The sequence below is a fragment of the Adiantum capillus-veneris genome, chromosome 11 (genome assembly GCF_014529385.1).
Source record: "Adiantum capillus-veneris isolate H3 chromosome 11, ASM1452938v2, whole genome shotgun sequence".
NCBI classification, from domain to species: Eukaryota; Viridiplantae; Streptophyta; class Polypodiopsida; order Polypodiales; family Pteridaceae; genus Adiantum; species Adiantum capillus-veneris.
In genome coordinates this window covers 77,782,191-77,854,279 of record NC_140941.1, presented here as the reverse complement: position 1 = coordinate 77,854,279, position 72,089 = coordinate 77,782,191, and the positions used below count along the sequence as shown (strand labels likewise).

Here is a 72,089-nt window from a genome sequence, read left to right as displayed (position 1 = left end):
AACTTTTTTAACAGGCCTTTAATTCTGAAGCACATTTCCTTCAATGAGGTGTTCTTGCTCTTCCACACACCCAGCACTTGCTTCACCACTAACAAGGCATCACCTTTTATGCTCAACCTTCGAACCCCATGCTTCAAACAAATGTGTAATTCGGCTTCCAATGTAGCATATTCAGCCTCATTGTTACTATGCGCATCCAATTTGAACCCTCTCTTGCATACTAGCTTCCCCTCTGGATCATAAAGTGCTATACCCCCTGAAGCTGCATCGTGGCTCTTTCTGTATGAACCATCAAAGAACAACACATGTGCATTGCTGATCTGTGGCACTTCTTCAACTACCTTTCTCACCACCTCTACCTTAACAATAAGGGGATTCTCCTTATAGGTCAACAAATCAGCTAGGGTAGCCCTTGTACTATCTTCCACTAGAAAAGAGAACTCAAACTCTTGCAGCTCAATTACCCATTTCTTCACCACATTTGACATGTTAGTACCATTAATTAGCTGTGGCAAAAAGGCATAACTCGTCAAGAAAACAAAAGGCCGTGGTAGCAAGTAATGACGAAATCGTCGACAAGCAAATATTACACTGGCCATCACTAGCTCTACTTCCGAGAACTTTCTCTCCGCTACCAACTTCACTCAGCTTGCACAATACACTGGCCTCATATAATGGCTGCCCTTCCCCTTTTGCAATAGCATGGCTCCAATGGCATCATCCCCTACTGATGGATTTACATAAAAAACTTTCTCCCAATCAGGAGCCTGCATGGCTGACAACCCCCCTAACACCTCTTTCACCTCTTGAAACACTTCTTCGCACTTGTCATCCCATTGCAATGGATCATGCTTTGCCACTTGCTGTAATGGATAAAGAAGCTGCGAAGACAATGGAATAAACCATGCCATGTACTTCACTTTGTGTATAAAGGTTGCCAATTGCTTTGTACTCATAGGTGATGGAAGAAGAATAATAGACTTCACCTTATCTGGATCAGCCTCAATGCCATTTTCTGACACCATATGGCCCAATAACTTCACCCTTGGCTGTGCTAGATGACATTTCTTTGGATTTAGTTGTCCTCTACATTCATCATATCGAGCCAATACCATCTGCAGCTTTTCATGGTGATCAGCTCTACTGCTATAGACACAGAAGTCATCCATAAAAGCTTTAACACAACTACCAATGAATGGTTCCAACACCCAATTTGCTCTCTCTTGATAGAAGGAAGGTCCATTTGACAACCCAAATGGCAATACTGTGTAGCAATAGCAGCCCCATGGCGTAATAAAAGTTGTCTTTGTGCGGTCTTTAAGAGCAATCTTCAATTGAAAATAGCCTGAAAAACCATCACACACACTGTACCTCTCATAACCTGCCACTGAATCCAAGATCTGATCGATGAATGGAAGAGGATATGGGTTCTTCTTAGTGGCTGCGTTTAAGGGTTTAAAATCCACACAAATTCTCCACTTCCCATCCTTCTTTGGACTGACTACAACTGGACTCACCCATTCTGTGGTCTCCACAGGGACTATGAACCCTGCCTTCAATAACTTGTCCACCTCTTCCCGCAAGGCTTCCATTTGCTCTTGACCCATCCTTCTTAGCCTTTGCCGCACTGGCTTAGCACCTTCTTTCAGCTCTATATGCATCTCTTCGCCCTTGAACCCTCTGATCTCTTCATATGAAGTAATGAACAAATCAGGAAAACTAGCCAGCATATGCAAAAATATATCCTTTTCCATAGCTGAGAGGTCTCCACTAATCATTTGCATCATTAATTCCTGCTTCTTTGACAACTCAACCTTGGTTTGCATCAGCCCTTCACTCACTTCATAAGGCCCTTCACTTTCATCTTCAACCTCATTCGCAAATGCAACTAAACCAATCTCCTGGATTTCTTTGTCCATCAAAAGAAATGCAACATCAGCATCCTCATCACTGCTGGTAGTGCTATCACTGTCCTCATCCGTCACCGTGGAAGAGTCTTCATCACTAGAATCATCCTCATCTTCATAAAGCTCCTCTAATCGTTTCCTTGTGTCCATATTATAAAGCTTCTTGGTACCTGTCTTTCCATAGAGGCTAATTGTACCATGTCGCCAATCTTGAACAGCTCCCACTGCACGTAACCATGGTATGCCCAATATAATAGGATATGCTCCCAACCCTGCTGGCATCACATGAAAATCAACCACTGCCTTTGCATCATATGCCTCCACTTATAAGCTCTTTACAACACCCAAGCATTTTACTTTTTGATGGTTTGCCAATCTGATCCGAAAACCTGACACCCCAGCCACTGTGAGACCCATCTTCTCAACGCATGGTGTGTTATGACGCATATTTGGGCTCCGCCATCCACATAACCTTGTCCCAAATTTTTCATTTTATGCCACACATCTACTATTGGACAAATGTCTGGTAGCTCGTCCATTGCCAACACCTTCACTGAACCTCTCTCTGGCTCTTTCTCCATTGGGTTAACCATCCTCTTCCACTGTCGCTTTAGTTTAGGAACCATTTCTATGAGCTGCCCAAAAGTAACATCTGCCTTCCTGCTCATCAGATCCTCCTTCAAGTCATAGCTTAATTGCCCATCCCCTAGTGGAAAATCTGAAACATGAAACTTTCGACGAGCTCTCATTTTCCTCTTGGCCTTGACATCCTCGCCTTCATGGCTCTTTCCTTTCTTCTTACTAGGACCTGAGGCACTTCTTCCTTCCTTATCCTCTGTGGTCCTCTTCCCAATAGGCATCACTAATGTATCCTCTAGCTTTGATGCCTTCTCCAAGGTGACTACACTTAGCACTTTTGTCTTTCCTTTTTCCTCCTGGGTCAGACCACTGGTTCCTTCGTCTCCCTTAATTTCCATGCCATAATCATTTGATCTAGTTAGCACCTGTCTTGGCAATGGATACATGTCTCCCCCCATCCTTGGTGGCTTATCACATTGCGAGCTGATGTGACCCAACTCTCCACAATTATAACATGTGGGCGTCTGCCTCCAAAACCTACTATTACTTTGTCCAGCACCATTCCTAGGTCTTTCTTCACCTCCTGGCTGATTTGCAAACCGCCCTCGACCTCGATTATTTCCCACTTGACCTAGCATGTTTAGGCTGAGATTCTTCATCAGATCAACCACTTGCCTCATGTCTTGCCTTAGGCCATCATCTTGCACTGCTGTAGTGACCACTGCCGGCATAACCTGAGTGGTAACAGGAACCACTGGTTCATGATGAACCCCTGACATGCGCCCTTGTAAAGACTCTATAGGCTGAAATTCAGACCTCATTGGCAAAGACTCCACCCCTAACTGGCTCATTTTCCTCAGCCTCCACTCTTTGTTCCTTGCTACCTCTAGTGCATCTTCATATGTCCTAGGCTTCTTTAGCTCCACTCTCCAACGTATATTCTCCCAAAGACCATCCAAGAACCTGTCCTTCTTCATCATGTCAGGCGGGGGTACCTGTGGTGCTAAAGCCTTGCACATTCGCTCCCATGCCAATGAAAACTTACGTATGTACGCATCTACTGGCTCACCTTCCTTTTGCACCAAAGCCTGTACTTCTTGCCACACTTTGTCAGGGTCTTCTATCTTCACAAACTCCACTTCCAATCCATGCCTTAGATTGTCCCAACTCAATCTTATAGGTGGATCAGCCATACGCAACTCCTCTTCAAATGCTTTGGACCAAGCTCGTGCATCACTCTTCAAACAAATTTGGAGAAGGCGTAACATTTGCGTAGGGTCATGAATCTGGTTGCTAATGCAGGCAACCTCCATCTTTTCCAAAAATTCTTCCACATCTTCATCACTTCTTCCATGAAACTCAGGATAAGAGAAAGCCATGGCTACCCAAATTATGATGCTTTGAGAACCCCTTCGAACACACGTGCAAGAACCCAAAACTTTTTACTACCCAATCCCCAGAAACCTCAATGGATCTCAGCTTTAGATGAGAACAAACACATGCACATCAAATGAGTTTTCATAGTTGATCATCGAAATTACAACAGGCAAAGGACATTCCAGGATCTCTCTCAATCTTCTTGGCCCAAACATAAAGACTATGCGCTGCTGGAAAAAGATCTTCCTGGACACATGAACATTAATCTGAATTCTTTGAGTTAAATGAAAAGGAGTGAACTGAGGGCCATTTTGATCATCCATTAAAGCCAACCATGAAGCTCCCAAGAAGGCACACCTGACTTATCCTCTGATTTTGCCAAAATTTCAGCAGCATAACAGCATAAATGGCTCAAAATACAAAAAAACCAGCCATCATAACTTGGGAAAATTTTGACAGAGTTTCCCCAGAAGTAGAGCAGTAGGAACCCAAAATATAGACTGTCTATGTATGCATAAACTGTCAACAATAGAACCCGAGCATCAAGTAGGACTCACTAGTACATAGCCTATGGCGAGGTCACAAAAAGGGTGCTCCAGCTACCTGTATCACCGAAAGGATCTCCACATTTGAGAATCCCCCAGCTCAATAAAAACCTCACGCTATCGACCCTCACACGAAGGCTAATGCAAATCGCGTATAGTCAAGTCTCAGAAATGACTATCTTCCAGACCAAGTCTCAGAAATGGTTGGGACTGCCAAATACAACCATATATGGCTCCACAAAGGCGTACAATGGCAGTTTCCACAAGTAACGTACAATCCAGTAGACAATGCGCTCAAATAGGCGCCAAGTGATGCATTCCCACAACAACTGCAAGTGACATCACTGCTAGTATATCACTGTACTCCAGCTACCTGTACCTGTGTGAATCACCTGTACCTGTACCTGTCCCTGTAACCTGTAACCTGTAATCTTCAACCTGTAATCTGCAATCCCGAAGCTCGAAGCTCGAAGCTCGAAGCAGAAGGTACTCGAAGAAGATCCTCCGTGGGGGCGCCAAAAGAATGTGAGCGGGATGAAAACACACAAAGCGCCTCTATAACGACCCGACACACACTCTTGGGAAGATACACACACACACTATGGGGCACCACTCGGCTTACACAACACACCTGGCCGAGACAGGGAACACACCTCTGGAGTGAGAGGAGAGAGACTATCCACTTGTCCACTCCACACAGACACACACACACACACACACACCCAAAAAAACTCAGCTCAAAAGAGGAGAATTTCTTATGTTTAGATACAAATGAGCTTGGGCCAACACCAATGGGGCAAACAACTCACACAATATGGGTAAAAGATACCAGATACAATCACAAACTAGAGAAGAAACTTCGCTCATAGGAGGAACTTACACAGAAAAATAGCAGGAAAAGAGTGAGGAATTTGGCAAAATGGACAGCGCCATCGCGTCCGGAACGGCCGAAAAACCCCAGTCTACAATGTCAAAGTGCTCAAATCCGACCTCGGATGAGCAGTTTACGGCCAAAACAGGCTCCAAAAACCCAAAAGACACACCTATGGCTGTTCCTCCTCTCTTCTCCACGTTTTTCCTGGTCTTTTCTCTCTTTTTTCAGTTCCCACACTTATCTTTATTACTTGGGCACCCTTGGCCTTTTAGATGACCTCAAACGGACCCCGAACAGGCCAAAAACTGACCTCGCAGTGCATAGTTGTCACCTTTTTGCAGCATTCGCACACCTGGCACTCAGCTTTCTTCCAATAATGCATCTCGCCACCACGTGAAGTGGCCCCAAAAAGTGGTCGTAATGATGACCTTTCTGCATAACTCTCACAAGAAAACACCCACGTTGGGTCCGTCCTCATCCGCGTGCAAATATTGACCTCGTTCGTCCTCCTGACGCCACTAGATGCCATCTGACGCACCTGCTGACCTCACGTCGTCGGCCCGCGGATAGCTTCCTCGAGAAGTTTTACGCGCTACCAACTCCTCCTTATTGTAGAAAAACACAATGGTACTAGTAACGATGAAAATCGATGCACTATGTACATGGTGTCCTACCTGTACACATGTGGGCCCCACATAACCACCTGGCTCTGGAAAATGGCCAATCCTTTATTCCATGCACCATGCATGTGTATGTACATATGCGCAATTCCTTGCTCCAAAAAACTCCTGACAACGTATAATGTCTAAAAGCCTTGAATTGATAGGATGTAGTGGTTTTGGACCTTTTAACTCTATGTACACACGATCATGGGCTCCCCAACACACTTTAATCACAAATGGAGGTGTTTTGACCTTCAATCACTCAAAAGAGCGGAATCCTGTGTAATGAAACCTCTTGAACTCCTCGACACAATTCCCAAGTTCAAATTCATATCAGAGATCATGGGCACCTTGCACAAGCGATACACAACCTACCTATGAAATATCAAGCTGTTTTGCATCAATTCAATTTATACGCATATAATGTCTAAACTTTTGTACAGAGGCCAAACCCCACAATTTTTAGCACAAGCTTGTTCAGCATGTTGTATATAAAGCATGCCTTCAATTTGGACATGTTTGGGCTAGGTGATGACCACTTGGAGCACAAAATCAATAAAATCCCGGCAAAGGAAGCATTCTTGGTCCCCAAACACATGCCTCATCTCCAAATCACAATCAGAGATGACCAATGGAATCCCAGTCACCAAAGGAAGCTACAGAGGAAATCTAAGCCAAAAATCTCAATGAAGACATTATACGCATGTAATGTCTCCCTATAGCCAAATTATAATTTAGGGCAGAATTTACATTTCCAATGTCTTTACCCCATTAATATTAGCCCAAAGCTCAAGTCCCATCAAGTTTTGTGGCTCTATACTCATCTTAACCCCAATATCGGAATCCAAGGTTCTATGACTGATTTTTGGCTACAAGCACAGGAGGAGAAACCCAGATCAAAATCTAATGTCACAGGCGGGTATACCATACAAATACCCACTTATACTTCAGGTCTGAATCATTTTTGACAAAGTAGACATAATTCACATATGATGTCTCACTAGCTGGAAAATGAACCTAAAGACTATCTTGAACCCCTCTAAGCCTTCACAACATGATTATGAGAGAATCTACCTGATTTCATTCCATTTGAGCCTCATATACTCAAAACTAAGGCAGAATCCAGCTTCAAAGCCTATAGGGAGTTCTAGTGCTCATAGCTTATCCAAATAACATATAAATTGAAATCTAGGCATATACTCATGAAGTACATGATAAGAGTTGTGCACATGTAGATTCACTATGTATTGAGCACTTAGACATTATACGCGTTGATGGAGCAAAAGATGTCGTGCGCACACTCACACACCCAGACAACTCAGCACAACACAATGAATTTACTTAAATTCCTCACCTCACTCACTACCACTCAAAAGTTCCTTGAAAACTCTACCCACAAGCTCAATTCAAACTCCAAACGCCTCGACCTACAAGCCGTTGCCTGCCCGCATACACTACAAGGTGAGTCCAGGTGATCAACACTTGAAATCAAGCTTGATGGTGACCAAAATATACAAGAAAAACCATCAAAAACCAAAAACTCCAGCTACAAAAGTCCACTCTCAAACCATTGCAAAAGCTTCACCAAACTCCACTCTGTTGGACTCTTTGGAGTAGCGCCAACCCTAATGGCACCGATACAGGGTCACATAGTCTTGAAGAAAGACACACCTTCTTCCCTCAATTCCTTGCACACACACAGCCATGGAACCCTCAGAACTTCCATAGACTCTCCCAAGTGCAAAATTGAAGAGAGAAAGCTCTCATTCACTCCTCTACACACTCGAAAACAGGACGCGAACGCAACGGGACTGCACCAGACCACCTGTAGGAACCCTTCTTCCTCCCACGCACAGAGGGGTGAAAGTGTTGATATTGCTCTTCAAACGTCCTCCCTCATCTGGAACACTCACGCAACTGTAAGTGATGTGGCAATTTGAAGCCATTTCACACCTTTTTTGACCATTTTTTGACCTTTTTTGGCCTAGTTTTGGCTAGTTTTGACCCCTGACGGCCATTTTTTGCAAGAAAAACCCCAAACGGATTCCAAAATTTACCAAATTTCTCATGCTTGATCCTCAATACCCAAAGCACATTTCCAAATCTCCACATTTCATTTTTGACCACTTCTAGGGTGATACATGTATCACCGCAGATCAGGCACCGCAAATAGACAGTTACTGCATGTGTCAAACTTCTCGAGCGGGATGAGAGTACCCACACTTGTCACTTGCATTATTTACATTCTACAAAGCTCAAAAACTTTATCTAGAGCCAAAATAAGCCACCTAGAACCATATCAAAGGCCCCGATACCCTATCCAGGCATGTACGTATGCTCGACTGCCGACATGCAACCACGCATATTTACAATGTGCACACGTTGCACCTTTTTTCGAACTTGAAACCACTTTGCAAAGCTCCCAAATGCATGTATGTACATCTTTTTGTACATATGACCATGCATATAAACGCTACTTTGTACATGCCAAAAGCATTCTATCATCATTGCCCACCCTCTAGGTAGAGCATTTATGCTCAACCAAGAGACTAGTTGCATCTGGAACCACATCCCTCGCAAAATATTTCTTGAGTCTATAACCATTTATTATGTACCGCAAACGTTCACCAGACAAATTTTTCAACTCATAGGTCCCATTAGAAAATACATGCTTCACTCTATATGGACCCAACCATTTGTCCCTCAATTTCTTATGAAAAGTAAAATCCAAGCCAGAATCATACTTCATCACCAAATCTCCTTCTTTGATCTCTTTCTCTGGCAACCTCTTATTAATTTTCTCGTTCCTTGTCTCTACTTGTTGAAGATAATAATCACTGGCTTTCTCTCTATTCATTCGCAGCAACTCTAGAGAAAGAATTTTTTCTTGTATCTTGTCATTATGCTCACCTTGCATTCTTCACAACAACTTCAAGGGATCCAACTGCACTTGTATGGGCATAAGAGCTTCCTTTCCATAAAGAAGTTCATATGGTGTAAACTCTGTTGACACTCTATACGTAGTTCTATAAGCCCACAAACACTTGTCCAAGTCCAAGTCCCACTCTTTAGGATGCTCTCTAGCATACTTTGATAGCATCTTCACAATTTGACCATTGCAGTTCTCAACCAACCCATTTCATTATGGGTAGTAAGGAGAAGAATGCCTATGCTTAATTTTCAATTTCTCCATGAGAGCAGCAACAAGTTTTCTCCTAAACCCTGGTCCACGATCAGAAATGATAACCATAGAAGCTCCAAACCTACAACACACTTGTTCATATAAAAAAGAGGCCACTCTTCCTGCTGTTACATCTTTTGCTGCTCTTGCCTCCACCCAATTTGTCAAATATTCCACAACCACAAGGATATACCTTTTACCATTGTTGGTCCCTGGCATTGGACTTACAGCATCCACTCCCCATTTTGCAAATGCATCAAAAGACATTATAGCTTTCTAAGGCTCAGCCAAAAGCTTCCGATTTGCAAACACTTCGCATTCATGGCATGACTTGCACCAAAAATAAGCATCTCTCATCATAGAGGGCCAGCAGTAACCTGCTCTCAAAACACGAAAGACAACCAGCAGTAATGCTCCAAAATCAAGCCTATCTCTTCTTTGTACGGCAGGTTTCTCAAAATGCTATCCTTGCCATAAGGCATGAGATCCTCACCTACCAATGTGTAGTTTCTTGCTTTTGCAACTATTCTCTTACGCCGAACCTTTGACATGACCTTTGGACATTGCCCTTTACCAAGAAATACTTCTACATCTTGCAATGATTCCCTTCCTGCATATAAGGCTTCCTTGACCTTTAAAAGAGCTACCAAGGCATCCAACTTGTCCCTAGCCAACTCATCAGCTTCTTTATTCTGATCAAGAGGAACATGCTTAAATTGTATCTTCTCAAACTCATGCAAAAGCTTCTTGATGCCATAGAACCACTTCTTCAAATTTTCTTTCTTAACATTCCACAAACCAAGCAACTGATTCATGACTAGCAATCCATCCCCTTCTCAAATGACCCTCTTCAGTCCAAACTCAGCACATTGCTTCAACTCAAGGAAAAGCGTGAGATACTCAGCCTCATTGTTACTTTCACCTTCATCAAGATCGTAATCTCTAGAAAATATTACATCGCCTTTTGGGTTCTTAATGACTACCCCACCACTTGCCTTTTGAAGAACTTTCTTGTATGCACCATCGAACATCATTGTATACGCATCTGTAATATCTACTTCCTCTTCATGATCACCCTTGTCAACCCTTGGGTAAGATGGAAGCTCGCCCCCTCTTATGTACCACTATGTCTGCCAAGTGAGCTTTAACAGAATGATCCACTTTAAACTCAAACTCATACTCTTGAATCTCCAAAGTCCACTTTAAGATGCGCTTGCTAGGCTTCAAATGTTGTAGCTCAATTCAAACAGAGGGCAAGGCAGTGATTATGGCCTTAGATGGACAGACGACAAAAACTTTGATCACCCCTCAAACCATAGCAGATGCATTGGGGCTCCACAATAAGGGAAGCTTAGTTTGGGAAAGGAGAGATGAAGTGAATGTCTACGCCCAAAAGAAGCCTAATAAGACGTTTGAAGACCTAGTGGACCCGAGAGCTGCAAAGATCTACAAGCTCTACAACCAATAGTTCCATGTTGTAGCAAGAGGACCCAAAAATACACAACTCCTCCCCATGCAGTGGCAACAACCATAACATGGGCTTTGAAAATCATTATGCCCAAAGAAGTGAACTACGCCCAATACCTGCATGAGCAAGTGGTCGCCATGGGCATGGAGAAGCCAAAGTACATTGGGGGGGGAGAAACACTGACGAAGATTTCATATGAAGAATCGATGCTAGAGGACAAGAGCCAAAGCCACCAACACAGAATGAGTGGTTTAAGTTAAATCCATATATTAAACATGAGCCAGTAAGTACAGTGGCTCCACCAGTTCACCACAAGACGATGAAGAAGGTTAAAGACAGTGCCAGAAGAAGAGCCTGTGGAACCACCGAAGAAGAAAGGAAAAATAGCAATGACCAAAGAAACAAAGAAACACACAGTCAAAAAGCAGCTCAAATAGAGAGGCTGATTGAGCAATTCAAGGTAGAAAGAGCACTCAAGGGGGACTGGGTGCCAGACCCGACAAAAGTTGGAGGAAGCTCCTCTAGACCTCTAGAGGACTAGTTTGATCACTAGATTCGAGCATATGAGGAGACAGAACGGGTGCTCGAACAATAGAACTTAGAGTCCTTGATGATGGAGGAGGTTCAAGACATCAAGAAGAAGCTAAAAGAAACGCCGAAACCTCCAGTTCAGTAGGATCAAGAAGGTGATCGGGAAAAAGTTGAAACACCACCACCTTCACCACCAGGCTCTTACACCCTTCCTCCAAGTCCAAAACCCTCTACACCCAAACCACGATCCTCACCATAAGGAACACAAGAAACATCACCTGCACCTAGGGACAAGGAGAAAGAAGAAAGAGATACCTATGAAGACCTCATTCAAGCCGGGTACACAATGGTAGAGGTTGCAACATTAGTTTACAAAACTTTGATTCCACCATGGGCTACAAAAGAAGAACAAGTGAGACAAGACAACCCTACTGATCAGAAAAGGACTGATAGGTATCAAGGACCAAAGATAGATCAAGAATCACAAAGAAGAACTCAAGAAAGGTATTCCCCACAATCTGGAGTGCCAGGGTTGGTTCACATCTCTCAAGAGCCTCAATGGAGACCATTGGCCAGCCCGTGGAGAGCACCACCAGCAGGAGTCATGATAAGTATGGGAAATCAGGTTCCATTAGCTGGCCCTATCAATCGGCCATCAGCCAAAAACTTGGTAGCAGCAAATGAAGATGACATAAGTGAGCCACATATCATCAGATACCTAACAAAGTCAGAACGTGGGATGTAACCATTGCTGAAGAAAACAATATGCTACGTCCCGGAGAGGATAATATGCAATGGAACATGATAACCTTTCGATGAGGGTACAAGTTACCCACCTGAAAGCTGATGAAGTCAAAAAGGAGCTTGCAGCTCTCAGCACAGTACTAAGAGAGGCTGAGAGCGAATGTGATACTCTTAACACTAGAATGGCAAAGGTCTTGAGAGAAGTCAAGACTCTCCAAGAAGAAAAAGAAAGGGTAGAAGACGAGCTAGAGGCAACAAAAGATGAAGTGCTGGAGCTAAAGGAAAAATTAGAGCTTCATGACTTTACCATCAAAAGATTAAGGGCAACACCAAGGGTTGTGCGGCCAAGTGCAAGAGAAGATAGTCAAGTTAATTATGCAAGCCTTGGAAGCTCAAATCACCGCCCTCCAAGAGCAATTACGGCTGGAGCAAAGACAGCGAAGGCATATGGCTGAAGGATCTCTAGCCGCGAAGGAAAGACTGAAAGCTGAGCACAAAGAGCTTCAACAAGAACAAGAAGATCTCCAACAACAATTGGCTACACTACAAGAAGTGTTGGTTGACCAAGCACAAGAAGCTACTAAAAGAGAGACGCTGGCTCAACAACAGATAATAGAATTACAAAGAGAGATAGCCAAAAGAAGGACACAAGAAACGGAACGAGGGCCCAGTGAAATAGGGACAAATGCCAAAGATGAGCCAATGGAAGAAAGACAATCATTGACTGTAGAGGAGGAGACACGCCTCGAGATTTTGATAGAAAAGTCCACAGTAGAGGACCACAAGAAAGCCTTGGAATGGGAGACAACAATGTTACATTAGGCAGGTCAAGGGCTGGCCATAAATATACTTAGGGAGGAATGGATGCAACCTTTGCTCCCATATCCTCTCCTAAAGTATGAAGTGATGGTGATCGGGAAGAGGGTCAAAGCAGAAGCTACAGAGCCTGTATATAATGGAGATATCAAGAATACAGAGTCTGCAAAGAAATTAGTGGACTCCAAACCAAGATGGAGAAAAGCTTGGCTCCTAAAGTACCCAGGATTTCTAAATTACTTGGTAGAAGTCCCAAAGATCATCACGGATGACCCCCTATTCTACCCGATCCCTCGAGTATGCACATGGGAAAACCATTTCAGAATACTAAAGAGACATCCCAACTGACTTAATTACCCCTCTGTGCCACCACCCAAGGAAGGACACAAAATAAGTGTCTCTTATACGGTGAAAACCCTGAAGGGCACCATTAAGACTTTCCATGGCTCTCTTGACTTCACGTTGGTGCAGCCAAAGTTGGTCCGTGCTATAAAGTGTGCTATATAGTGCAAAGGGTTCTAGCATGCACATGGCAAAGGGCTAAAGCATGTATGAAGACCCTGTGCAGGGGAGTGGCAGCAAAAATATATGCTTAAAGTGGTTTTTTAGGCCAGGGGAGCCTCCAAATTAGGATAATTGAGATGGCAGGTCAAGGTGTTCAAAGTGTGGGGATAGGCCCTAGAATAAAGTGCTCAAGATTCTCTAGGAGCCCGTCCAGACGGCTCATCAAACGGGGCCACGGTGTTAAAGATATGACAGTCGGAAGTTAGAAGGCTTTGCAGATCTCGACGATCAGGGCAGATACGGACAGGCAACCAGAACTGGGATCATTGGATACGCGTGTAAAGCTCAAGTTGTGGAGCATGCCGGTCTTTTCGGTTTGCCATTCGGAGCTCAGACGGACAAGTTATGGCCTGTGCAATATTTGTAGGGGGTCGGATACGTGCTCACTGGGCCACGTTGGTAGGTTCGTCGAGGAGCATGCTTTTAGGCCTTGCTAAGATTTTGGAAAATTGCATGCGCCCTGGGGATTCAGCCAAAATTTTCATCTCATAGATCGGAGTCGTAGGCATCGAGATGGGCCCAGTACAAATAGACAAATAATCATGGCGTAAGGGGTCGGATGGTTTTCCCCGTTTTGGGATGTGGTATCCGAGGCCACGGCGCGTGTTTTGGGGGGAGGGGACACACATCCAAGAGTTCAAGCTCTCTTTAAATCAAAGTATATCACTAAAGAATTTTTACTTTTAATTAGAATGTGTATGCAAACTATTTCCTTTCACATAATAAATCTTGCTTTCTATCTGACAGTGAGAGTTCAAGTCACTAACCAAAACACATTTGCAAGCCGTTGTCTCCAATCCAAACCTTCTTGATGAAAATGGGGATTTTTGTGTTCCAAAACAAAAATAACAAGTGCAGTGGATAGAAATAGCACGAGTATACTACTCCATAGCTCTTTAGAGAAAGGTTTCATGAAGCTCCATAGTTTCTTAGATGTGGGAGTGTCACGATAGGGCACCATCATCACTAAGGTGGATTGGACGTATGGATGAGTGAAATCCACTTCCTCCATCCTTCCGGCTGTAATAGTTAAGTCAGCGATAATCCCGTGGATAATCTGCAAGATAAGTGGTGACGCTCATTTTCAGCAGACTTGTCAACAATACATGAAGAATCTAGTCACCTATCTATCAAAACAAACAAATAAACACACAAACACATCTTAATGAAAATTTGGAAAAAAATTATAAATGACAAGAAATAGAACACATGCTCATTGTTGAAAGATGCTAAATATTCAAGCAAAACAAACACTCGTATTGCCCACCTAACCTTGCTATGAAAAGAAATCGCATAACTATGGACATGATTTTTTTTCAAACCATTAGGTCTCCCCCATCTTAGAAAAATAAAATTATTTCAAAACATATTAAGTGCATAAGTGAAGTGTGAGTTTAAGAAATGAAAAGACAAATGAAAGTGAAAAGTCAAAAGACAAATGAAAATGGAAAGTCAAAAGACCTTTAGTGTCAATATAATAGGTGTTTCTTTGCTCTTTCATTTTTTCTTTAACGTTTTCTTTTAAGTTCTCTTTAGTGTTTCCCTCTCTCTCTCTCTCTCTCTCTCTCTCTCTCTCTCTCTCTCTCTCTCTCTCTCTCAAAATCAATGTTGTATTCATCTTTCTTAGGTAATATTGTTGCAAATCTATGTACTTTGTCATTGCTTGTCGTTCCGTGCTATAGATTAACACATCATTTTTCTTGTTTTGGAGTGGAATCTTTGAACTAGGAACACCTTTTAAATTTTTTGAAGCCATTAGGAATACCATTTCATCTATTAAAACATGAAAAGTTTTCTCTCGACATTCAATTTAAGATATAATACAAAGAAAATATTTATGATGTCAATTTCTTGTGTTTAGATAGCAATTTTGTTTATGTCACGACTCAAAAGCACATGAAGGGACATGGGCCAAAATCACCATTGTACAATTCCTTCTTAAAAGCTATCTTGCTTTGATACGAATTGCACAAGTGATATCTAAAAGATACACCAAGCATCAAAGTCTTAACATAGAGAGGGATTACTTGTATGTTAAAGAGTGAGTGTGTGAATGTTCCCTTTGGAAAGAGATAAGGTTGCAATGAGGTGGGGAGGTGGAAATATTTGGTTATATAAATAGGCCTACGTACGAGGCAAAGATTACTGAAAATTGTGTATAGGTTTGTTGAGTCGTTTGCAAGAGCGCTCATGCAAAAAGGTGGGGAGGTAAAGAGATTCGGTTATACTACGGACAAGCCTAATTAAGAGGCCAAGGTTAATAGAAATTGTTGTCGGAAGAAGAGTGCTTGTAGCGCATGTTGTGAGCACCAGTGGCCAGTTATAGGCGGCGATAAGAGCTGATGGCAACGCCGTTTGATGAGGGAAGTGGCTCTGATAAGACGCCGTTGAGAGGTAGCACTATTGTGAGGTGGATGGCTTCAATAGACACAATTAGCACCCCTGAAGAGTCGCTGAGGTTATAAGCTCTATAATCTTGTGAGCCAGGTGATAAGGTAAACAACACACTGTAGAAAAAGGTATTCCTCAAAATGTTTAAGCTCATGGCTTATAAAAGTCTTCAATTTTGGATATTGAGGTGCCATCATGAGTGAAGTCTACACATAATCCATATACTTGAGTATCCTCCCTAAACGTAGCCTTTGGATAACAAGAAGGATAACTTAAGGATTGATAAAATAAAGCATAATGAAGATTAATTAAATAATATTAAGGGATAAAATGAAGATCGCTAAAAACTGAAAATCTTGCTCTGATATTCTGTTAACAAACACACACACACACACAATTGACACAAGATAATGATATAACTCTAGAACTGGAACTAGAGCTGCAATCCAAGAATGCACAACAGAGGGCTCTATGGTCAAGATGCAATGCACAATGATAACGTAGACTATGTCATAGGACGGTGACCTCATACTATCATAGATTAGATCAAGTTTAGGATGCTAGCATAGGGTAGGTTTCCATATGCCTGACAGCTTGGGATCCTCTTAACAAAGAGTTTGGCACTACTTCTAAGAGATCATAAACTAATTTTATCATGCAATTTACGAGTTGCAAAAAAGAGATGACGAGAAAGTAGTTGCTCACCTTAATAAGTTCCAAGCACTTAAACGCTTACAATTATTTTGCAAAAATATAAATGATGAAGTTATAGTTGCGCTTCTCAACAATTTAAGCAACCATTTGATGTACTAGTGTCCACATTGCAAAATATAGACAACAAATTGAAAGAAGAGGCTACTCTTCTCAAACAAGATTCAAAGCATCGTGTAAAACTACACCCAGGAACCTCAATTGCACCAACTACACACATAGTCTTTTTCAACTGAGGAGGACTTGGAGGAGGTAGAAGCACCACCATTCGAGGAAAACGACATGGTCAATTAGAAGAAAGAAGACCTGTAATTTGCCACAGATGTGAAAGACCAAGACACATTCGTGACTTTTTTTTGAGGAAGAATACAATTTTGTAGAGCAGAAGCATAAAAAGAAGAAGAAAAAGAATCTTTAACTTACAAGAGAAAAACCAACAAGACGACCAACAATTTTTGGTAGAATGTGCTAAGAATCTTTTCCCCATTGTATGTTTTGTGTGTACCATGTCAAAGTTCGGACTAGTATAAAGGAACAAAGGAGGTTCGATCTATTACTATAAGAACTTGAGTAGCCATAGTCCAGCTACACTTAGGAGTAGGTGTATAGGATATGGAGAGTGCAAAGATGCCATCCTTGAAGGGAATATTAAAGAGTCTCAAAGAGTTTAAGAGCGTGGGAATGGTCTCTTGGAAAGAGATTCGGCACCTAACGCTAATGAAAATTGTGTGTAGATTTTTTGAGTCACTTGCAAGAATCCTCTTGTCTTCTCCACTTGTGTCATCATTATCTTTATAACCATGAATACTACTCTCTATCCCCCCATAGCCATTGTGCTAACATTTTAGCAATCCAAATAAAGTAGTAACCTTGCCTTATGCTAGAATAGAGAGGGAAATGTTTTGAATCTATCCATAACTTGCCACCAGCATATATAACATCGTATAGGTAACAAACTTGATTGCTTTAGTCATTTACAAATTCATATAATGGACTGAGTCAAATGGACATGAGGTAGTTTGACAGAAATGTAACCCAAGATTTGTTGATCGGGCTTGTCCTTAAATAGCTTCGTTATTGTTATAGATGATTGGATATGTTCACGTGTCAACCATCTAGCGTGTACAAGAAGAAGAAGAAGAGAAGTTATAATCTTGTACAAAACCCCAAGATACCTAAAATATATATCCAATGAGTCTTGATTTCGAGTATGTGCATGTAGGTGCATGGCAAACATCTTAACAAACTCAACTATGTCGATAGAATTGCTAGGTTCCACGCGAGGAAGTAAGGACTACCATTGTTATGAGCATCTCAAAGAGTTAGAAAACCCATAACTTAACAAAGAACTTCAAATCATTTCCACCGTTGACGACTCTGAGGATGTGGTCACGCATGCATCAGCTATCAATTATCAATAACATGTTCATGCTAAATAACATGTTCATGCTACTGGTGCAACTATGCCAAAAAGACTTGCATAGTTGCATGCAAGACAATTAATCAGTGCAAGTGTGACCATGCAAGAGACAATTCTTGCAAAAATAAATAGCTAATGTGCGTCATGTGGCTACTGCCCCATGACTACAAAATATGCTGCATAATTGTCAAATTCTGCCCGATATGTGAACGGGAATCGAACCCAATCATTGCGAGCCTAGAAAGCTTGAAATAGGTAGTTATCGAGAGAAGAGTGCTGACCTTGTTCTTGAGAGCCTGCACCATCTCAGAGTAATCGGGGTCCAAGATGCCATCTCCAAAGGGGCGGTAGTCAAGGAGAAGTCTGCGCCTGGAGGAGAGGTTCTGGATGCAGGTCTCGAAGACCTCGACGGCAAAGCCGCTGAACTTGCACTCCGTGATCGCATCAGGGCAGCTTACATTCACGAACTGCTTGAAACCCAGCTTGCGGGGCACCCAAATGACCAGCGTTCGATTCTCGCCATATGCATCATCATCCTCAGTCGCCACAACCCCTTCCACCAACACGCACATCACTAATACATAGATCGCCCACATCATCGCTACCTTCTCCATTCTCATCCCTTCCAAGCTCCTCTCCCGAGTCTCCTCTACCCGTTTTAAAGCCCTTATTAGGCTGCTTACATGGAACTGGCTGCGAAAAAAAGGTTGCGGACAAGAAGTTAGGGCTGGTTCACAAAGGGCCGTGGAAGAGGAATCCATATTTTCCTCTTCCGTCCGTTCATGTTCACAATAGGTGGAGTCATATGCAAGAAATGAGCTTTGGGCATGTAATTAGCTCGAAAAGTTCTGCATCTACTCGGATTCAATCCTAGGTGGACGCACAAAATTACCTTTTCTAGACGGAAGCAAATGTCTTCTCGAGGGGGGCACCGGGTTGTCTAAACCCCACGGGCGAGGATTGACAACACAACTGCCAGGTAATGTCAAACCAATAAGCTAAAGACAAAGTATAACGCTACCTATATACTATAAAAGAAGATGTGCTTATTAGTGTGTAACACACGCTCTCCTGTCCCCAAAAATGATAGGTAGACATAGAGGCAATGAGCTATATTATTTGACTTAAGGTTTTTTTGGCCCACATAAGTATTAAGGCCTTAAGATGCCCTCCTCCTCTCCCAACTCCTATTTGACTTTAATAATTTTTTGGCACACACAAGACCTCAGGAGACTCTTCAAAATCCTAGGAAGTGGATCGGATGGAGGACACGTCTACAATCTATTTGTTTTTTAATATTTTTTTAAGATTTTTGTGAAAGGTGTTGATAATTGTGTACCTTTTTCTTTAAAGAGGACCATTGAAATTTGGTCAAACACAATCTTTTTAGTCCTCTTTCACCTTTTTTTTGTTGTTTTAGTTTGTAAAATAGTTCTTTCAGTTAAGAGCATGGGCTCCGTTTTCAATCGATTGAACATTTTATTTATCAGTCAAACCTTATGTTGCACAACTTTTGAGAACTATATCCCTTTACTCTCTCTCACTTTAATGGCTTACATTTCTTTCCTTCAATGTGTGGTTGTGAGGCACAAATGGCTTTGGGGGTCCATTTCTTTCACTCGTGATGGGGGTCATTGAAAACAATGCTCTCGGGTGTGGGGGTCCTCTTTGTGCCTCTCTTCCTCGCCTTCCCCTACTTTCCAAAGCAATGATAATAGCTCTTTGCTCAAACTTCCTCAAGTTTGTAGAGTGGCATAAGCGTTGCCAATTGTGGGATGCGTGCCTTTGCTGACAAGAAAGTGGGAGAGAGAGAGACCTTGAGATTGTGAGAGAGAAAGAGATAAATATCATGAGAGTAGATGCACCATGTTGTCCTCTGCAAAGCTAGCTCACTCTTGTTCTGGGTGCCAAAAATCTACCATAGCCCTAGGTACTACCTTCCACCTATTACCTCACTTATAGACATATATAGAGAGAAGAAGAAGAAGAGGATTTTTAACGTTGTAGGAAACTATCCCAAGAGACCTTAAAGATCTATCCCACAAGGAGACTTCAAGACTTGTTATTCAAGAGGGACATGCATAGGAAGCATAGACCTCAAGAGTTTCACCACATTTTCTCCTACATGGAATCCGCAAAGATTCCACTCAACCAAGCAATTTCAATAAATCGGAACCTCCTCCTACATCAAATTCTTATGGGTGCCACGGGAGGGCGCTTTGAAAAAACATTAAAAATATAATAATATTTTTATATAGAGAGAGAATGAGTTGGGTGGTGGCAGTAGTGGTGGTAGAGGTGATATGGGTCCGCCTGCATAGATTTGGGCAGCGTCATAGCCCCGATCCCAAGACATGGACTCTTGTAGGCACCCAACTGGAAACTTTGCTCAATTTACACCGTCTGCATGACTGGCTCCTCTCCTTCTTCAGCGATCGCCACCGTACCGTCAACCTCTCCCTCATCTCTTCCACAACCTTATTCTTCACTGTGGATCCTCACAATGTGGAGCACATCCTCAAGGGCAACTTCTACAACTATCCCAAGGTACTCCTCTCTCCTTTCTTCTTCCTCTTCCTTTTGCTATGTCTATATTCCCCAACTATCCCAAGGTACTCCTCTCTGCTTTCTTCTTTCTTCTCCTTTTCCCTTGTGCATGCATTTGAGCCTCTTTCTATTGGCATCCTATGTTCGACTCAAATACTACTTCAGATTTTACTCAAAATTTAATCTTTGTTGTTGAAAGCTGGTGATGGCAGGGAGAGAGAGTGTGCCGTGCAATGTATGATTTACTTGGGGATGGCATCCTTAGCTCAAATGGAGAGACATGGAAGAAGCATCGTAAGGTGGCTAGTCTTCAAACAGCAAGGTGCAAGATTTTAGCACAAATGCTCTTAGGGAAGATGCACTCCTTCGCCTTCAGATTCTTGACGCAGTAGCATCCTCATAGAAAGTTGTTAATTTGCAAGTAATGGTCTTGTACCTCGTTCTTTACAGCACAAGCATGCAGATTCACACACACACACACACACACATGCGTGCACACAAATACTTCAGTAGAGGACATTGCCAATGCTTTACAAGTGGTTGCATGCATGCATGCACAATAGCCATGATTAAGTCTCTCAAAAAACCACCAATTGGCATCTACATAACACATGTTGGATTGGTCGTCTAGAGAATGAATCTTGTGCATAGTCTTTGTTATTGACAAGAAGCCTATGTTTTGTGTTGCCATTATTTTCTATCTAAAAACCTTGCAGAGTGGTCAGGATGTAAGGATGCAGAGTTTGAACTACGATTGGACCCTCTTTTGTGCATCCAAAGAGGGGCACATCAAACCAAAAATCTGACTCTCTTTTGTGTATGCGAAGAGGGACGAGGACCCAACAAGTCTCTCAGCACTGATGAAAAAACACACTTCCAAGCTTTGTATGTACCTCAATATCTCTTCCACAAATTCTTTCGGACATCCCATTTTTCGGATGAGGAATCTGAATTCAACCTCAGTTTTCTCAAACTTTCCGCCAGATACCTCCTAATAGCTCTCCTACAATGTTGTTGCAAAACCAAGAAGGATCAAGAATGATAGGTGTCGTGATAGCTCTACAATTTATTTTTCGTGCCACGCATGGATTAATCACACAACTTTGGCAAGCCTCGGGTGTTCTTTAATAACCAAGTTTAAATATATGCTAGAGCCTAGGATTCTATTTCTCATTGTTGCTTTATAAATTATGATGAAGTAACTGCTACTCTAAGTATCACAATGTTGTGCTAGTAAGGTTTTGTTGTTTCAAGCTGCCATGCCTAAACATTAACTTGGTGTCAAAAGTTCAAGCTTTAATAGAGGCTAATGCTCATAAATCTACACTTTTGTGAGAGTTTGTACACTGATGCTTGATTTATGGTTAACCGGATATCTTTATTTATGCTCTGGAATATATTGTAATTTAATTAGCTCATTGTTACACTTCTTTCCAAAGAACATAATATTTTATTGTGATACCACATGTTTTAAAATATTAGTGTCACTTTCTATTTTTCTCTCTCACAAAGAAGCCTCTTATTATGGAATACCCATCAATAGCCTTACTAGACCATAGTTACTTTTCACCTTGTTATTTGTGGGGTGAAGTTTGGAGATGATGGCTTGATGAGCTTGAGCTAAGCTTGAGCCCACCATCTCCATTTGGGAGGTCATTGCTCTACCATCTTGTTACGCATTAGGTATGTCTTTTTCAGAGAGAGTTCACACACAATTTGCACTTAGTCTACAAACGCCACATAGTTGACACATTATGTCTTACAATACACACATGGTTAAGACAATTAAGAAAAAGTGTGTTCACAAATACTTCAACCCACATTCACAAAATCATACACACAACAAAAATCATACACACATCAATTTTTCGAGGAGTAGGGTGCCATCTATAATAGGGTTAGTCTTGTGTGACGTGAGACAAGACCACTACACGGTGGGGACGGCTGCTTGCATATCCGCATATCCCTTGATGTATAATGATCCAAAGAAGAAAACTATGTTTGATGGCAATTGGGTAGGCCCAATTACATACAAATTTTCAAGTCCACTACTTGCAACTCCATAGGATCTTCCACTTCCTGTTGAGTTTCTTTTTGAGATCTTCATGAACACCAGCTCTAGGAGAGAATCTTGAATAAATGTTTGTAGCTAAAGATGCAAGCTTACCTTCAGAGGCATCAGCCCTTGGATGGAGACACAGCCTTCACAATAATTGCTTGAAGTCTGGTTATACACCATGTTGCATCTTGGTGTGAGATGCTAAAGTGGCCCTGTAGAGATTCTGCAAATTTGACCTTGTGTGCCTCTTCATACCAGCCTTAAAACATCTGTGTAATGGAATTGGCCTATTTAACCTCAGAGTAGCGGAAATTAATGAAAGTACCTTTGAGAAATGACTTTGTGAGCATAGCGGGTGAACATAGCTGTAGATAGCAACATAATCATAGCAACTAGTTAACTTGGCATGAACAATACTTTTACAAGAGAGAGAATTTAGAGAACATGACAACAGTTGAGGACCGGATTTATGTGGAGCCGGTCCCCCCTCCAATAGGCATTTGTATTATGATTTCTCCCCATTAATAGAGACTTGTTACAATACAATCTTTGTGTTCCTTGTGACCTAGATGATGCAATGAAGATGGAAAGCTTCATGCTTCACAAACATAACATAACTTGAAGAAAGCTTTAACTATCCCAAGCCTCAGTCCCAAGACCTCAAACACCTTCGAAGATGGAGAGCTAGCAAGGAATGAGGGTAGGGAAGAGGAAGAATAAACATTTCATATGAGAAAGAATTAGTTCCTCACTTATCATAACTCTTGTTGCTAGCATACATAATATCATAGTAATGAAGAAGAAGGAGATGGCAAGCTTAAGCATTGAAGCATGGCTCTTGGTTGGATTTTCACTCCATATCCAAGAGTGTTGGTGTAGGCTCTCAACCTCTACTTGCTTGGAGAAGGAGAGGGAGCTCTTGCACTTTGCATAGCACACAATGAGAGTGTTTGTGAGTGTTTGTGGGTGAGTATACCCCCTAATCAACCCCCTAGCTTGCTTGGGTCGACCCCCCTTGTAGCTCATGCTTGAAGCTCATTGGACCCCTCCAGGCCTAGCCAATCAGAAGCAGGAGGCATTACAAGCAGCAAGGGTAGCCTTGAGACAAGTGTCCCCCTTTCCCCTTTGAGAGAGAAGGCAAGATAAATGCTAAATCAATTAATGCAATCTCCTAAATTATTATTGGTCCCCTTGGGTGGCCAACCAATAGGCTTCAGGAACACCATGAAGGCAACATGAGGAGGAACTTGACAAGTGTCCCTTTTGCTTTCTTGTACCATGCATGCTTTGTGTGAGTGTGTGGGTGTTCTCTCTCATCCCCCCTCATACAGGGCTCGCCCCCTCCTTGTACGGATTGAATCTTTGACTTTTTGACACCTCAAGCCCCGCATGCATAGGCCCAGTTCCCACCAGAAGCTTGGCTCATAAGCACTTTAAGCTTGTTGGGTTGGGTTCTCACCTCAAGTGCAACCCTAGAATCTCAAGCTTGTCAAGCACCTCAAGCATCTCAAGCACCTCAAGCATCTCAAGCACCTCAATCATCAAGCACCTCAAGCACCTTAGTCATCAAGCATGACAAGCAGAACAAGCACCTCGAGCTGGGGCGAGTTCCCACGCCTCAAGCTCAGCCCTAGCTTACATAAGGTCAAAGGCCTTTTACACACATTATTGGAGGTCTTCAATGAAGCTAACCCTAAGGTCTTATGCTCCATTTGTTAGCGTTGCTCTTTGATAGACCATCTCTCATTTGGGCCCCTATAACGTTGGCCCTGTGTTGAGATAGATCTATAAGCACATGTCTATGTCTTAACACTTGTTCCCGTTTATTCTCCCACATTAAGTGATCAATTTAATATGAGAAAATCATTTGGGTTGATTAGATATTAGATATTAGATTTTATGACATTACCTCTGTCTTGAAATCATAATCGTGGAGGAGCATATCATCATCTACTTCCAAGTCTTCGTGGAGCCACATCTTCAGAGGAACTTAAACTTTCATTGATTTCTTGTTCTTTGGATTCCTCCTCTCGAATGGGAGAGAGTCTTCTTCTGGGGATCTCTTCAAGAGGCCTCCTAAGCTCTCTCTCCTCTTGGAGAGGAAGGGAAATTCCATAAGCACTAATTTGTTGAGTAACTTCGGCTTGCAAAGCAGGGTTGCCCATAGCTTGCTGTAACCTAGTGACGAGATAATTCACAAACATGGGAGCATCATCATTAGCACCTTCATGTGCAAAAAGCTGCTCTGCTGGATAAGCACAGAAGAGCCTTAATGTTCAATGAAAATGATTGGGTCTAACTCAAGTTTCCTAAGGCTTGATTAAGGCAAACGACGGGAAAAAATCCTACGGGCCATCAAAAGTATTATGCTAAAGTAGCAAAAAGATACGGCTTTCCAAAAGATACTATGGTCCTTTCCAAAAAGATACTATGGTCCTTTCCAAATCTTGAAGCCCATCAATGAGACGGCTTATCAACTCAAGTTGCCCAACCATTGGCTCATACACAATGCCTTTCATGTAAGCCTACTTAAGCCCTACAAAGGAGAGCCACCGACTGAACCAATTATTGAAGACCCTCCCGAAGTTGAAGACCAAGAAGAGGTGCTACAACCTGAAGCTGTTCTTCATCATGAAGACAAGGTACTACGACATGGTAAGATTATCCGACAGTATCTTATTAAGTTCAAATTATCCTTTCGAAGATGCTAGATGGATGCAAGGAATACAACTTAAGGATAGTATGAACCTTGTCAATGCTTACAATGCTACATTAGAGTAAGAAAATGTACAAATTTCTTTTAAATGACTCATGTCATAGGACGGTGACCTCATACTATCATAGATTAGATCAAGTTTAGGATGCTAGCATAGGGTAGGTTTCCATATGCCTGACAGCTTGGGATCCTCTTAACAAAGAGTTTGGCACTACTTCTAAGAGATCATAAACTAATTTTACCATGCAGTTTACGAGCTGCAAAAAAGAGATGACGAGAAAGTAGTTGTTCACCTTAATAAGTTCCAAGCACTTAAACGCTTACAATTATTTTACAAAAATATAAATGATGAAGTTATAGTTGCGCTTCTCAATAATTTAAGCAACCTTTTGATGTACTAGTGTCCACATTGCAAAATATAGACAACAAATTGAAAGAAGAGGCTACTCTTCTCAAACAAGATTCAAAGCATCGTGTGAAACCACACCCAGGAACCTCGATTGCACCAACTACACACATAGTCTTTTTCAACTGAGGAGGATTTGGAGGAGGTAGAAGCACCACCATTCGAGGAAAACGACGTGGTCAAGTAGAAGAAAGAAGACCTATAATTTGCCACAAATGTGAAAGACCAACACACATTCATGATTTGTTTTTGAGGAAGAATACAATTTTGTAGAGCAGAAACATAAAAAGAAAAGAAAAAGAATCTTCAACTTACAAGAGAAAAACCAACAAGAAGACCAACAATTTTTGGTAGAATGTGTTAAGAACCTTTTCCCCATTGTATGTTTTGTGTGTACCATGTCAAAGTTCGGACTAGTATAAAGGAACAAAGGAGGTTCGATCTATTACTATAAGAACTTGAGTAGCCATAGTCCAGCTACACTTAGGAGTACGTGTATAGGATATGGAGAGTGCAAAGATGCCATCCTTGAAGGGAATATTAAAGAGTCTCAAAGAGTTTAAGAGCGTGGGAATGGTCTCTTGGAAAGAGATTCAGCACCTAGCGCTAATGAAAACTGTGTGTAGATTTTTTTAGTCACTTGCAAGAATCCTCTTGTCTTCTCCACTTGTGTCATCATTATCTTTATAACCATGAATACTACTCTCTATCCCCCCATAGCCATTGTGCTAACATTTCAGCAATCCAAATAAAGTAGTAACCTTGCCTTATGCTAGAATAGAGAGGGAAATGTTTTGAATCTATCCATAACTTGCCACCAGCATATATAACATCGTATAGGTAACAAACTAGATTACTTTAGTCAGTTACAAATTCATATAATGGACTAAGTCAAATGGACATGAGGTAGTTTGACAGAAATGTAACCCAAGATTTGTTGATCGGGCTTGTCCTTAAATAGTTTCGTTATTGTTATATACGATTGGATATGTTCACGTGTCGACCATCTAGCGTGTACAAGAAGTAGAAGAAGAGAAGTTATAATCTTGTACAAAACCCCAAGATACCTAAAATATATATCCGATGAGTCTTGATTTCGAGTACGTGCATGTAGGTGCATGGCAAACATCTTCTAATTGACTAATGACTAAGGCTTTATTTCTTCTACCTCATAGTCGAGGACGATTATGATCTCAAGAGAGAGGTAATTTCATAAAATATAATATCTAATATCTAACCAACCCAAATTATTTTCTCATATTAAATTGATCACTTAATGTGGGAGAATAAACGGGAACAAGTGTTAAGATATAGACATGTGCTTATAGATCTATCTCAACACGGGGCCAATGGTTAAGGGGCCCAAATGAGAGATGGTCTATCAAATAGCAAGGCTAACCAATGGAGCATAAGACCTTAGGGTTAGCTTCATTGAAGACCTCCAATAATGTGTGTAAAAGGACTTTGACCTTAGGTAAGCTAGGGCTGAGCTTGAAGCGCGGGAACGTGACCCAGCTTGAGGTGCTCGTCCTTCTTGTCATGCTTGATGACTAAGGTGCTTGAGGTGCTTGAAATTCTTGAGATGCTAGGGTTCCACTTGAGGTGAGAACCCAGCCCAAGCTTAAAGTGCTTATGAGCCAAGCTTGTAGTGGGAATTGGGCCTATGCATGAGGGGCTTGAGGTGTCAAAAAGTCAAATATTCAATCCCTACAAGGAGGGGGCGAGCCCTACATGAGGGGGGATGAGAGAGAACACCCAAAAACTCACACAAAGCATTCATGGTACAAAGAAAGCAAAAGGGACACTTTCAAGTTCCTCCTCATGTTGCCCTCATGGTGTGCCTGAAGCCTATTGGGGTCCAATAATAATTTAGGAGATTTAATTTAAAAATTTAGCATTTATCTTGCCCTCTCTCTCAAAGGGGAAAGGGGGACACTTGTCTCAAGGCTATTACCCTTGCTGCCTGTAATGCCTCCTGCTTGTGATTGGCTAGGCCTGTAGGGGTCCAATGAGCTTCAAGCATGAGCTACAAGGGGGGGCCGACCCAAGAAAGCTAGGGGGTTTCTTAGGGGGTATACTCACCCACAAACACTCTCATTGTGTGCTATGCAAAGTGCAAGAGCTCCCTCTCCTTCTCCAAGCAAGTAGAGGTTGAGAGCCTACACGAACACTCTTGGATAGGGAGTGCAAATCCAACCCAGAGCCATGCTTCAATGCTTAAGCTTGACATATCCTTCTTCTTTTATGTATTTCTTTTTCTATTATGTATGCTAGCAACAAGAGTTATGATAAGTGAGGAACTAATTCTTTCTCCTACGAAATGTTTCTTCTTCCTCTTCCCTACCCTCATTCCCTGCTAGCTCTCTCCACCTTCGAAGGTGTTTGAGGTCTTGGGACTGAGGCTTGGGATAGTTAAAGCTTTCTTTAAGTTATGTTATGTTTGTGAAGCATGAAGCTTTCCATCTTCATTGCATCACCTAGGTCACAAGGAACACAAAGATTGTATTGTAACAAGTCTCTCTTAATAGGAGAAATCATAATACAAATGCCTATTGGAGGGGGGACCGGCTCCACATAAATCCGGTCCTCAATTGTTGTCATGTTCTCTAAATTCTCTCTCTTGCAAAAGTATTGTTCATGCCAAGTTAACTAATTGCTATGATTATGTTGCTATCTTCAACTATGTTCACCCGCTATGCTCACAAAGTCATTTCTCAAAAGTACTTTCATTAATTTCCGCTACTCTGAGGTTAAATAGGCCAATTCCATTACATTGGTATCAGAGCATTTGGTTTCTCTTTTCTTGCTTAAGAAGAGAGGTCATTAAGTAGCCTATAAATGGTTGATGTTGTTAATTATATTAGGGTAAGTGGAACTGGGATCTATTATCGGTTTTGTTGAGCCCACTATGTGGGGGATGGTGCACACCTCGGGAGCTTTGGACTTAATAATGGAGTCTTTTTAGACTTGCGTACGGATTCACCATTATTGAGCCATAAGAATTCCGAAAGGAGCTAGCCCTTGGCAACTCTACTCTGTTAGACCTACTCCTCTACTCTCTATAATTAACCACTTTGAGCCGTGGGTGTAGATACTGAAGAGACGATTTTCAAAGGCTAAGAGGAGTGGCAACTAAGGTTTTGAATTGCCAAAGCATACACTAAGTACATACATAAATTTTGTTAACATGACTGACAATAATCAAGAGAGTAGAATGAACATTCATAGCTTTGATTTTGCACATGAAGGTGCTAATGATGCTGCTCCCATGTTTGCGAATTATCTCGTCACTAGGTTACAGCAATCTATAGGCAACCCTGCTTTGCAAGCCGAAGTTACTCAACAACTTCGTGCTTATGAAATTTCCCTTCCTCTCCAAGAGGAGAGAGAGCTTAGGAGGCCTCTTGAAGAGACCCCCAAAAGAAGACTCTCTCCCATTCGAGAGGAGGAATCCAAAGAGCAAGAAAGCAATGAAAGTTTAAGTTCCTCTGAAGATGTGGCTCCGAAGACGGAGGTCTAGACGATCGCCCACTCCTCCCAAGAGAAAAAGATCAACATATAGTCCTTCTCCTCATCACTCTGAAAGGCAAGAGAGGAAACAAAGGAAGAAAAGGGCTAGGAAGAGGTCACCCTCTTCTCCTTCTTCTTCACCTTCCTGCTCTTCTGACGAAAGGCATGGTTATTCTCCTAGAGAATACAAGAGGGGAGGACATCGCAAATCATTTACTGCATGGGGAAGGCCACAAAAGCTAAAGAAGTTCAAGGAGGGAGGAAAGAGTATCTCTTTTATCACCTATGATGGCACCTTCGGTGCTACCGACAAAGTGTTGGCCTTCATCCAGCAATTTGATGCGGCCTTTGGAGATGAGGGTTCACAGAGTCCTCTAAGCTACGCCATGTAGCTATGCACTTCCAAAAATCAGCTCATCAATGCTGGGCTAGCCTTCGTGGAAATGGTGAAGCCCCAAAGACATGGAAAACTCTACAAGTTTCCATCATGAAGCAATTTCTTACAAGTGATGCAAAGTACAAAGTGCTTACTGAATGGCGCCGCTTGAAGCTCCTCTCCCATGAGTCTATCCACAAATATGTAGACAAGTTTTGGGATTTACATCTCAAGGCTACTGTCTTTCAAAAGATAGATTTTGCCGAGCAAAGGCAGCAATTCTGTGCGGGATTACCTGAAGAGATGGCCGAATACATCAGCTCTCAACGGCCTAGTACTATTAGCGAAGTAATCCATCACACCATGGTTGCTTCACGCATCAATTTCCATCAAGGGGCTAGACGTAATGTCAAGCCCATGGAAAACAAAGACAAAAATGATGGAAAGGGGAAAACCAATGTTCAAAATACTTCCCAAGTCAATTCCAACAACAACAACAATCGTTCCAAGGAGAAGGGAGTTTATAAAGGTAAAAACAAACTCTCTCCTGAAGACCTTGAAGCTTTTCGCAAGTAACATAAGTGTTTCAAGTGTGGGGAGCGAGGACATGGCTATCGTTCTTGCCCCAAGAAGAATACTCGCAATGAGACTCCTAGGGCTTCCACCATCGAAGCTCTGAAAGAGGATGCTCATTGCAAAGGATCATCACTTTCCTATGCTTGGGGAAAGGTAAGAGAGCATGATGCCTTCATCTTGTTTGACCTTGGCTCTTTTCTTAACTTCATATAATGGAGTTGGCCACCAAGTTGGGCATTCAAGATTTTGAGATGGGAGATATAGTAGTGGCTGATGCAGCTTTCAAGGGACAACAAGCCTCCGTTACTCCCTTGATTGGGAAGTTGAGGCTTCATGTCCAAAGCTATGTTGACAAGGAAGACTTCTTCATCTCTCCTCTCCAACATGAGGATGTTATCGTAGGGGAACCATGGTTTGATCGCATGGCTGCCAACATGAAGTTCCCTTAAAGGAGAATCTATTTCACCTATAGGGGAAAGAACATGTATATAGATGCTAGTGAGCATGGTCGCACTATTCCACTTGTAAATCCTCTTGCTTTTGATAAGTCAATGAGGAGCTCAGTTTCTGCGTACATGATTTTTTTCAAAGAGTCTCTAAAAGATACTAATGTTTCATCAAATGTAAATGGTAGGAATCAAGAAGAGTTAGACTTGTCTAATTTTCTAAACGGATTTCAAGATGTGTTCATTGGTGATATCCCTATGGACTTACCTCCAAAACGAGGGGATGATGACCATCGTATTGAGCTCCTTCCTGGAACCTCACCACCTAACAAGCCTCCTTATCGAGTCTCACAAGCTCAACAAGAGGAGATCATGAGGCAAGTACAAGAGTTGGTACACAAAGGGATGGTGAGGCCTAGTTCCTCTCCCTTTTGTTCTCCAGTCCTTTTAGTGAAAAAGAAAGATGGTACATACCGTATGTGTGTGGACTATCGAGCACTAAACCATATCACTATCAAAAACAGATTTCCCGTACCTCGGGTAGAAGATCTGTTTGATAAGCTACAAGGCTCGACCTACTTCAGTAGGATTGACCTTAAGAGTGGCTATCATCAAATAAGGATAGTGGATGAAGATATCTTAAAGACCGTGTTTCGCACAACGTTTGGTCTTTATAAATATCGATTCATGCCTTTTGGCTTAACTAATGCACCAGCTACGTTCAATCGTTTGATGGAGAAAATTTTTAGACCATACCGCAAATTCACTGGATTGTTCTTTGATGATATCATCATCTACTCCAAGTCTTTGGAGGAACATAAGCAACATCTCCAAGTGATTTTTCAAACATTGAGGGAGAACAAGCTTTTTCTCAACCAAAAGAAAAGCGAATTCTTCCTTCAAGAGATTCAATACCTAGGTCATATTATCTCTAAAGATGGTATCCAAATGGATCCATCAAAGTTAGTGGTAATAAAAGCATGGCCTAACCCAAGAAATCTACATGAGCTAAGAAGCTTTGTTGGTATGTGCGCATACTATAGACTCTTCATAGCAAAATTCTCTCAAGTAGCAGGACCACTACACGACTTAACTAAGAAGAATGTTAAGTTTGTGTGGACTGCTAAGGAGAAAAATGCTTTTGAAAAGCTCAAAGAGAAGCTTACTTCCCAACCAGTCCTCGTGCTTTCGGATCTCTCAAAGACATTTGAGGTCCAATGTGATGCTTGTGGTGATTGCCTTGGAGCAGTTTTGCTTCAAGAAGGGCATGCCATAGCATATGAGAGCCGAAGGCTCAATACTGATGAACGAGTCTCGGGCATTTATGAGAAAGAGCTTTTAGCAGTTCTACATGCCCTAGACACATGGAAGCACTATCTAGAGGAAAGCAACCTGGATTACTCCAGCCATTGCCTATTCCAAATTCACCATGGGAGAGTATATCCATGGATTTCATCTTTGGATTACCCAAGTCTATCCATGGGAATACAGGAATATGAACAATAGTCGACAGGTTAAGCAAGCAAGCACATTTTATTCCTGTCAAAAAGACTATTAAGGCACATCAAATGGCAACTCTCTTCATATCTCAGATTTTCAAGCACCATGGATTACCCACATCCATCGTATCAAATAGAGATCCTAGAATGACCAGTAATTTCTCGAAGGGTCTCTTTGAAAATCTAGGAACAAGATTGAATTTCTCTTCGGCCTATCACCCACAAACGGATGGCCAAAGTGAGATAGCCAATCTTACGATACTCAATCTACTCAAGACTTATGTTACCGAAGTAGATCAACGCTCACAATGGGAAAAGTACTTACCTCTTGTAGAGTATGCCTACACTAATACTGTACATACTTCTACGGGAAAAGCACCTTTTGAGATCATTGAGGGAAGACCTAAAAGTCCCTTGCTACTCAAAGTACATGGGAAGATCTTCGCCGCCGCCGATGAGTATAGCCGTGACCTACAAGAATCTTTTCAAAAGATTAGGGAGGCTATATCCATCTCTCAGCAAAGGCAAAAAGCTGCTGCTGATAAGCACAGAAGAGCCTTAATTTTCAAAGAAAATGATTGGGTCTCACTCAAGTTTTCTAAGGCTCGATTAAGCCAAATGACGGGCAAAAATCCTACGGGCCATCAAAAGTATTATGCTAAACTAGCAAAAAGATACTATGGTCCTTTCCAAATCTTGAAGCCCATCAATGAGACGGCTTATCAGCTCAAGTTGCCCAACCATTGGCTCATACACAATGCCTTTCATGTAAGCCTACTTAAGCCCTACAAAGGAGAGCCACCGACTGAACCAATTATTGAAGACCCTCCTGAAGTTGAAGACCAAGAAGAGGTACTACAACCCGAAGCTGTTCTTCGGCATGAAGACAAGGTACTATGACATGGTAAGATTATCCGACGGTATCTTATTAAGTTCAAAAATTATCCTTTTGAAGATGCTAGATGGATGCAAGGAATACAACTTAAGGATAGTATGAACCTTGTCAATGCTTACAATGCTACATTAGAGTAAGCAAATGTACAAATTTCTTTTAAATGACTCATGTTTTTGTCTTAAAAGACTAGTCCTCTTTTTAATTGTGCACAAATTTAACTACTATGCATGCTTAGAATCATGTTTGTGATTGATACCAATGTACTGGAATTGGACTATTTAACTTGAGAGTAGCGGAAATTAATGAAAGTACTTTTGAGAAATGACTTTGTGAGCATAGCGGGTGAACATAGTTGAAGATAGCAACATAATCATAGCAATTAGTTAACTTGGCATGAACAATACTTTTACAAGAGAGAGAATTTAGAGAACATGACAACAGTTGAGGACCGGATTTATGTGGAGCCGGTCCCCCCTCCAATATGCATTTGTATTATGATTTCTCCCATTAAGAGAGACTTGTTACAATACAATCTTTGTGCTCCTTGTGACCTAGGTGATGCAATGAAGATGGAAAGCTTCATGCTTCACAAACATAACATAAACTTGAAGAAATCTTTAACTATCCCAAGCCTCAGTCCCAAGACCTCAAACACCTTCGAAGGTGGAGAGAGCTAGCAGGGAGTGAGGGTAGGGAAGAGGAAGAAGAAACATTTCGTAGGAGAAAGAATTAGTTCCTCACTTATCATAACTCTTGTTGCTAGCATACATAATAGAAAAAGAAATGAAGAAGAAGGATATGTCAAGCTTAAGCATTGAAGCATGGCTCTTGGTTGGATTTGCACTCCCTATCCAAGAGTGTTCGTATAGGCTCTCAACCTCTACTTGCTTGGAGAAGGAGAGGGAGCTCTTGCACTTTGCATAGCACACAATGAGAGTGTTTGTGAGTGTTTGTGGGTGAGTATACCCCCTAATCAACCCCCTAGCTTGCTTGGGTCGACCCCCCTTGTAGCTCATGCTTGAAGCTCATTGGACCCCTCCAGGCCTAGCCAATCAGAAGCAGGAGGCATTACAAGCAGCAAGGGTAGCCTTGAGACAAGTGTCCCCCTTTCCCCTTTGAGAGAGAAGGCAAGATAAATGCTAAATCAATTAATGCAATCTCCTAAATTATTATTGGTCCCCTTGGGTGGCCAACCAATAGGCTTCAGGAACACCATGAAGGCAACATGAGGAGGAACTTGACAAGTGTCCCTTTTGCTTTCTTGTACCATGCATGCTTTGTGTGAGTGTGTGGGTGTTCTCTCTCATCCCCCCTCATACAGGGCTCGCCCCCTCCTTGTACGGATTGAATCTTTGACTTTTTGACACCTCAAGCCCCGCATGCATAGGCCCAGTTCCCACCAGAAGCTTGGCTCATAAGCACTTTAAGCTTGGGCTGTGTTCTCACCTCAAGTGCAACCCTAGCATCTCAAGCATTTCAAGCACCTCAAGCATCTCAAGCACCTCAATCATCAAGCACCTTAATCATCAAGCACCTCAAGCACCTTAGTCCATCAAGCATGACAGGCAGGACAAGCACCTCGAGCTACGTCGGGTTCCCGTGCCTCAAGCTCAGCCCTAGCTTACCTAAGGTCAAAGGCCTTTTACACACATTATTGGAGGTCTTCAATGAAGCTAACCCTAAGGTATTATGCTCCATTTGTTAGCCTTGCTCTTTGATAGACCATCTCTCATTTGGCCCCCTTTATCATTGGCCCCATGTTAAGATAGATCTATAAGCACATGTCTATATCTTAACACTTGTTCCCGTTTATTCTCCCGCATTAAGTGATTTATTTAATATGAGAAAATTATTTGGTTTGGTTAGATATTAGATATTAGATTTTATGACAATCTGTGTCATTTTCTATTCAGGGGATTAAGAGGTAATGTTAACTTGGGGAGCACATGCAGTCTCCTATGTATGCGGTTGTGACTATTCATTTTGTGTGTTTAATTGAATTTAATCTCTCTCTCTCTCTCTCTCTCTCTCTCTCTCTCTCTCTCTCTCTCTCTCATACACCACACTTTCTCCCAAGTTGGTAAAAATTTGAACTACCTGAATGGTTCTTAAACCTTGAACCTTGCGACGAGGCCATTGATGCTTCTTATCAACAAATTTATCACCAAGGACAGGTTACAACTAAGCTATGTCCTAGATTTCCAAAAGATGTTGGCCATAGCTCTATCACCTTCCAAGCCCAAAGGCTCTCTCTTTTTTTAGCAAAGCTGAACATGAATATGTGTTTGTGTGTGTGTGTGTGTGTGTGTGTGTGTGTGTAACTTAGCTCAACCGAACTTAGTTTCTTTCCTTGACAAAACAAGTCAAAGGGTCACGGTGGCTTTCTAAAACAATAAGAAAGTGATAAAATCATTACTTTGAGTTTAACTAGAATTATATAAGGTGAATCATTGTTTAGGAATGTCTATTTTATTAAGTGATCGAATTTCCTTCTTACAAAGAAGCAAACCATAAATACTAGCATAAATATTAAAATTTGTTTGATTTTGAAATAAGTTCTCACATATTTCATTGATTTTTCTTCCCTTCTCTCTCTCTCTCTCTCTCACACACACACACACACACACACACACACACGTGCATGCACGCTCACACACACACATACATACATGTGTGTGTGTGTGTGTGTGTGTGTGTGTGTGTGTATGCATAGAATTTACTAGAATCATGCAAGGTGAAGCTGTACTTTAGCATTCTAAAATAATAGAATGCAAGAGAAGTCAAGCCATGTGAGGATGTGAAATGAAAGGTGAAATAAAAAGATGAATTTAAAAGTTTAAAACCAAAATAACATTTAAGGTAAAACTCAATCATCACTAAAAACATTGAAAGTACGCCTAACTCACTCTGAGGCTTCTTTTAGAAATCCAAAAACAGCCAGTTTTTATCTATAAGAGAAAACAACTTATAGAAGGGGTTATTGTGATGATATCTATATCTATCTATACTAATAGATAATGGGGGAGGGGATTCCGGTTCCCCTCCCCCCCCCGACACGTGTCAATTTGTGAGGGCTCAGGCGCTTTCAGCCGGGCTCATCTCAAGGAACTTCCAAAATACCTCAGCCGGGCTCATGAGTTCAGAAAAAAGGTTTTAAAAAAAACACCACCAGCCGCCTCTTGAGTAGGCGCGCTTGGCAAGGAGGGTGATCAAAGCGGGGCAAGGGAGGGAGAGGGGGAGAGAGAGAGAGAGAGAGAGAGAGAGAGAGAGAGAGAGAGAGAGAGGGGAGGTCTTGCAGCTCCAAAGACCTTCCTGACACGAGAGAGAGAGAGAGAGAGAGAGAGAGAGAGAGAGAGAGAGAGAGAGAGACGCCATCCTCATCGCCATTACGGAAGTCCTCAAGAGAGAGAGAGAGAGAGAGAGAGAGAGACATCATCCTCAGTGGCTTCACGCTACCTCCACGCACTGCTCATCACCTGCAACGGCCATCCTCAGTGGCTTCACGCTACCTCCACGCACTGCTCATCACCTACGCTCTCAGCTGTGTCCTTATCTTCAAGAGAGAGACCTCAGCGGCTTCTTCTCACAACGTGCGGCTACTGTCTGCGTTGGAAGGTCTCCACACACTCCTCAACCTGTGCGTCGGCTCAGGCCTTCAGAGGCTTCGTCATCGGCTCAGCGACTCGGCTTTGTCACCACCTGCGGCTAGGCTTCATCACCTTCATCATCACCTGCAGCTAGGCTCAGCGGCTCGGCTTTGTCATCCCCTGCTCCGAACGTGCGCGTCGGTATTGTGCAGCTCTCTCTCTCTCTCTCTTCTTAACCACAGGAGTGACGGGCTTTAGCAAAGCGAGCTAGAGAGAGAGAGAGATAGATAGATTCAATTATCGTCCACGGAGGTCAGATATGACCCATGGGACCAAAAAAAAACATTACAATGGTGACGTTTGTAGCAGATCGCACTGAATACATATCAGTTAAGGACTGAGGGTCCATTGGAAAGATGAAAAATGAAAAGGACAAAAACCTAAGAGGGATCAACTGTGGGGAGAGTTGATTTGGGTTTTTGAAACTCCTGGATGATGGCTTTACCACCTCGGTAGACTGCCCATTTGCCTTGTTTGCGGGCTTCATGTACCTTCTTGAGCTCTTCACTTTTGCGTTTGAGTTGTAGCGGGGTGAGTTCTTCTGTGATCCAAAACTTGGTGTCCTTGAGAAGACGTGATTGTTGGAGAAGCTTGAGCCGACATTCCCTACTTTCGAATTCAAGGATGGCATGTCCACTTGGTATAGGTAGGTCAGGGCCTCTCCAAGTGATACGACTTATTGCATTGTGGTCGACCTTGATCGGCTTGAGAGTTTCGTTGAGGAAGTTGATGCGTTCCGAGAAGTCGAGCTCGGTTGTTTCCCATGCTTGAGGTAGCCCACCGATGCGGATCTTGAGGGTATTTTCTGCTTGGATTCGTTGTTCTCGAAGCTCTACTGTCACACATGTCTTCACCTTCGCAAGACTTGCTGAGTGGGTTTCGATGGCCTTGGCTTCGACTTCTTTCACTTTATTGGTGGTGAGATCGACCATGGAATCAAATCGCGTCTCAAGCTTGCAAAGGCGAGCTTTGAGGTCGCGATTTTCTTCCATGACGCGATCGAGATCTACTTGAAGGCGTTCGATTCGGTCAAATTTGCTTGGCGCTGCTAGGACAGCAGCAAAGCTTGGTCTTGTTTTCGCAAAGCTCTTCGGAGTGTTGGTTTTGGTCGTCATTCTTCCGATGCTAATCTTCTTGTCATTGAGTGCACCCACCAAACTGAAGTTTTGTGGCAGTCCCTGCTTAGTTTAGGCTCGCAGGTCGAAGCAGGTTGGGAGGGCAGGAGAGAGAGAGAGAGAGAGAGAGAGAGAGAGAGAGAGAGAGAGGGACCCGCAGGTCGAAGCAGGTTGGGAGGGCAGGAGAGCTCTAGGTCGGGAAGCTGCAGGTTGGGAGAGCGGGAGAGCAGATCGAAACTCTGAGCTCCGAGCAGGTCGTAGCTGCTCTAGGTCAAAAGAGCGAGGGCGCTATAGTTCTGAGACTCTGAGAAGGCTTTGATTCTATTGCAGGCGAGCTTGGAGGCTTAACACCCCTTCACAGGCCGCCCTTGATCCTGGGAGGGACATAGGTTGTGCGGGTCTTAGGGCTTCGCTGAAGCGCGCGCGCACACACACACACACACACACACACACACACACAGAGTTAGAGAGAGAGAGAGAGAGAGAGAGAGAGAGAGAGAGAGAGAGAGAGAGAAATGAAATGCCGGGGTGTGTGTGTGTGTGTGTGTGTGTGTGTGTGTGAGAGAGAGAGAGAGAGAGAGAGAGAGAGATAGATAGATAGATAGATTTTATTATCGTCCTCGGAGGTCAAATATGACCTATGGGACCAAAGTTACATGTGATGTAGTATGTGTATGGCTGATGAGCGACTCTCGATGCTCCAAAATTGTAGTGATGAGAGTCGCAATGGAGAGCCCACACTTTGGCTGAGAGAGGAAAGTGTGTAGGTCTAAGTTATGGCTGAAAATGTGAGAGAAGCAAGTTTGGATGTGATCAAAAGCTGAGCACTCTAGTAGTGTGTGGTACTCAGACTCTCGAACTTGCAGTGAGCATAATGTGCACAATCGATTTGACTCTTCTCCATTGCCCCAACGCCCTATCTCTCATCGAAGGAAATGGGAGCTAAGCCGAATTGCTGCGATAGTGCGTATCGCGGACAAGGGAATAGGCTCAAGCATGTAAGTGTGAGTACGGTTTCCTCTCTCAGCGAAGAACATGGTTTTGTAGTTGGGGGCAATATAGGTGGTGTAATGTATGAAGCGTGACCCACCGGATTTCTCCCAAGCCGTAATACATTGGCGTTGTAGAAAAGCTTCATTCACTTGAGAATCAATTGAAGCATCATGTAGCAAGTGTAATGCATCCCATCTCCCAAACCACTTCTTTATGTCTTGCATCCATCCCGTTCTCAAGATCTTGCTTTTATGCGTCTTTTGAACTTTTTTGCTTGCTTCCCATGCAATTGTAGGAAGTCGATGTGAGGGGTTTTGATGCATCTTTATCATGTACTCCACAACCCTTTCCATGCCCATAACCTCAATTGGAAGAGATCCCGACTCAAGAAGTAGTAGCCCAATCACTCAATTTCATCTCCATTATGCACCGAAACAACTTTTCCATAAGAGACCCAATCATTATAGTCCGGTAGTTGCTTACATTCTTTACATCCCCTCCTTTATGCAAAGGCTTAACCCAATTAGTACTCTAATCATAAGGCATACCATGTTGAAGTGCAAGGTTGAACATATCACACATCCACTCATGGGTAAAATCTCCCCTGCATTTGATCATCTCCGGCTTGATACCTTGAAGATCTCCCGCTTTGCGAGTGGCCAACTTTTCAAGCCCACAGCATACATCCTCAATAGTAAAAAAAGACGGCATACATGGGAGTGAACCATAAAATGGCATTTTTTCAGTATTTTCTTGCTCATATAATTGCCTACAATGTGTGTACATATCCACTAGACTCAAGTTACCAAAATTCTCAACCCGCTTGCCTCTCAAGTTTCTCCAAAATCTTCCACATGCATGTGCCTTTTCTTGGACTTGAAATTCTTGTTGCTTTACTTCCCATCTTCTTCTCTTCTTTTGAATCAATGCCTTGTATGTACGCAAATGACTTCGATAGTTGTCTTTGTCCATAGTTGCATCAAGCTTTATCAAGGACTTTCGAGCATCTTGACATTCTTTATCAAACCACCTTTTGCGTGATCTATCTTTGTTGATACCATGGAGATGCTTTATGGCAAAGCATTCTTCCACACAAGAACAAATAGCTTTCTTGAAAGCTTCCCATTTAGTTTCCAATGGTGCATCACATTGAAGCTTTGTCATCCATAATTTTTGCTCAACCATTTCAATGTACATTGGTGCCCGTTTGAAATCCATACATAGTGATAACTTCTCTTTCCTTTGGCTGCGATTATCATGCTTAGTTGCTTCTCCACATGAAAGGTCAATACATAACGTGCGATGGTCGGATTCCGGGGTCCATTGACCAAACATAAAACTCTTTATGCGATACATGATGGCTTCAGAGAGTAGCATATAGTCAATCACACTATCCCCATTATGTCTCCTACATGTAAATCCATTGGTTCCACTCCACAAAGATACACCATTGGCAATGAGCATACCCGTGCTATTACACATGTGTAAAAGTAACTTTCCATAGTGATCCGGCTCTTTCTCATCCATTGAAGTACAATCATACAAGTGAACTTACTCCAACTCCCTTGAAATGTATGGCATATCAAATTGTTGAGTATCATGTTGCAATGTTTTTGTGCGAGCATTCATATCTCCAAATACAATAACATCACCTTCACCTTTGAAATAAACAATGTCCTCTTCCAAATCAGAAAATGGTTGATCTCTATCCATGAAAGCATAAAAGGGAGAATCATGATGAGGAATGTAGCAACTGGCTACAAAAATGGGTGCTCTTTTTGGTGTCATAATTTTCAGCCATACATAGCGTTTGTACTTGTCATCTTTCACAATTGATACAAAATCTTCCAATCCTTTCTTAACCATACATGCTAACCCTCCTTGTCCTCTTCGTTGCTTGAGATTCTTTGACCACATCAATGAATGTACATTTTAATCCTCCAAGCCGTTAATCCTTTGTGTATCATGCTCCCAAGTTTCAACAAGAAGTACAACATCGGCTTTGCTTGTTAGTTCATCAATGCCAACCCCCGCATTCCATGGGTATCCATTACAATTCCAAAAGCATATTTTCAATTGTAACTCGGTCTCATAGGTCACGCATCCCTATTTGCTTGAGAGACTTGCCTCCTCCTTGGGCACATTTTCTTCATGAGAGATCTCCTTGTTTTTATTATTCTTTTCCTCATATGCCTTGCGACGCATATTTTGTTGCTTAATAGTTCGATCTTCACATACAAAACATTTTGTATCCCTCAAATAGATCCAACTATTATCAAGGATAATCTTTCGCTTGGTCTCATCCGGCATGGTGCATACAATTGGCCGTTCTCCCGAGCGAGGAGCTCCTTGCTTCCCCACTCTATGTGCTCCATAGACCCTAACTCCGGACATGCCAAAGTGGGTTTTGAAGAAATCTTCAATAGTAATGGCAAGAGAAGGAGGTGTCTCTAACTTCTCTTCGGGAATTCCACGAATAACAATGTTCTTGGAACGTCGCTCCCGTTCCTTCAACTCCTCCACATCCACATTCTCAACATTCTTTGTTTGAACCATAGCTTGCATGAGTGAGGAATTAGAAACCACATTGCTACCACATACATCAGCCCAAGACTTGTTTGTGCATACATTTTTCATGTTGCATACATCCCGGCTCATAGTGTCAAATTTCCACAAGAGAGCGTTTACATTCCTTGACTTCCTTTTCAAGTTGCATCAAACGTGTTGTTTGCATCTCAAGTGTCCTCTTGAGATTCTCATTCGCAACCACAAGTACCCTTAGTGTGCCATTCTCCATTGCAAGTGCTCGTAAGTCTTCGCCTTGTTTGTTTACGGTCTCTTGCAATGATACCAAGTACGCCATGATCATGGTTTCCGATGTCGTTGGTTGGGTGGTTGTGTTTCTATCTCCACACTTAGGAGATTTTGGATCATTTTCCACAATGGTTGTGGACCTTGTTGAAGAAGAAGAACCCTTGCGAGTGCCGGAAGACATTGTATGTAAAATAGGAGATGAGAATCAATTTTGTTGAACCTGTTCACTTCCGAAATGCTGCTACAGAAATGCCTTCCATAACTCTGAAATTTTTTGTCTTTACATCAATGCGTAGAGGACTTCGTGCTCTTCGATTGAGGCTATAGATCACCCAAATCGGAGTTCGGATGAAGAAGTTATGATCAAAAGAGTGGACTGTTGTCTACTAGGTCAAAAAACGGCTGCGTTTTTAGAGAGAGAGAGAGAGAGAGAGAGAGAGAGAGAGAAATAAAATGAAATGCTATATTAAATGAAATGAAATAAACATGTGTGTGTGTGTGTGGGTGAGAGAGAGAGAGAGAGAGAGAGAGAGAGAGAGAGAGAGAGAGAGAGAAATGAAATGAATGCCTGTGTGTGTGTGTGTGTGTGTGTGTGTGTGTGTGTGTGAGAGAGAGAGAGAGAGAGAGAGAGAGAGAGAGAAATGAAATGAACAAAATGAAGCTTAAAATAGCCTGTCTGTGTACAAAAAGAAAAGAAAAGAGGCAGATTTTGAAAAGTGAAATGAAATGTTATATTAAACGTCTTCGGAAGGACATTTCTTGAGAAAGTAATGTGCCGACAAATGTTATATTAAACGTCTTCGGAAGGACAAAATGACATATATACTAATAGATAATGGGGGAGGGGATTCCGGTTCCCCCCCCCCCGCCACGTGTCAATTTGTGAGGGCTAAGGCGCTTTCAGCCGGGCTCAGTTCAAGGCGCTTCCAAAATACCTCAGCCGGGCTCATGAGTTCAGAAAAAGGTTTTAAAAAAAACATCGCCAGCCGCCTCTTGAGTATGCGCGCTTGGCGAGGAGGGTGATCAAAGCGGGGCAAGGGGGAGAGAGAGAGAGAGAGAGAGAGAGAGAGAGAGAGAGAGAGAGAGAGAGAGAGAGAGAGAGAGAGAGAGAGAGAGAGAGAGAGAGAGAGAGAGAGAGAGAGAGAGGGGGTGGGGGAGGCTTGCAGCTCCAAAGACCTGCCTGACACGAGAGAGAGAGAGAGAGAGAGAGAGAGAGAGAGAGACGTCATCCTCAGTGGCTTCACGCTACCTCCACGCACTACTCATCACCTGCTCATCACCTGCGCTCTCAGCTTCGTTGTCATCTTCAACAGACAGACCTCAGCGGCTTCTGCTTACAACGTGCGGCTACTGTCTGCGTTGGAAGTCTCCACACACTACTCAACCTACGGCCATTCTCAACCTGCGCGTCTGCTCAGACCCTCACTGGCTTCGTCATCGGCTCAGCGACTCGGCTTCGTCACCACCTGCGGCTAGGCTTCGTCACCTTCGTCATCACCTGCAGCTAGGCTCAGCGGCTCGGCTTCGTCATCACCTGCTCCAGACCTGCGCGTCGGTATTGTATAGTTCTCTTTCTCTCTCTCTTTCTCTCTCTCTCTCTCTCTCTCTCTCTCTCTCTCTCTCTCTCTCTCTCTCTCTTCTTCACCACAGGAGTGGCGGCAAAGCGAGCTAGCGAGAGAGAGAGAGAGAGAGAGAGAGAGAGAGAGAGAAATGAAATGAAATGTCATATTTTGGCTACGTCTCTGTGAATGAGAGAGAATGAAATGAAATGAAATGAAACGTCTCTGTTTTAGCGTCTCTGTGTAAGAGAGAGAAATGAAATGAAATATTTAGTGTCCAAGAGAGAGAGAGAGAGAGAGAGAGAGAGAGAGAGAGAGAGAGAGAGAGAGAGAGAGAAATGTGTGGGTGTGTGTATGTGTGGGTGAGAGAGAGAGAGAGAGAGAGAGAGAGAGAGAGAAATGTGTGGGTGTGTGTATGTGTGGGTGAGAGAGAGAGAGAGAGAGAGAGAGAAATGAAATGAATGCCTGTGTGTGTGTGTGTGTGTGTGTGTGTGTGTGTGTGTGAGAGAGAGAGAGAGAGAGAGAGAGAGAGAGAGAGAGAGAGAGAGAAATGAACTGAACAAAATGAAGCTTAAAATAGCCTGTCTGTGTACAAAAGGAAAAGAAAAGGGGCAGATTTTGAAAAGTGAAATGAAATGTTATATTAAACGTCTTCAGAAGGACACTGCTTGAGAAAGTATTGTGCCGACAAATGTTATATTAAACGTCTTCGGAAAGACAAAATGACCTATGTGACCAGCTTAAGGGTCGCACGACCGGCACGATATTAAGCTCAATTTCTAAAATTCCTGTTGAAGGCAAGGGAAAAAGGAGAAATTCCACCCCGAAATATAGAAAAATAGTGTAAAAATGCAAATGATAGAGCTGATGGACAAGAAGCATTAGGTGGGGCAGCCGCTCTCTTGGCCCTAACCGAGTTAGGCATATCCCACGATCAGTGCATTCCAAGAGACGACATCCTACACAGGAAGCTTCTCAAGCACTTTTAAATGCACAACAAAACGGCAAATGTCCTGGCCCTTGAGCGCACTCCCTAGTGCCCACATGCCTAAAGACTGTCACGCATCATCGTGCATGCAAATTAGCGCCGAAATATGCTTAACGGAGCTAGGCATATCCCACAATCAATGCATTCCAAGCAACGACATCCTACACAGGAAGCTTCTCAAGCACTTTTTGTGCCTTCCGAAATGCGCAACAAAATGGCAAATGTCCTGCCCCTTGAGCGCACTCCCCAGTGCCCACATGCCTAAAGATTGTCATGCATCGTCGCGCATGCGAATTAGTGCCGAAATATAGAAAAATAGTGTAAAAACTCAAATGATGGAGCTGATGGACACCAAGTTAGGCACATATCCCACAATCACTGCATTCCAAGAGACGACATCCTACACAGGAAGCTTCTCAAGCACTTTTAAATGCACAAAAAGCGGCAAATGTCTTGGCCCTTGAGCCACTCTCTTGGCCCTAACCATGGCCCTAACCAAGTTAGGCACATATCCCACAATCAGTGCATTCCAAGAGACGACATCCTACACAGGAAGCTTCTCAAGAACTTTTAAATGCACAACAAAACGGCAAATGTCCTGGCCCTTGAGCGCACTCCCCAGTTCCCACATGCCTAAAGACTCTCACGCATCGTCGGGCATGCGAATTAGTGCCGAAATATGAAGGCAAGGGAAAAAGGAGAAATTCCACCCCGAAATATAGAAAAATAGTGTAAAAACTCTAATTTGATGGAGTTGATGGACCAGAAGCATTAGGTGGGGCAGCCTCTCTCTTGGCCCTAACCAAGTTAGGCACATATCCCACAACCAGTGCATTCCAAGAGACGACATCCTACAAAGGAAGCTTCTCAAGTACTTTTAAATGCATAAAAAATGGCAAACGTCCTGGCCCTTGAGCCGCTCTCTTGGCCCTAACCAAGTTAGGCACATATCCCACAATCAGTGCATTCGAAGAGACGACATCCTACACAGGAAGTTTCTCAAGCACTTTTAAATGCACACCAAAACGGCAAATGTCTTGGCCTTGAGCGCACTCCCCAGTGTCCACATGCCTAAAGACTGTCACGCATCATCGCGCATGTGAATTAGCACCGAAATATGCTTAACCGAGTTAGGCATATCCCACAATCAGTGCATTCCAAGAGATGACATCCTACACAGGAAGCTTCTTAAGCACTTTTTGTGCTTTTTGAAATGCACAACATTTGGCATGAGAGAGAGAGAGAGAGAGAGAGAGAGAGAGAGAGAGAGCCTTTTCAATGAGCTTAATCAATGAGCTCTGATAATGGTGGGGCTTACAGAGCTAGAAAAAAACCTAGGTTTGATGTAATCCCACATGACAAAAACAAGCTACTGACGGGGAAGAACTAGGCTTGAAGCCAAGAAACACGTGGCAAACTCAGTTTCAAAAGCTAGGAGGAGGAGGAATTGAGACATTTCTCATTATCGACGGATCAGCAGACAAATAAACAGGGCGGGAGAGGAGTTTATATGCGCTATTTTGCATTGATACGGAGCTCTGATGATGATGGGGCTCGTAGAGCTAGAATTTTCCCTGAGCACATTCAAGGGAAGGAATTTTCTATTGATAGCCGTTTTTTGGCTCTCCATAATTGCCATAGTGAGTTAACCCACCCTATCAAATCACTCAAACATTTTGGTTATCCCTACCATTTCAGTGTACATAGGCGTGTGTGAGTTAAGGACTTTCTCCATATTTTCTTAAAACCCTCAGTAAGCTAGTCACTGGGCTAGTTGAGCCAAAAAAATAAAAAAATAAAAAATATTATGGCCCATTTGTGTATAAATATTTTATTGTGTATAGGGCCTAAATAAAAGGATTTTTCATAATTATTTTGGTATTTATTTAAATATTTCTACCTATGGTGTATTATTTATGCTATGTAAATTGACTCACCATTACCATATTTTTTCTTACCATTTTGCATACTCTTTATTCCATATAATTTTTTTTTAATGCAAGATTCTCTTATTTTTGGTGTAACTCCATCCCTACAAAAATTTAAAAAAACTAGTTCTATTTATGTGTATATTTTTTCACTATTGTGATTTTTTCCTTCCTACATCTATTCTTTATTACTCTCATAAATTATACCACCAAAAATATTCATCTTTTTATGGTAGACTTAAAATGATAGAGATTTTTTTTGACCCCTTTATATTTTTTCCACCTATATTATTTATATTTGACATGTACATATTTTTTAGACCCCTCAATATTTGATTTTCTTAGTTGTACTATTCATTTATATCATGATCTCAACAATATCTTCAATTATAGACCTACCAAATAAGGTCAAGGGTATGTGGAATGCATGCATGCACCATGGGGAGCTCACTCTTGGAGGTATTCAAAAGAATCATCCAAAGAAAGACCTCACAAAGACTTTGTGTAGTGGAAAATACAGTCGGTTTTGCTGAATTTTTAAAGATCGCATGCTCCCCGAATTTGAAAAGGTGATACAAACAAAATTTGTAGCTCGTGAGCTGAAATTTCACCTCAAATTTTTTCATATTTTTTGGAGCTACGAGCTGTGAGGTATGATTTTATTGGTGTACCCCAGTTTGCCCATGCTATGCAACCACACTCCCTCTTCCACTTTATCATTTTCCTCTTTCACACGCACTCCTCCCTCTCCTTCCCACTCCCAAACCTGCAACTTCCATGTCCTAAGTCACCCTCTTCACCATTTCCACATCTCTCACACCTCCATAGACTTCATCCTCCATTTCTACACCCTAGGTGTCCCCGTTTCTCTCTACATGTATATCCATATTACCATACTCTCTTCAGCTTTGTAAAGAACTTCAAAAAATCAGCAAAAATCCAAGGTTAACCTCTGCAAATGAAGGCTTTATCATGAATTTTCCAAGGTTTGAAGATAACGTAGCTTCATCGACACGCGTTACTTCGCCATACTGACCGCTTCTTCTACCAGTGGTGTAAAGAGGTGAATGTCAACTTCTCCAAGCTTCAACCTTGCTTTAAAAGCTTATCCCTTCTCTAACTTTTCTCATCATATATCTCACCATTTGGTGAATGATTTTGTAAATATTTTTCAGTGATAATTACTAACTACTAACCACTAACCTTATTGTAAAATGCACCCTCTACTAGAGTAGGCACTCCCAAATTATTTACTCAATCCTCTCTCCTTTCATCCTCAATAATTCTCTTCCCTTGAGCCCACATCCATGTGACTCAAAGGACAAGAGAGACCCACCCTCATTAAAAATAAATAAAAAAATATGCATAATCTTTTATTCCTTCAAATAAACTTGATTAGGCCTAATCCTAATCGGGGCTTCTAAAACCTATAAATAGAGCCCTTCTCTTCCTTGTAAATCATCACATGATCACACTACACCACACCATTCTCAACGCATAACACACCACTCTTCAAGCCTAGTTGTGTAGAGTGTGTGCATCGTGAGTGCTCTATTCCATCATTACACATAGGTTCATGGAGAAGCTTGGAGTTAGTTATGCCATCTAGAGGAGTGGAGTGTATGCCATACTCTTCACCACACTTGTAGCCTACTCTTGTGCATAAATAAGATTTATAGTTTTGGGTGCAATTGTATGCTGCAACTACGACTCTTCTCTCCAAATTGACTTGATAAGTTGGCTAATCAGGTGGTTGAAGGTATATTGTCCTTGAAGTTTGTTGTGCCATTTCATGCTTGGTGGTTTGAGGGCTTGTTGAATTGTTTGCCTAAAAGGTCAATTGTAAGAGGATGTTCGGTGAGAGGGCTCCCGTGACCCTAAGACAATTTGTGTATTGGCAACAAGGTCAAGTTTTGTGTTGTCTCTCTATTTCTCATCAAGCTTTGTGTGCATCTAGTCTTTAAGGCTAAGACTGAGTTGCTCATGTTGATTTGTGCTCTTTACCTCTCTCTGGCGTGGTGAATGTTTGTGTTTGGTGAGTGTGGCTATCTTGAATTCCCCTCTCTTTGTGCGTTTGAGTACAAGGAGATATCACGTGCGTCGTAGTTCACATCTACAACTAGGTGGTGCCCCTTTTCTTGTTTGGTTTCTGGCTGTGGGTTGTTGTTGTCTGTGATTGTGCTTGCCCCTGTCCCAATTGAGCAGCACGGGAGCCTCGAAGGGTGTTTAGAGGCCGCTCTTATTGTTGCCTGCCCTGGACCACCTCAAATTGGTGCCCCCATTGAGGACGGCTTGTGTATGTTTTGTGAAGGCTCAACCTTTAGCATAATCAAGTAGCTTGCATGAATCACGAGAATTTGTATGATCCTTTCATTCCGATTGCAAGGCAAAAGGTACACATAATTGTTAATACTAAGTTGCAATTTCAACAAGTAATTCGTAGAATTTTAGGTTCTCTTAGGTTGCCGAAATAAACGCTTCGGTAAATCCTTTTATTTTGCCTCTCATTAGGTACGATCTTAGTTTTGATGTATATATCTTTGTTCTATTTTAGGCATTAGGTTATGTATAGAGCATGGATAATGGCCTTGAAATTTTCCCTTTTTACTTCACACCACATATTAGGATAAATATTGCACTTAGTAGAAAGATACATTTTCATCAGCGTATGGTGTTTATGTTTGGGGCTGAAAGAACAAGGGAAATTCTTGCATCTCCACAACCTGTCATTCTACCTCTCATCAACTACCACACTTATTTTGATGTACATGTGTTTATTTTATTTTAAAATGAAGTGCAGCCAAACAAAATAGTGTGTATGTTGGCTTTTTGTTTGTCCACGTTTGTTACAAAAACAAAAAAAAAAACGATCATTTGTTCTAACAAGGAGTGTGTGTGCAATGAAAATTCAATCCTTAGAGATCTAGATCTATTACCGATTGAGTTGCAGGAGCAGGTAGTAAAGCGTCTCCCTCATAACAAGAGGGTGGTGAAGCTAAGACAAAAGGTCCTGCGTGTCGATTCCATTTTCCTTTTGCTGTTGGGCACTAAGGAAGACTGTACATTCATCCAAATAGTGTGTGCCCTAAGATTGGTAAATAGAGTGAAATTTGGTGTTTGGCGAGTGCATTTCACCATTGACGAAGACTCTTCAGGAAACTTGCGTCCAGAGTTCATGCTTCATAGACTCACATTTGGTGAATTTTTCCCTCATTTGCGTCTTATTAATAGTCTTCCTTTCACTTTCAACAAAGGAGATAGGGAGCTATTTAGGGCTTGTCATCCTTATCTACTTTCTATGACACTTTGTTCATAGAGACGTTGTAAATCTCTTGATGCTTATGAATGATTTAACCATAATCCTAAGGAGTTTTTGTCCAGGATTTTTGTAGCACAAGTGGAGTCTTTAAATCTTGCAAGCTTGATTGGACTTGAGGAGGATGTTCTTTATGAAATTGTGAGAAGGTTGCCTCATTCCGACTATGTGGAACTCGAAGGAAAGAAGCTCCTAGTCAATTGCTACTTTCTCACAGCCTTCGATGAGCATGAAGATCTAGTTTTTATACAAACCGCTTGTGCATTGGGAATTGTAGAGCAAGTGCAATTCATTACTTGGGACATGGCTGCTCTTCTAGATCCAGAAAATGAAGTTTTAGATATTTTTGTATATCGTCTTAGCTTTGAAGAGTTTCAACCCTTCTTAGAGCTCATAAATAGTCTACCCTTTTGTTTTGATCAAACAAATCGAGACCTCATTGAAGCTTGGATAGCTGAAGAAGAAAACCTAGAGTGGTACTTTCTTACTTCTTCATTTGCAGGCAAGTGGTTCTAAATTTCTATTGTATCCCTTGTTACAACTCATGTTGTAATCTTTCATAATAATGGAAAGCCAACGCCAAATGTTCGGATACCCTCTTTTCTTTGGAGAGCCTGGAGAGGATGCATAATTATTTTTAGAAAATTTCAAAATGTCTTGTCGTATCAAGAGGATAGTAATTGATCAAGAACATGTAGAGATGTTTGAGGTGGTCCTTAGGAAAGATGCTAGCACTTGGTTTGACTCTTTGCCTGAGGAAGTTAAAGGGAATTACACGGAAGTTGTGAATCATTTCAAGAGATACTTCTTTGATCCCCAAAACACTCAAAAACTATGGCAAGACATTGTTTCTCATAAGCAAAAGGATTTAGATGACTACTACTTGTACAAGAAAGAGTTTCTATGTCTTTGGGCTTTATGGATACGAAATGTTGCTAACCCTAGTGATGGTGCAGAATTTCTAAAGAAGGAGAGATTCATAGCTGGACTCTTTCCTGATCTTAAGGTAAAGGTGGAGGCGGATGCACCTGCCACCTATGATGCAGTTGAAATTAGAGCTTCCAAGAAGTATAGGAAACTCAAGTTCCTAAGGGGAGAGGTTCCAATAGAAGGTCTTAGACCCAAAGGTAAGTCACAAGAATCAACATCTAGGGAGCTTCCTGAGATAACGGCGGAAGTGATTGAGAAGTTAAATGAATCTTTAAGCAGCTTGTCAATTCACCTTGCACAAGATGTAGGTCCAAAAGGACAAGCAAGGAAGTCTGAAGAGCGAGATCCATGACCTAGGAGAGTCTTACAATGTTGGAATTGCGGAGAGTCTGGACATGGGATGTATAGTTGTCCTTGGCCCCGTGGGGAGCCAGGGAGACCTAACTTGAATTATCCAGTGATGAATGCAGGTGAAGGAACTAGTCAGCAACCACGGCTTCTACAAAGGCCAAATGGAGCTAGACCACCTCCACAAGGAGTGGAAGGAGTTCCACCTTTTCCAGACCCAAATGTGCATGTGGTAGAGGTGACAAATTCAAAAGAGGTTGACATGGAAGCAAATGGCATTAAGCGTGGCCGTGGAAAAGGGAAGGAGAAAGAAGGTGTCACATCACAGAGTGACCATGGACGAGGTAAGAAGGCAAAGGAAACCAAGGAAGCTAAGAGGACTCGACATCGTATCAATCTCCAAGACTTCCCTCTTGGACATGGTATGGCTCCATACAACTTGTTGGAAGACATGAGAGGTAAGGGTCCTGATATCACATGGCCTCAATTTCTTGCATTATGCCCACAAGTTAGGAGGGATTTAACAAAGGCAGTTAGCACTAGGAGAAAGGTAAAAGAGAGTGTGCCTTTTGTAAAAATTGCACATGCTGAAATGAATGAGGATATTACACATGTGCTAGATTGTTACATCAAAGGAAGATTGGTTAGGAAAGGTCTAGTGGATGGAGGTGCACAAATTTGCATCATGACAGAGGGACTCATGCAAAAACTAGGCATGCACATCAATGAGACACCTGAAATTAAAGTCAAGATGGAAAATAATAGCAAAGCTAGGTGTGTAGGCATTTGTAAAAATGTTTTTGTAGAGGCCTTTGGCATTAAGAAGGCGGTGGATTTCTATGTCATGTCTACCAAAGGAAATGGTTACCCATTTATCCTAGGGAGACCATGGCTAATGAAAATGCGAGCTTTGCAGGATTGGGAGAGTGGAAAGCTAATTTTCAGGAATGAAAATCATAAGAAGGTTGTCTTTGACATGAAGGAACAACGCCAAGAGGAGCTCCATGAAGAATCATCTCAAAGTGAGACGTAGGAAGGCTGGACCGATAGCACTTCAGAAGGAGAAAGTAGCGACAACATTACTGAACAGGAGTCTTCCATCGAAGTCATGGGGATAAGTTTTAATCCAAACAATCAAGAGACCTCTTGCCCAGGTTTGGAAGAGGTAGGTTCCCAAGAGAACCAAAATGTGCAAGATGAAGGAATGTTATAAGGTATGTTCTCTACAACACTTACAAAGGACGAAAGAGAGGAGTTCAAATGTGTGCTAAGGATATTTCCTAGGATTTTTGCTAAAGACTACACCGATGTGCGTGGAATAGATGTTGTTCAACACAAAATTGAGTTGAAGCCAGAGGACACACCTAAGGCTCAGAAGCTACCAAGGCTAGGAGTCATCAAGGAGCAGGCTTTACTCAAGGAAGTAAGAAAGCTTCTAGTAGCAGGTTTCATTTATCCAGTGGAGAATTCAGAGTGGGTCTCTCCCGTTGTTGTCACTCCTAAGAAAAATGGCAAGTGGAGGGTGTGTGTGGATTACCGTCCGCTCAATGAGGCAACAAAAAGAGATCACTTTCCCCTCCCATTTCAGGATGAGATACTAAATGAGGTAGCTGGTCATGAGAAGTACACTGTGTGTGATGGCTACTCGGGTCACTTTCAAATAGGTATCGCATTGGAAGATCAGTTGAAAACAACCTTCATCACTCCTTGGGGTTGTTATGCTTTTAGAGTCATGCCATTTGGACTGACAAATGCTCCTACAGCTTTCCAACGCTTCATGAACATGGTGTTTCAAGCATTCTTTGGAAAGTCCATTAGGGTTTTTATTGATGATTTTTGCATTTATAGGTCAAAATCATTGCATCTACAAAGGGTAGAAGAAGGTCTAAAGAAGCTCTACGACATGGGAGGTCAACTCAACCCCGACAAGTGTCACATAGGTGAGGATGAAGTGATCTTGCTTGGTCACAAGGTTTCCTATAAAGGCATTGAGGTGAATCCTTCAAAGGCAAAGGCTCTTATTGAGATCCCATCACCCAAGAATCTCAAAGAGGTCATTTCATTTATTCAAAAGGTGAAGTATATGTCACACTTTATTCACTTAGCTTCGGAGTTGCTTCATCCTTTGCAAAAGTTGACACAACAAGTAGAATTTGCATGGTCTGATGAGCTTGAAGAGTACTTTTGTAACATTAAAGTCATTTTGTTAGAGCTACCAACACTCATGTCTCCTTGCTGGGAGTACACATTCTTTGTTAGCTCTAGTGTTGGGAAGGAAACAATTGGTGCAGTTTTATTACAACAAGATCCCCACAGTACCGAGATGCGACCCATCTACTTTGCTAGTAGGGTCATGAATGCTTTGGAGAGAGGGTACACGGAGGCAGAACTCATGATGCTGTCTCTCATGTTTGCGGTGAGAAAGATTAGATCCTACTTGCTACCAAAACCTTTTGTAATTCTCACTGCAGAAAATTTATTTCCTTGGGTGTCATCTCAAATGAATCTTAGCACCAGGATCTCAAAGTGGATTATGGAATTGCAAGAGTTCCAATACTCTTTCAAGGTAGAAGATAGTGTGCGTGTACAATTGGCATGGATCCTTACTTATAGGGTACATGAGAAGGAGATTAAGGTGCGTGAAGTAAAGACCCTACCATGGCCACCACCTAAAAGTATTCCTAATGCTTTTACCTTGTTCTTTGATGGAGCTTTTCGACGAGTCACAGGAAAAGCAGGAGGAGGGCTAGTATTGCTCAACCCAAGTGGAGAGGTGGTCATGAAAGAGAAGGTCAATCTACCAGGTCCAACTAGCAACAATGAAGCAGAATACGACACACTACTTCATGGTTTAAAGATATGCATTGGCCAAGGTATAGAACGTCTCATGGTAAAAGGGGATGCACTTCTCATTGTGAAGCAAATTTTAGGCATTTGGGCATGCAAGAATGAAAGCCTAAGGACAAAAATTCATGCCATTCATAGATTGTTTAATCAATTTGAAGAAGTGCAACTATATCATATTCCTAGGAAACAGAATGAAGATGCCGATTTACTTGCACAACAAGCAGTTACATGTGTTGAGAAAGAAGTGCAGGTCATCATGGTGGCAGCAAATGTCAAGCAACCGAGATACCAGGGATTGGAGTCATTGACTCCCATTATTAGCTACATTTTGGAGGGTGAGTTTCCACGAGACTTAACAAAGGCTCAGAAGAGGAGACTCATGAAAAAGGCAAGCGCGTATCTCTTTCTAGAAGGATCCCTCTATCAAAGAGGGAAGGATCAAGTGTGCAGAAGAGTACCAACTATCAAGAAAATTCCAACCATTCTAAAAGGTTTGCATGAAGAGGAATGTGGTGGTCATTTTTCCCAAGAGTTAACTGTGAGGAAGATTTTGCTTGCGGGGTATGTTTGGCCAAGTCTGCTTGTGGATGTCCAACATTGGTGTAAAAGTTGTCACAATTGTCAGGTAAATGGGAATAGAAGATTGGTTTATGGTCCAAGGCAAATCGTGCTTGCAAATGGACCCTTTGAAAAGTGGAGCATTGATGCAATGGGTCCATTGCCTAGGACTAAAAATGGGAAATCGTATATCTTGGTGGCCATAGACTACATGACGAGATGGGTAGAAGCACAAAGTGTGGCAAAGGTAAATGAGAGGACAGTGAGCAAATTTTTCTACACTCACATTTGTTGTAGATTTGGCACACCTTTGGAGATTGTTTCTGATAATGGTCCAGGGTTTAGAAAGGGCTTGCTTACAGAAGTTTGTGAAGAACTTCACATTCTACATCGTCATAGTACACCCTACTATCCCCAATCCAATGGTCTGGTAGAAAAAGCTAATGGTGTCATTGCAGGCATCATTAGAAAGATGGTGAAAAACAAGACAAAGTTGTGGGATGACTTCTTGGATGGTGCCTTGTGGGTATATCGAACCACATATAGGGAAGCCATGGAGTTCACACCATTTCACTTGGTCTATGGTCAAAAGGCTTTACAACGCATTGAGCTCAACATTCCAACAATGCGACTTCATGGAAAAGCAGCACAAGATGATCAAGAAGCATGGATGGATCGACTTCTTACCTTATCTAAGCTTGAGTGGAAAAGAGAAGCAGCATACGAGTGCTACAAAAGGAAAGCTACGCAGGCGAAGGAGAAGCTTGACCAGAAACTAAAGGACAAAGGTATCAATGAAGGAGATCTTGTGCTAAGGTATGAAAATCGACTTGATAATCGTTTTGATGCCAAATTTGAAACTAGATGGCAGGGGCCATACATAGTTAAGAAGGCTTTCAATTCAAGTTACTATCAACTTATGGACTTGAACGGGAAAGAGCACTCCAGGAAGGTAAACGGCTATCGCTTGAAGCCTTATTTGAGTCGCCTTCTACCAAAGGATCTACCAAAGATCTGTCAAAAGGAAGCTATCTCATGTAGGTATTGTTCCGTGAAGCATGAGTGTAACTCAAACCAAAATTCTAAGGGGCCAAACAATAAAGATCTTGCCAAGGACTCTGAAGCACTCTCTTTGGAAAAGATGCTCTATGATGGTACATGAATATACCATCATCCTGGGGGAGGGCTAATGATAGCCGTTTTTCGGCTCTCCATAATTGCCATAGTGAGTTAACCCACCCTATCAAATCACTCAAACATTTTGGTTATCCCTACCATTTCACTGTACATAGGCGTAAAACCCTCAGCTAGCTAGTCATTGGGCTAGTTGAGCCAAAAAATAAAAAAATGAAAAATATTATAGCCCATTTGTGTATAAATATTTTATTGTGTATAGGTTAAATAAAAGGATTTTTCATAATTATTTTGGTATTTATGTAAATATTTTTACCTATGGTGTGTTATTTATGCTATGTACATTGACTCACCATTACCATTATTTTTCTTACCATTTTGCATACTCTTTATTCCATATACAAATAATTTCATGCAAGCTTCTCTTATTTTTGGTGTAACTCCATCCCTACAAAAATTTAAAAAAACTAGTTCTATTTATGTGTATATTTTTTCACTATTGTGATTTTTTCCTTCCTACATCTATTCTTTATTACTCTCATAAATTACGCCACCAAAAATATTCATCTTTTTATGGTAGACTTATAATGAGAGAGATTTTTTTTTACCCCTTTATATTTTTTCCACCTACATTATTTATATTTGACATGTATATATTTTTTAGTCCCCTCAATATTTGATTTTCTTAGTTGTACTATTCATTTATATCATGATCTCAACAATATCTTCAACTATAGACCTACCAAATAAGGTCAAGGGTATGTGGAATGCATGCATGCACCATGGGGAGCTCACTCTTGGAGGTATTCAAAAGAATCATCCAAAGAAAGACCTCACAAGGACTTTGTGCAGCCGAAAAAACAGTCGGTTTTGCTGAATTTTTAAAGATCACATGCTCCCCGAATTTGAAAAGGTGATACAAACAAAATTTGTAGTTCGTGAGGTGAACTTTCACCTCAAAGTTTTTCATATTTTTTTGAGCTACGAGCTGTGAGCTATGATTTTATTGGTGTACCCCAGTTTGCCCATGCTATGCAGCCACACTCCCTCTTCCACTTCATCATTTTCCTCTTTCACACACACTCCTCCCTCTCCTTCCCACTCCCAAACCTGCAACTCCCATGTACTAATTCACCCTCTTCACCATTGCCACATCTCTCACACCTCCATAGACTTCATCCTCCATTTCTACACCCTAGGTGTCCCCGTTTCTCTCTACATATATGTCCATATTACCATACTCTCTTCAGCTTTGTAAAGAACTTCAAAAAATCAGCAAAAATCCAAGGTTAACCTCTGCAAATGAAGGCTTTATCATGAATTTTCCAAGGTTTGAAGATAACGTAGCTTCATTGACACGCGTTACTTTGCCATGCTGACCGCTTCTTCTACCAGTGCTGTAAAGAGGTGAATGTCAACTTCTCCAAGCTTCAACCTTGCTTTAAAAGCTTATCCCTTCTCTAACTTTTCTCATCATATATCTCACCATTTGGTGAATGATTTTGTAAATATTTTTTAGTGATAATTACTAACTACTAACCACTAACCTTATTGTAAAATGCACCCTCTACTAGAGTAGGCACTCCCAAATTATTTACTCAATCCTCTCTCCTTTCATCCTCAATAATTCTCTTCCCTTGAGCCCACATCCATGTGACTCAAAGGACAAGAGAGACCCACCCTCATAAAAAATAAATAAATAAATATGTATAATCTTTTATTCCTTCAAATAAACTTGATTAGGCCTAATCCTAACCGGGGCTTCTAAAACCTATAAATAGAGCCCTTCTCTTCCTTCTAAATCATCACATGATCACACTACACCACACCATTCTCAACACATAGCACACCACTCTTCAAGCTTAGTTGTGGAGAGTGTGTGCATCGTGAGTGCTCTATTCCATCATTACACATAGGTGCATGGAGAAGCTTGAAGTTAGTTATGCCATCTAGAGGAGTGGAGTGTATGCCATACTCTTCACCACACTTGTAGCCTACTCTTGTGCATAAATAAGATTTATAGTTTTGGGTGCAATTGTATGCTGCAACTACGACTCTTCTCTCCAAATTGACTTGATAAGTTGGTTAATCAGGTGGTTGAAGGTATATTGTCCTTGAAGTTTGTTGTGCCATTTCATGCTTGGTGGTTTGAGGGCTTGTTGAATTGTTTGCCTAAAAGGTCAATTGTAAGAGAATGTTCGGTGAGAGGGCTCCCGTGACCCTAAGACAATTTGTGTATTGGCAACAAGGTCAAGTTTTGTGTTGTCTCTCTATTTCTCATCAAGCTTTGTGTGCATCTAGTCTTTAAGGCTAAGACTGAGTTGCTCATGTTGATTTGTGCTCTTTACCTCTCTCTGGCGTGGTGAATGTTTGTGTTTGGTGTGTGTGGCTATCTTGAATTGCCCTCTCTTTGTGCGTTTGAGTACAAGGAGATATCACATGCGTCCTAGTTCGCATCTACAACTAGGTGGTGCCCCTTTTCTTGTTTGGTTTCTGGCTGTGGGTTGTTGTTGTCTGTGATTGTGCTTGCCCCAGCCCCAATTGAGCAGCACGAGAGCCTCGAAGGGTGTTTAATGGCCGCTCTTCTTGTTGCCCGCCCCGGACTGCCTCAGTATGTTTTTAAAAATATTTTTTTCTCGAATCTTGAACCCTAGAATTTCATAAAGCACTTCATAAAGCACAAAAAGTGCTTTCAATGAGCTTAAGCAATGAGCTCTGATCCCACTTACAAATTTTGGTGTTTACCTTTAAATTTAAATTTGAACTTGAGAAAACCTACAACCTGTAGAGAAATTTAGTGCTTGAATTCTAGCATTGCCTTGGTCGACATGTATGCCAAATTCCATGCACTTCATGAACCACAAAAGGTGCTTTCAATGCGCTTATTCTATGGGATGTCATCTCTTGGAGTGCACTCATTGTGGGATATGCCTACACATGAGTAAGGGAGAGACGAAGAGAGAGAGAGAGAGAGAGAGAGAGAGAGAGAGAGAGAGAGATAGAGAGAGAGAGAGAGAGAGATATGGAGCTCATGGACAAGAAGCATTAGGTGGGGCAGGCACTCTCTTGTCCCTAACCAAGTTAGGAATATCCCACAATCAGTGCATTCCAAGAGACGAAATCCTACACAGGAAGATTCTCAAGCACTTTTTTTGCTTTCCGAAATGCACGAATGAGAGAGAGAGAGAGAGAGAGAGAGCCTTTGTGTGTGTGTGTGTGTGTGTGCGGGAGCTTGCTCGATTTCACATTATGCCCATAGGAAATTCAACAACCTTTTGCTATGGCCATAGGATGCACACAGGCTTTGGCTATTGCTCTCTCTATGGCCACCTTGCACCATAGAGAGGGAGGTATAGAGAGGTGGATTGGGGAAAAATAGAGAGAGAGAAAAACATGTATAACCCGGTGCTAAATATATATCTTATTCTTATAGTAATGGAGCACGTGCTTACCTCTGGAGGAGATTCTTCGGAGGTGATATTTTCTACCCCGGAGAGAGACCCAGGCAACAATTTACGAAATGCCAAGCGCGTTTCCCGAGGTGGGGATGGACCTACAAAGAAGCAGATTGTAGATGGATTAGGTATCATCCACACAGTATGCTCCAAAATTCAAGCCTCATGTGAGAGAGCAGAGGCATCACAGGTTTCCTATAGAGAGAGCATTCACTGGTTGAGCCATTCACAATATGAGTAAGGGGTTTATCTTCATCATCTAGAGGAGTGGATGCAGCTACAGATCAATGGTATTTTGCAGCAGCAGAGCTCACTCCAAGGACAACTTTCTCGCATAGAAAGCAACCAGGCAAAAATCATGAGTCTCTTGGAGAGGTCCCTTCTTGACAAGGATAGCATGGATTTCAAAAGCATTGTGCCTGAATTACGAAGCACTAGCACCAATTTGACCGCCCTAGCAGTACAACATACTACAGGTGTCTCCGAAGTTAGATCTATCTCAAACAAGCTCCATGCATTGGTAACGACCCATTGGCCTAAGAAGGGGATTAATGCCGTTGGAGATTTTCCATCCAATTCAAAGTAGGGCAACCCTTGCAAGAAGTGAATTATGTAATCGATAGTAATACTCACTTCTTTCTCATTTATAGGCTTAGCGGATCTATATTTTGGTGGCTTTGGGGATATTGACTACATTTTGTGGGAGGCTTATGTATGTAGTGGATACCAATTTGCTCACAACTCTTGGTTGTCTTCTCTAGATAATGGGGGAGGGGATCTCCAAAAAACATACTCACTTCTTTCCCATTTATAGGCTTAGCGGATCTATATTTTGGTGGCTTTGGGGATATTGGCTACATTTTGGTGGAGGCTTATGTATGTAGTGGATACCAATTTTCTCACGACTCTTGGTTGTCTTCTTTGGATACTACATTCTCAGAGGATCTCCATAATTGTAGTATTTTTGTTGCCACTGTCTTTTGAGTCACACCTCCCGTCCCCCCCCCCCCCCCCCCCCCCCCCCCTTGCCCTCTCTCCCTCTCTCTCAAGTTTTGCTGCAATGAATCTCTCTCTCTCTCTCTCCTCTCTCTCTCTCACACACACACACACACACACATACACTCTCTCTCTCTCTCTCTCTCTCTCTCTCTCTCTCTCTCTCTCTCTCTCTCTCTCTCTCTCTCTCTCTCTCTCTCTCTCTCTCTCTCACACACACACACACACACACACACACACAAAGTATTCTAGGTGTGTGCAATGTCTGACTTCTTTCTAGGTATGACAAATGTGAAGAACTTCATAAAGCACAAGAAGTGAGAGAGAGCTTCCTATATAGGATGCCGTCTCTTTGAATGCATTGATCGCTACATTCTCAGAGGATCTCCATAATTGTAGTAATTTTGTTGCCACAGTGTCTTTTGAGTCACACCTCCCGTTCCCCGCCCCCCCTTGCCCTCTCTCTCTCTCTCTCTCTCTCTCTCTCTCTCTCTCTCTCTCACACACACACACACACACACAAAAAGTATTCTAGGTGTGTGCAATGTCTGACTTCTTTCTAGGTATGACAAATGTGAAGCACTTCATAAAGCACAAAAAGTGGGAGAGAGCTTCCTATATAGGAGTCAGTTTCTTTGAATGCATTGATTGCCAGATATGCCCAATTTGGGTAGGGTCAAAAAGCTTTGGTCTATTTTTGGCAGATGCAAAGTGAGAGTGTCTCTCCCAATGCAATCACATGCACACCATTGCTGATATGGTATTTGATTTTGATTGCGTAAACGGAATGTACACAACAATTCAAGCCTCAATGGCCAATAATGGGTTAACTTGGCACGTCTGCATCGACTGCGAGAATCCGACTGACATGCAGACTGGCGTGTTGTAACTGTAGTGGAAAATTGCCGAGTGAAACTCAGGCCTTAACCTGTCACCATGCTAACTCTTCATAATGAAGCACCTCGGGGTTGATTTGGATGCACCTTTGAATCTGTCTTGATGTGGGGTACCAAAATGGCCAATAACGGGTCAACCAATAATGGGTTAACTTGGCACATCTGCATCGACTGCGAGATTCCGGTTGACGTGCAGACTAGCGCGTTGTAACTGCAATGGAAATTTGTTGGCTGAAACCCAGGCCTTAACCGACAATCGTCAATGGGCTAATCGGATGGACTCGCTCCCCCAATTATATCCTTAGTAGTAGTTAGATGAGATATAGAGAGACATATATAGAAGTATATACACATTTACCATGTGGGTTGGCAAGCCTCCTCTCACTGACTCCTTCAAAGAAAGATAGACATAGTTGGGAAATCCTTTCTTCTCCATACTCTCTTCTTAATTCTCTAGATACTAACCTGTATATATCTGTGAGTACTTATAAGAGTTCTTTTTTGGACAGATGGCTATTGGTCCAAAGGTGTTGTCTCTTGGACATGCAAGATGTAGTAGGATATGTCAAGCCTCTCGAGCTACGCGACGTGCAACAGCGCGAGATAGAGTTCGACGTTCTCTGGGTGAGATTGATGTGACTCTCTTGGAAGATTGCCACCATTTGATAAACGTGAATCGCTGCAATGAATTTCCTCAGGGAAGGATTGCGATCGATGTAGATAACGAGTCAATTCTCTCGCAAAGTTATGTAAGGATTGAAGTGGAAGACAATTTGGAAGCCAATAATGGAGATAATCCTGAGGAGCCTATAATTGTCTCTAGAGAGGGAGATTACTCCAAAGTTGAGACACTTTGTCTATCTATCACCTACTTATATTCTGAGACCACTTCCTTGACGCATATCTCTATGTCGTCTCTTTCTCATGAAAAGTGTATTCTTCACAACATAGGCAACTTGGATTTTGCATGCTCCTTATGTGGTGCTTTAGCTTGGAAAACAGAAGAAAAGACCATTCGCACATTTGTGGGGAAGAGTTGTTGCAACTCAGGAAATGTTTCTTTGCCGCCATTAAGTGAACCTCCTTTAGAATTAAGGGAATTGATGCACGGGGGCAATACTAGAAGTAGAAAATTCTTGAAACATATCAGAGCATACAATAGTGTGTTGGCATTTGCTTCTTTGGGAGCTCATATAGATGAATCTCTCTGCCAAAGAAAAGGAATCTATACCTTCAAGGTGCATGGATCTATTTATCATAACATTAGTCCATTGATGCCAGAAGAGCGATTAGGTCAAATCCCTCGCTTTGCTCAGTTGTATTTTTTTGACACTGAGAATGAGTTGCAAAACAGAATGAGTCATGTTTCAAAACTCAAACCATATGTTTTGGAAAGCTTGCAATGGATGATGCATCGAGTAAATCCGTATGTTCAAGATTTTAGGGGGTTTGCTACAATGGTCCAAACTTCCAATATTCCGGAGATTAGGATGGTCATTACTGAGAAGCGTACAAATGGCTGGCAATATGTTGCTTCAACAAGTGTGGAAGTTGCTACAATCATGTCTGGTCAGGGTGAAGAGAGCAACATTGGCCATCGTGATAGTGTGTTGAATCTTTTGGGTGGTGGTCTAAAAAGAATCTCAAATTGCCATAGGTCATACATGCCTCTATTATATGTGTTGCTATTTCCAAATGGTGAAGAAGGTTGGAATCCTTACATACCCCAAGTGCACAGAGCGGAAGTAAAAAAGAGCGAGTAAATGGAACTACAAAGTATATTTCTACAATGGATTTCTACAACTATAGATTGCAAATTAGAGATGACACAACACAATGTCTTTTACGTGGTGGTAGGCTACTGCAACAATATATTGTTGATGCATATAGTTGTATGGAGGAGTTGAGGCTTTTGTGGGTTCGTAATCATCAAAGTGAACTTCGCAGTGAGGTGTATCAAGGCTTGACAGATATGGTTGGAGCAAGAGATGGAGCAAGTGATGATAGAGAACTATTATTGGGTGCTAATGTTGGAAGAAGGGTTGTATTGCCTTCTTCGTATGTTGGTGGCCCTTGCTATATGCACCAGCTGTACCAGGATGCCATGGCAATTGTACGCAAGAGAGGAAAACCTGATCTCTTCATTACATTCACATGCAATCCTGGATGGAAAGAGATACAGGATGCATTACTGCTTGGACATACATCCAATGATCATTAGGCAAAATTTGGACTCACAAAGGGGCCCTTTAAGGAGTTTGACTTTACCTCTCTCTACCAAAACGGACGCATGGATAAATTTTTGCAAATAAACTCTAAAGTTGGCGGAGGTTTGACAGTTAGAATGTCCTCTTCAAGCTCTATCTACTAATATATAGCACGCCATGAGATTCCTCATATTTTAGAAGATTCTTTTTTTGATTCACTTAGATTTCGACAGAGTTGTCATATCATAGGTGAATCAAAAAAAGAATCTTCTAAAATATGAGGAATCTCATGGCGTGCTATATATCAGTAGATAGAGCTTGAAGAGGACATTCTAAGTGTCAAACCTTCGCCAACTTTGGAGTTTATTTACAAAAATTTATCCATGCGCCCGTTTTGGTAGAGAGAGGTAAAGTCAAACTCCTTAAAGGGCCCCTTTGTGAGTCCAAATTTTGCCTAATGCGTCCTGATCTTATTGCCTGTGTTTTCTACCATAAGTTCAAGGATTTGACGGGCTTGCTGATTAAGAGAGCTATTTTTGGTAAGGTCATTGGACACATTTCTGTGATTGAGTTCCAAAAGAGAGGCCTTCCTCATGCTCACATTCTATTGATACTTGCATCTGAGCATAAGGCAACAAAGACATTGCATTATGATAAGATTGTGTGTGTAGAGCTTCCTGATAAAGTAATGTTTCCACAGTTGTATGATGTTATCAGTCGGTGTAATGTGCATGGCCCGTGTGGAAACTTGAATAAGAATGCTCCATGTATGAAAGATGGAAAGTGAAGGTTTAAATATCCTCGAAGCTTCAGTGCGTCGACTACTGTGGGTAGGGATGGATACCCAATGTACATGAGGAGGGATGATGGAAATTACATTGTTCGTAATAAATTGCAAATGAGTAATAAATGGATTGTTCCATACAATCCATTTTTGTCAATAAGGTACAATGCACATATCAATGTGGAGGTTTGCTCCACTATATCTGTTGTGAAATATCTCTACAAGTATGTGTATAAGGGACATGACAGGGCCACTATTGTTCTACAAGATAGTGAAGGTATTCTAAATAAAGTTACAAACTATCTTAATGCTCGATATGTATCAGCATCTGAGGCTATCTGGCGTATACTTGGGTTTCATATGCATCAAGAGAAACCTGACATACAACGGCTCCAAGTTCACTTGCCTCATCAAAATCAAGTCATCTTCAGTGACAGAGCGACTATACAAAGTGTGGTGGAGGGAGAGGTCAGCAAAAAGACAATGCTCACTGAGTGGTTTGTTGCAAATCAACAATATCCAGAGGCCAACGATTTGTTGTACATAGACTTCCCAACAAAGTGGGTTTGGAAGCTAGCAAATAGAACAGGGACTCAAAGACAGATTGGTGTCATGATTGGAAGAATGTACCACATTGTTCCCAATGCTAGAGATTTGTACTATTTGCATATGTTACTCAACATGTGCAAAGGATGTAAGTCTTTTGAGGACATTAACCTTCAATGGACAAGTATATGACACATTCAAAGAAACATGTAATGCACGAGGATTACTGCAAGTTGATGATGAATGGTTTCTTTGTTTGGAAGAAGATTTTTTTCAACAAACAGGGCAACAATTGTGCCTACTGTTTGTAGTCATTTTGGTTTTTTGTGATCCAATACATCCTGGTGCATTGTGGAATCGCTTCTGTAAGGATCTTTCTGAGGACCATGTATATCATATGAGGGCGAATATCTGTGAACACATGGCTCAAAACCAAGCTTTATCAAACTTAGAGAAAATGCTTCAACACTATTGAAAGAGGCTCTCGGATTATTGTGGAATGCCCCAGGTGGATCACACAATGAAAACTATGAGTGAGCATGGAGTGCTTGCTGAAGAGTTCATGTATAACAGAGAGGAACAAAGAGTATTGTCTGCTTGAATGGAATCATCTTTCAATGTTGGGCAAAGGGAAGCTTAAAATCGGGTTTTACAAGTAGCTGGCATGAGCAGAGGGATTGTTTTTTTCTTGGATGGGCCAGGTGGAGCGGGAAAGAATTATCTCTACAATGCATTGCTCTCTCGGATGCGTGGAGAGTCCAAAGTAGCTTTGGCATGTACATCGTCCGGGATTGCAGCACAACTTCTCGACAATGGAAGGACTGCACACTCTAGATTCAAGATCCCTATTGATATAACTTCTGAGTCCACATGTAACATTAAAGTAAACAACCAGCTTGCTGAGCTGTTGCGAATGAGTTCAGTGATCATATGGGATGAAGCCCCCATGGCTCATAGACACGCTTTTGAGGCTCTTGATAAGACACTAAGAGATGTCATGAAAATGACATGTTGTTTGGTGGAAAGGTTCTCCTCCTTGGTGGTGATTTCAGACAGATATTACCTGTTGTGCATAAAGGGGGAAGATAAGACATTGCCAATGCATCTTTGTGCCACTCATACATTTGGCAACGTACAGAAATCATGCATCTAACACAGAATATGCGAGTGGTCAATTGTTTTAGTAATGTTATTGAAAGAGAGTTTGTGCAGTGGATACTTGATATTGGTAATGGCCATGTTTGTGATGGGGGCATACTTGATAATGTGGCTTTGCTGGCCTGCATTATGCTACCACAAAATAATTTGCAAGCATTGGTTGCTTGCATATATAGAGACCTTGAAACACAGACTTGCCATGCAACCTTTTTCAAGGATAGAGCAATTTTGGCTCCACGGAACAAGGAGGTGGATGCTATAAACAATTTGGGCTTGCAGCAATTTCTTGATACTTATAAGGAATATGTCAGTGCAGACATAGTGTGTGAATCAGATTGTGATAGCATTTTATTCACAAGTGAGTTTGTAAATAGTTTAGATCTTGGGGGAGGTTTTCCTCCACATGTTTTACAATTGAAACAGAATGCTCCAGTTATGTTGCTTCGCAATTTGGATCCAAGAAGTGGTCTTTGTAATGGGACACGTTTGATTTGTAAGCAATTCCACAACAAAGTGATTGAAGCAAAAATCATTACAGGGTCACATGCAGGAAATGCAGTGTTCATTCCAAGGATTGATTTTCTCATGGGATCTAGAGAAGGTCTCCCTTTTGATTTGAGACGTCGCCAATTTCCCCTACGTTGTTCTTTTGGGATGACAATCAACAAGGCACAAGGCCAAGCATTGGGAGTTCTTGGATTGTATCTCCCAACACCTGTTTTCACCCATGGTCAACTGTATGTGGCAATGTCTCGCGTGAGATCCTCTTCTTCCATCAAGGTTGTGGTTGGTGATAGTCACTTAACAAGCGTTAGTAGACATGGAGATCAAAGAACATACGCTTCTAACATTGTCTACAAAGAGGTGTTGCAATTGACGTACCCCCTGCCACCCCCTTGCCATGCGGTTTAACGTGGTTGGATATGTTTCATCCAATAAAAAAGCACGGTGACTCTCACAACTATTTCTTTTTCATTTATAAGCTTAATATATCTTCTTATGAAACATGGTGTATTCGTTGAAACAATTGACTAAGATTTATTAGTGCTGAGAGATTTATGATTCATGTGCTTTTTGATGAATTTCTAATCCTTTATTTATGTATCTGTATATATATGAATGAAGATGGATCCTAACGCCTCTGTGACTTATACACTAGGGAGACGATCTCGACACGTCCGAGGTAAAATATTATATATGTGTGTTTGTGACATTTCGATACTTTAAAGAATTTAAATCTCACAGTCAACAATTATGTATTAGATCCACCATTATGGAGGGGTCCAATCACAGCCATGCAAGTGATTCATCTACTCGAGGACTTGGATGTAGCAAGGTAACAATGTTGATGTTGATATAGTAAAGTAATAGCTTTTGTGTATCAAAATATCTATCTATATTAATAGATTTTTGTTTGGCTATAGATCACAATATTAACCAGAATTCTTGATGGTGGGTATATATCATGCTTCATATGATCCGAGCTTGCTGTGCTACATTCAAGTTGCTATTCAGAGAGGATTCATAACATGTGTCACCGTTATAGAGTTAGGCAGAACCCATCCAATTAATGCTATGTTTGCTCAAAGTCTTAGTCTCGGGGCTTGGCTCTAACGTGTTTTTGTGTTACGATCTCTTCCTCCAGTGATTGGTAGATGTGTTTTACATCATGGGCCATGGGTGGTTCGATACCGCAGCACAGCATGTCGTAGGCTACGCTTTTGAGCGTATAAATCTTAAGTCTCTATGGATGTTATATTTTTTGGCATGGAAAATATCACTTACTCTATATATGTTGGTGCAAAGTTAGTTTGAAAATATGTTGTGATGACTTTTGCAAAGATTCAAATGTTGTCCATCTTATAAATTTCAAACACATGAAATACCTCTTTCTCTCTCTCTCTCTCTCTCTCTCTCTCTCTCTTTGTTGTCCATGTATAGATCTCTCTCTCTCTCTCTCTCTCTCTCTCCTTCGCTCTCTCTCTCTCTCCTTTCCTCACTCTCTCTCTGTCTCTCTCTAGCTACTCTCTCTCTTTGTTGTCCATGTACAGAGCTCTCTCTTTCTCTCCTTCGCTCTCTCTCTCCTTTCCTCATTCTCTCTCTGTCCCTCTCTCTAGCTAGAGAAAGAGAGAGAGCCCAGTACATGGACAACAAAGAGAGAGAGAGAGAGAGAGAGAGAGAGAGAGAGAGACAAAGAGAGAATCCACCCAGTATGTAGATAAAGAAAAATGCTCCAAAAACACCAAGGTTTAGTGTAATCCCACCTACAAATTTTGGGATTTACCTCTGTATTTTAAATTTGAAGGAGAACTGATGAAAGAGTGCCCTATAGCCCTGATGATTGAGAGAGAGAGAGAGAGAGAGTAAGTAAATGTTCATCTATTTTTATGAGATTTGCCAAGAGCAAAGAGCTTGAGGATAATAGAGGCCATGCCGCCGCCGAAGGCGGTGCCGTTTTATACTAGTACTATATATAATGCAGCTTAAAATTTTCAAGGAAGGAGAGACCCTCCATGTGTCACTCAATGTTTCACTTCAAAGAAAGCTTAAAATTTTCAAAGAAGGAGAGACCCTCCATGTGTCACTCAATGTTTCACTTCAAAGAAAACCTTACAAAATGTCCCATTTCTCTAAAGTTTGAAATCTTAGAACCTGTGAAAATTTTAGGCCTCCACTTTTTAACCTTCCAAAGTATAAAACTAAAAGGTTTGACTCGACCTTTTTCACTTTACTTTTATTTAATTGAAGGGTGGCTTAACTTTGCTTTTGAAAAGCCAATGGCCATAAAATTTTAGAATTTAAGAAATTGTTCGTATGCACACTAGCAAAATTTTGTCAATATTTCAAGGTGAACTTGGAATCTAGCTAGGATTTTTCAATTAATACACTAAACACACACAGAGAGAGAGAGAGAGAGAGAGAGAGAGAGAGAGAGAGAGAGAGAGATGTCACCTATAAAAATTAAGAAGATGGAAAGATAGAGACGATGCTACCTATGATAGGTACATACACATACATAGGGAGAGAGACAGAAGAGGGAGGGAAATAAATCAAGAGAGATTGTGTGTATGTGTGTGTGTGTGTGTGTGTGTGTGTGTGAGAGAGAGAGAGAGAGAGAGAGAGAGAGAGAGAGGCAGAAGGTGTGGTTAAAGGTCAAGAGAGTAGGGGGGCTGGAAGTTGGTGGTGCAACATGGAGGAGCAAGAGGGGTTGACGTGGTGGTTTAAAAAAAATGGCAACTTGTCTTGGGTTGCAGAGGTGGCAATAGCCGCAGTTGTTAGTAGTGAGCAACAAGGGTGGAGGAGGAAAAAAACGCCCACTTCAAAGCTCGTTAATTGTCCTTCCCCTAGTTGAGTTGTCTCTAAGGGGGCTCTAAGAATATAGAGGTCATAGAGGTCAACCATGACACTAAGTGACACACGATGGAGAGAAGAGATCAATGATAGAGAGGGCAATGCATATCCTGAGGCCTGAGGCATACTAAACCCGCCCACAAATCCAATGTTGGGTGCCCTTACCATCCCAACCCTGGATGACATACCCTACTAGAGGTAAGTGCCCTTCAATCCATGACATACCCTACTAGAGGTAAGTGCCCTTACCATCCCAACCCTGGATGCATTGTGTACCATGAGACTTTTTTTCACCTTCTTATTACTAGTAAACATGAATTTCATGCTAGTCCATGTTTACTTTATGGTCGGGCCCATTACTTTGTAAAAATCAAGGGCCCCCATGCACTCCAAGATCCACATTGTAGTTCAAAATGATTGATTCCTTTAGCGCCCCGCCCCCCCCCCCGGGGTGCATAATGCATGGTGTCACGTAGTGCTAAGGCTTGATGAGCTCTCCATGAGCTGGGAAGAGTTAGTCATCAAGTCTAAGTTCCACATGCACAAGCAATGTGATCAAGGGTCCACAATAATCTCGAATGTTTATAACAATGTGCACTATATACCCTGTAATAATAGTAATATTGGGTGTGTGAGATTACTTTTTTACCTAAGTTCATTTTGGGTACTTCGTTACTTTTTACTATTGCACAATTATATGCAAAAGTGCGCTTTTAGCTTATATTTCACGTTGGAGAGGGGGAATGGGAAACACGCCCAGCGCGCTAATACGACTGCCTCCTATAGCCCAAGACACACACAGCACCCCAATCCACTTGGCGAGCACCTTTGACTCATACTTCTCACCAAAGCGCACATGCACACGCGCTCACACAGACGCATATGAACTTACAAGGCCATCACACAATCCGTGCCCACATAATGACGACAATCGTTGTCTCTCGTAGACCACTCTCTCTCTCTCTCTCTCTCTCTCTCTCTCTTTGCAGACGCTATGTCGGGGGGCACACTGCCACACCCAACCGCACACACTCTCTATAGAGCAAAGAAGAAGGGGGTGAAGGAGAATGCACGACACAATTGCTCATATGGGAGGGACTCCTTCATTCGCATAAAAGCGCTTATACAAAACCATCGCCGCTCATCGGCATTCATCAAAAAGCACAAAAAGGCAAGACCCGCTCAAGCCCTACATGGAGTTCTTCATGGCTCTTGCTCCTCACGAGCTCCTCTTCGCCTTCAAATGAGCAAGCACTCCAAAATAGACCGCTTTCTTTTTTTTTTTCCTCACCAAGTCTAAGTTTAGAAGAAAAAAATCCCCCTCCTCGAAAACGTTGCTCTCCTTTCTTCTTCCTTACGTCTTTTTTCCAAGGCAAAGAAAAAACTTCTTTATTTGGCAATGAAGCTTGGCGCCACTACACAAGGATTAGTCTCAAAGACTCTTTTTCTTTTTTTCCACTCCCCTTAACTTTTGAGCTTACATTTCTCTTATGAAACAAGGTGAGATTTCAAGATGGCTTTCCAAAAAGGAAATCAAGATATGAGAGAAATAAAAATACTATATATATATATATATATAAAGAGAGAGAGAGTGTGTCACAATCGCTTGCTCTTGTGCAAAAAGCTCTTTACTCTTTAAAAGCTTTTAAAATCAAAAGGTACACAAAATAAAAGCAATGTAGTCCCATCCTAAGAAAAAAGAAGAAGTATAAATTGTGTGTTCATGTTGAAAATAATATAAGATCAGCAAGGACAAAAAAAAATAAACAAGGCAAAATCTTAAAAAACCCTGTAAGAGTATGAAATGAAAGGGACCCATTTGACAAACTCTATCAACATTTAAGATGAGTCTCCATCGTTGACACTGAAAACATTGGAAGGATGCCTAACTTGACTCAACACTAAGGCTTCTTTTAGGAAGCCAAAAAACCCCAAACTTCCTTTCCCTTTCCATTTATAAGCAAGAGGATTTAAGAACTTGATTCGTACGCCGTGGGTGCTCGAACTTGCTACATTATTTTTTTACCTGTCAGCTTCGCATCATGATGCCTCGACGGCCTCAAACGGCGTGTCCCAAACATAGAAAAAAACATCTGACCATCCACGTTCGCTACAAACTGTCGACCTCGACCAAGCATATCTCCATGCTCCAGACTCGGATTCAGGTGTCGGCGACTCCGACTAGCATCACATGCTGCATGATACCCACCAGACACCTGGCGAGCTCGAGAAAACACCAAATGGCACGTTTTCCAATGTGGTCCAACCGCCTCGAAACTGACCCCTGTCAAAACTTGACTGTCCATAACTTTCCATCCAGAAGCCCGATTTTCAATCCGAAAAGACCGGCGTACTCCACAACTCGAGCACTATACGTGTATCATTTCACACCCGCCTTGAACAGCCACCTGTGCCCGCCCAATATGGCGAGGATCTACAAAACATCCCACTTCAACTGGCCATATCTCGCACATCTGGGCTCAGTTTGATGAGCCGTCTGGACCAGCTTCTAGAGCACGTCAAGCATCACATTTCGGCACACAAAACCATCACTTCGGACACATGAGGCCACCATCCAGTTTAGCACCTGGCAGCATACCATTGGCCTAAAAAGACACATCAAACATACATTTCCACATCCACCTCGCTACAGCCACACTTCATAGCCGCACTACCACCATACCATGCACCAACTTGCATATATATCACTGCATGGGCCATCTTCTACCGTTGAAATCATTTGGCTGTACCATCATTGCCCACCCCCTTGTTGAGCATTTATGCTCACCCAAAATCATACTCGCTGCATACCAAAACAGCATAACCACACCAACACTGAACAAACCTCAACCACACCACAACCTGTATGTACAATATATACATAGCTCCTGCTTTGCTGGCCTTCCTTTAGGCGGGTTTCCTAACTCGCTGCTTTATCCACTATCATCCACCAGGGTCAAACACCTGGCACTGGTCTGGTCCATCCACAAGTAGCAATTCCCTGTAGTGTTGCACCCCAAGACAAACACAATAGTGCACCCAAAGTTCAGAAAACATAGCTTCACTGCTCCATGGAGCCACTGGCATCCAAGCACTCAAAAGAGCACTATCGTGCTCACCAATTTGCCCAACGACCACACCAACAGACATACCAGCATCGATGGACAAACCAACATCGACGGACAAACCTGACCCTCCCACCCAACCATGTAAAGTGGAGGACTCCTCCACAGACTCCTGTAAACTGGCGACATGCCCACTGCACTGCTGTACTCACAAGCATGGTCTTCACGATCCAATGGCACATCTCCCTTGACGGCTTCACAGCACCCATAGCCTACTCTTCCTCTTCACCCATGGCCAAATGCACCTGTTCATCACCCAAAGGCCTCTCTAACGGCATCATACCATCGCAGTCCATGCATGTGGCATCCTCAAACACCGTATCCTCATGCTCATCCAAACCAAGAGAGCCACAGGGCTCCATCAATGCCTCTTGCAGACCATCCTTTTCAAACTGTTCACTCTCCACCTCCATGGTAGCTTCCTCTTTGGCCAAGCTCCGTACCTGCCTCACTATCAAAGCACATTGCACGGCCACTTTAACCAACATCACCATAAGCATGGTGCCGACAAAACCCTTGCATGAATATCCTCAGCCCCAAACTTGGGCACTTCCACCGGCTCTTCAGCCACATTGGCAACCATCACATCTTTAT

At 42.0% G+C, this 72,089-nt stretch overlaps 2 protein-coding genes across 2 annotated transcripts; both read right to left on the bottom strand.

Moving 5' to 3' along the window:
- Positions 1–17,354: 17,354 nt before the first annotated feature.
- Positions 17,355–18,502, bottom strand: LOC147447496 (uncharacterized). The gene is made up of 2 exons (XM_086524338.1): positions 18,052–18,502; positions 17,355–17,465 (listed from the first exon to the last, which is right to left on the bottom strand). Exons 1-2 carry the CDS (start codon positions 18,388–18,390, stop codon positions 17,451–17,453), a joined length of 354 nt encoding a protein of 117 aa, XP_086380464.1. The 5' UTR covers positions 18,391–18,502; the 3' UTR covers positions 17,355–17,450.
- An 18,325-nt stretch (positions 18,503–36,827) lies between these two features.
- Positions 36,828–37,439, bottom strand: LOC147447495 (uncharacterized). The gene has a single exon (XM_086524337.1). The coding sequence runs from the start codon at positions 37,437–37,439 to the stop codon at positions 36,828–36,830; it is 612 nt and encodes a 203-aa protein (XP_086380463.1).
- Positions 37,440–72,089: the final 34,650 nt, after the last annotated feature.

What these genes read in the sequence shown, in the direction of transcription:
- LOC147447495 (XM_086524337.1), bottom strand. Translation starts at nt 37,439, where the DNA reads ATGGAAGAAAATCGCGACCTCAAAGCTCGCCTTTGCAAGCTTGAGACG.
- LOC147447496 (XM_086524338.1), bottom strand. Translation starts at nt 18,390, where the DNA reads ATGAGAATGGAGAAGGTAGCGATGATGTGGGCGATCTATGTATTAGTG.